Raw genomic sequence first — 72,089 nt, forward strand, 5'->3', positions numbered from 1 at the left:
GCCACCACGCCCAGTTAATTTTTGTATTTTTAGTAGAGATGGGGTTTCTCCATGTTGGTCAGGCTGGTCTCGAACTCCCAACCTCAGGTGATCCGCCCACCTTGGCTTCCCAAAGTGGTGGGATTACAGGTGTGAGCCACCGCGCCTGGCTTCTAATTGTTATTGTGATATATTTTCTTCTGGCTTTACAATTTATTTTTGTAACTGAGGCCTTAGACCCTAGGTGCTAAGACAGTGCAGGTCGTTTTTGTATAGAAAGTTACACTAATCTTGACAATTCACTTTTACTTGACAATTCACTTTTTGGCCAAAGAGGAAATAAAAAGAAAGTATATTGGTGTGCAATATACCAGCTTTGGAAAATGAGAACAGTTTAAGGATCTGTTTAGAATTTACATGTCTCCCAACCCAAAACTCACTGTTATTCCTATTATTGCAGTTTTATTGGAGTAGAAAATTTAACCCAATGACCAGGAAACTGAAGAGACTCAGTAGCCTAAGAAGGGGATTATTCAAAGGGAAAAGGTCCTAACTTTCGTTAGGAGCTAGCTAACTTACGTGTTGAAATTCTCCTGTTCAAAATCTTCTAAGGGAGAGAATAGGCCATGTAGGAACATTACTGATATTGGTCATTTGTGTTTCTGAAACTTCATAGGAAACCACCTCAGCATACATTGTTACTTTGAATTTTCACAGCAACCCTGAGAAACTGGCTCGAGGGCAGTTGTTATTCTTTACAAATAAGGAAATTGTAGATGTCAGGCTCACAGTCACCCAAATAACTGGCAGAATCAGCCTTCAAGTCCAGACCTTCTTTCTGAATTTGAAAGTTCACTGCTTTTTTTGTATTCTTGCTGCTACTTCTTAAGAAGCAGAAAACAGGCTCATTTGATTGTGAGGCCTTTCAAGAGTAACTATACTTGCAGGCCAGTGGTGTCTTCACAATAAAACTGCCTACTTCTTTGCAAGAGATTTCACAAAAAAAGGCTTTTTCTACTCATGCTTACTGTCAGCGGTGAGACATAAAACTGAAAATGTCTTAAAGGACTAAGTTAGCATTTTGATGCTGTGAGCCTTTTAAATACCCCATTGTCTCTGAAGAGAAGGACAATCAGCCTTTGTCCTGTCAGGGAATTTTTCATCCATCCCGGATCCCTGGAAGGCCCCATTCCTCAGAAGGGCTGTTGTCTTTTCCTGCCACAACATCAGCGCGACATATCTCACACTTAAGACGGCAGCCTACTCAGTCCCCATTCATAGATTCCTCTGGAAATTAATGTCTGCTACCTCCACCCCCTCAAAAGAAAAAAAAAAAAAAAAAAGAAGCTCTGGCTTTGTGAAAAGAGTTATTGGAAATAGAACTTGTGAAAAACCCTTACTATGCAATGGGAACTCAGACAATAATGTTTTGTAACAGTTCTGTTTGATGTGTACTGACGGGAATTAATCATTTTAGTTAACAGAATTGCTCTTTGTTATGTAAACTTTGTAAAGTCTGCCTCATATGACCTCTTGCATTTGGGGAATCCACTGTTCAAAACTGTCATCTTTCTGTGGACAGCAGGATTCCTATGGCAACTTATGGGACCACATTACTACTTGACTTCAAAATCTGCTCCGCTGATGGGTTGGATGCCAAGCTAAGCAAAGATGAAAATACTGTAAAATATGTACACACACAAGTCCCATTCCCCAAGAATTGATTAAGTGGAATGAATATTGGTTTTCCCACTTCACCTCATCATAAATAGCCAGCCTCTATCAAAAATGACCACAACCCTAAAAATACACCATTTCTAGATTAACACACTTCTGTTCACTTTAGATCTCTATCTCTTCTAAATGTATAAAATGAATAAATTGAGTGCCTTGGAGAACATAAATAGTTTGGCCTGGGATTGTGTGTTTTTAGGTTGGGTATTTAAGGTAGGTTCCCACCAAAATCACTATCTCCCCAGTTCCCCTAAAGATGGAATTCTCTCCTCACATGGTTTCCCTAACCTCTCTGATATGGCTTGAGCCAGCTCTTCCCATCTTAGCTAGTAGGTTTGCATTCTGTAAAACAGCCCACCGCCATCATCACAGAGACCATCATCAGACTGTTAGAATCCATTCTTCAGTCTCTTTGTGCCCATGAGAATCTAGAATGGCTTCACTAACAACCAAGATTCATCAAGACCCCTTGAACTAGAGCTAGACTCTGTCTCCTAGGTTGTTAACCTCCTATAGTTGACTGTGAAGTAGTCAGTCCCTATGTTTACCACAAGTGTGTAGCTGATAAGCCCATTGTTAGCCCCAAATTGTTTATCTGCAAATGCAAGGGACATATCAATACATCAACATAACATACATAGAAAGAAAGCAGGTGTCAGACTAGAAAAGATCTGAGGTTGCATTCTTCTTCTGCTACTTGCATATGACCTGTGTGATATTGCAAAGAAATGCCTCAGGACTTATTTCTTTCTTGTATAGTAAGAACAACACATGGTGGAAATTGAACTAACACGTACTAAAGCAGAACTTAACACATGGAGCGTAGTAGGTGTTCAATAAATGACAGCTGCTATGATTACTATTGTTATAGTCTCTGCTATGACTCCTCTCTATTACTAAAATAAAGTCAATTTTCCACATGGTTTTCAAGAGAAAATTAGGACACCATCCCAGGAAATAGATCATTATTCTTTTAAATTCTAGCTTTTTTTTTTTCCTTTTCTACCCCAGGTTTTCAGATATGTAAATCTTTAAACCCCTGTGGAATGCTCATTGACATCAATAAGGACACATGATAATTTAATCATGTGTTCTTGATTCAGTTGGTTTTTAAAAGAAAAGGATAGCATAATGGAAAATTACAAAAGCAAAGCACTTAGCCCCTAATACTTCTTTCTTTGAGGTGACAGAAAAAGCCCTTACTGGTTTCACACAAACTTTATCTGCCATCTAAGTGAAACAAGATTAAAGTTCTCATCTATGCATTTAGCACAACTGATAATTTTGTAAATGCAAAAAAAAAAAAAAAAAAACTAGTGGGAGCGTGCTATTTGTCAAGCACAACGGTTGCCTTGTAACCCTACCTGGGTCTTCAGTGATCCCGCAACCTTATCAGAAGCTGATGGGAAATTCAGGGCACTTGTTCACCAGCTGCAGGGGTATACTGTGGCTCCTCCAAATAAAGGTAATGACAGGCATAGTCATTTGAATACTTATCTGCCAAGGTATCTGCCAGCCCATCAAATGTTCGCTGGTAAACAGGTAATCTGAACTGGTGAATTCCTACAGACAGGGAGTAATTGAGGTCCTCTTGCCAGAGAGGGAAAGAAGAATTTGCCTGATTCAGAATGTAGGTGCTGGGCCTGCTGGCTGCTGAATAGCCTCCCATTAAAGAACACAGAAACTTTTGCATTGGTATTGAAAGCTTGGGCATGTGGGCATTGAGCCCAGCCGGGGCCTGAGGTATCTTCCTACGAGGACATCTGAGACCAGACTAAGCCAGCAAAGCTGGATCCCAGGCTTCCTCCGAGGAGACCTCCTTCTGCTCTTGCAAAGGAAACCTTCAGCACAGATGTTATTTAGTTTTTCTAATGCCGTCGTCTACAACAATGTAAAAACAGATGTATTTGAAACACACATTTGGAGAAAAAAAATATGGAGTTTATTCTATTTTTATTTATTTTTATAACATGTATTAATTTAATACAGGGAAAGAGAAAACAAATGGGCTATAATCTTACTGCCCAAGAATTTCTCTTGGCATCATTTTTGGACCTTTTTTCCCAGCTTAACATATGCAGAAATATGTACAAATCAAAAGCGTAGAGCTTGATGAATTTTCACACACTGAACATACCTTTGTTGCTGGTACCAGCTCCCAGATCAAGAGAAAACATCGTCAACCCTCCTCCAAGTCTCTTTGGTGCCTTCTAGGAATGACCCACCTCCAAGGGCAATCTTGAGCTGAACTTCTCACAGCATAGATTAGTTTTGCCTTGGCATTTTTTTCCCCTTAATCAACACAAATAATACAGTTCTGTGTAATCAGAGAAACTTAGAAATACAGAAATATAAACTTGAAAGCAAAGCCCTCCCTTTCTTCTTACCTCCTTGTCCCTCAATGTAACTTCCATTAATAGACTTTTGTTTTGTTTTATTTTTGTCTTTTTCCAGGGAAATGTGTATGCTGTTTGCTAACATTATTATGTCTTCTTCTCTTTCTCTTCCTGCCCTCCTTCTCTCCCCTCCCCTTCCTCTTCCTCCTCCTCCTCCTCCTTGTTCTTTTACTTTACACACAGCACATCATATATATGTATTGTCCTATTAGTTGCTTACCTTCTTTGTACCATTTTTCCTCATCGAAGGCTATTTGTACAAATTTCATACTACTCTGTTAACAATATTTCAGTAAATAGTTTGGGAGACAGGGAGGAGCAACATTTCATGTTTTGTAACCAAATAAATTATGTTCTTGAATAGTAGAAAGAAGAAAAATTTTAAAAGATACCTTTCTGTCCCCTTCCATAAAAAGGCAAACAGTGGCTCACATCTGTAATCTCAGTACTTCAGGAGGCTGAGGTGGGAGGATTGCTTGAGGCCAGGATTTGAGACCAGCCTGGGCAATGCAGAAAGACCTCATCTCTACAAAAAGATCTAAAAATTAGCCAGGTGTGGTGGTGCACACCTGTCGCCACAGCTACTTGGGAAACTGAAATGAGAGGATTGCTTGAGGCTGCAATGAGCTATTATCACACTACTGCACTCCAGCCTGGGCAACAGAGCAAGACCCTGTTTCAAAAAAAAAAAAAAAGTAAACTAAGTTCCCTGTGGCAATTCCTTTCTCTTCTCCAGATTTCTGGGTTCTTCTGCAACAGACATGAGAAAAGAAAGCCCACTCAGCCCATGCGAGGACCCTCTATGCTCAGACTCCAGGAAACTCAGCCCCACCAGGGGTAATCCTGCAGCAACTGTAGAAAAGCCCATTCCCGATCTATGGTGTTTGTTGGTCTAGTATTTCATTAATATGTAATATTTTCTTTGCTATCAGGTTGAAAAATGAAAGCCTTTCTTTCCAAAACAAAATACCTAGAGATCACCTAAGTTTCCTTCAGTGAGCTGGCTTAACTTTGTTTTACTTTGGCAGAGGAAATTGCCATCCTAGAGAGGCATTTTTCAGTGTTGCAGACTTTAAGCCTGCAACTTTATTTTGATTGAAATATATTTTTTCCAATAGGTGGCACTAGTGTGTTTAGCTAGAGTTAATACATGCCCAGTGAGGGGAATTGTGCAGTTCAAAGTAGCTGCACTTAGCACTTATCAGCACCTTTCCCATACACTCCTAGAGGCTGTCTTGACTTCTCAGCACTTCCAATGAGATTACAAGATACCCAAACAAGCATTTCACAAACTGGCCCTTGACTTGTGGCTAATGAAAAATAGATTACAGAAAGGGGAGAATGGATCGCCAATGAAGAATATTCCCTTTGCCCTTTAGTTCATTTAAGGAAATATTAATATCTGAAATTTAAAGTCCAGGACTGACATTTTCCCTGTACATACAACTAATCACTGATGAAATAGTAAAAGACTAGCAGGCCTAGAAGTCAGCTACTTAACACGAACATCCAAAGAGAGCCATGCACTTTGCTTCTGTTTCAGATTTTCCATTTGTGAGAAAAAAGTAATAGTGTCTTTCCCCAAAGAATCATTATATTTGATGATGTCTCAAGAGAAGACATCAAGAATGCACTCCATTCAAGGTCAATTTATATGATGCTCTCAAAAAGACTTTAGCCTTCACCACCTTTCAGCAATATTGTAAAGGGAAAATTAGAGCTACTCTGTGCGTCACAGAGTCTGGGAGAATATAAAACAATACACCGTGTGGGTGCTTGAATTGTGTTGAGTACAATCCCAGTTTCTTCCCTTTTCTGACTGTATCACCATGGAAGAGTCATCTAAACTCTTTGCTTACTGTCCATCTGAAAAATGGAATTCAATATAACAACTTATTTTACTATTATTATTATATATATATATTTTTTGAGATGGAGTCTTGCTCTGTCACCAGGCTAGAGTACAGTGGCGTGATGTCGGCTCACTGCAACCTCTGCTTCCTGGGTCCAAGCGATTCTCCTGCCTCAGCCTCCTGCGTAGCTGGGATTACAGGCACCTGCCACCGCGCCCGGCTAATTTTTGTATTTTTAGTAGAAATGGGGTTTCACCATCTTGGCCAGGGTGGTCTCAAACTCCTGACCTCGTGATCCACCCGCCTCGGCCTCCCAAAGTGCTGGGATTACAGGCGTGAGCCACCACGCGTGGCCTCCTTTTGTTATTAAGAGTAAAACAAAAAGCCAGGTCTTTTCAAATCTTCAGGCTTGAGTTGTAGATACGGTCTTATTTTTTCATAGATGTAATATTGTGAAATATATATCTGGTCTTCACCCAGTTTTCTGTCAAGTAGCTCCTAAAATCCTCAGACTCTCCAGAGTGATGAGTGTCTTTTGTATGCTGATGAGATGATTGGCGGCCTGGGGCTTGCTGGGTAGCTTCAGGATGGGAGATGGTCATTGGGCAGACCAAGCCACAATTAGAGGGTCAGCCCCACCCCCCAATCTCCAGGGAGAGAAAAGGGCTGAAGGTTAAATTGTCCAGTGGTTTAATCAATCCTGACTATGTAATGAAGTCTTCTTAAAAACCCAAAAGGACAGGGTTCAGAGAGCTTCTGGATAGCTAATACCTGGAAGTTCCTAAAAGGTGACTCGCCATGGGAGGTCATAAAAACTCCATGCCCCTTCCGGCATGCCTTGACCTATGCATCTCTTCATCTATATCCGTTGTGAAATCTTTGATAATAAACCAATATGTGTAAGTGTTTTCCTGAGTTCTGTAAGCTGCTCTAGCAAATTAAGGGAACCCCCAGATAGGGTCATGGAAACACTGACTGATAGCCAGTTGGTCAGAGGCACAGGTAAAACAACTTGAGGTTTGCCATTGGCACTGGAAGTTGGGGGCAGTCTTGTGGACTGAGCCCTCAATCAATGGGATCTGATGCTGTCTCCAGGTAGATAGTGTCAGAATTGAATTGAATTGGAGAACATCCCACTGGTGTCTGCAAGAGAATTCCCACAGAGTCCACTAGAGAACTAATTGGTTCTGGTGGGGAGAACACATTTTGGTGACCAGAGATGAAGCGTTGTGTGTTGGCTATGTGAGAGTAGAGAAAATACTTTGGTGGGATTGGTTTCCTCCAATATCTCTTTAAAATACTGTTTTTTACATTTGATGTATTTCATAATCAAACTTTAAATCATTAATTTTTTTTTTTTTGAGACGAAGTTTCGCTCCTGTCCCCCAGGCTAGAGTGCAATGGTGCAATCTTGGCTCACTGCAACCTCTGCCTCCCAGGTTTAACCTCCCAGGTTCTCCTGCCTCAGTCTCCCAAGTAGCTGGGATTACAAGAATGCACCACCACGCCCGGATAATTTTTGTATTTTTAGTAGAGACGAGGTTTCACTATGTTGGCCAGGCTGGTCTCAAACTTTTGACTTAAGTGATCCACCCACCTCGGCCTCCCAAAGTTCTGGGATTACAGGCATAAGCCACCGCACCTAGCCAATCATTAATTTTTTAATAAGCATCACTGAAAGACAATATAGAAATCACTGAAAAGACCCTATATAAATTCAAAGTAAAAGTAACTTTATGGAACTTTTATTCATAAAAGCAACACCTGATCGTTATAAGAAATTTGGGAAATTATGAAGTGGAAGATGGGGTGGGGGGAATCACTCAACCAGAGGAGAGATACACACAGTTACTGTAAGCTTGAATACTTTTGGGAATTGCGAGTAGCATTTTTCAAAACAGTGCTTGATAGGGTATAGCAAGTACAGAAAAATAGGGCTGCTTTAGATTGCTGAAGCCCAGGACAAGCCCTGTACCTTATCGACTCCCTTAAATTGAGAATGTTGCGTGACGCAAAAGAGTCAAGTAGATGGCTTCTAAGATTTTCTCCAAAACTAAAATTTTGTCATGTTATGCTTCCACTCAACAAGTGTGTATTGGGTACCTACTACATGGAAGACACTGTGCTAGTAATAGTCTATATACTAGTGAGCAAAGTGGCAGGAAGATAGGCATTAAACAATGCATCAGATAATTCGTAATTCGTTACAATGTAGTAAGTGAGGTTATTGTGAGATTGTGATAGACAAGGTGTCCCATCTGAGAGAGGGAAGAAGGCAGCTGAGCTTTGAACACTAAAGGAGAATCAACTAGATAAATGGAGGAAGGTGAAATGAAGGAGAGAAATGGTCTGTGCAAAGGCCCTGTGGCAGGAAAGAGATCCATATTCTCTGAGAACAGACCACAGAGATTAGAGTGAGGGTGGGTACAGGGTATGTCACAGATGAGACTAGAGAGTTATCCGGAGCTCTTTGGATTGTAAGTGGACGCCTCAGACTAACAGTTTGGCTTTTATTCAAAATAAAGTGAGAGTCCATTGAGGAGTTTTCAGTAGGGAGTACCCGCTGTGCAGATTGGGCTTCCCTGATGAGTCTGAATTAGATGGTGAAAGGGTGACTATATGTGGAGACCAAGAGTCTGCTGAAATAATTCAGGCAAGAAGTGACAGTGGCAGAAGTGGATGTGGAGAATAGTATTTAAAAGTAACATCACTAGGACTGGGTGCAATTGAATAATAGAGGGGGACGGCTGTAGAAAGGATGACTTCCAGGCCAAATGTATAAATCTGTTTGTTCATGTGTAAAGTTTCAGGAATGTGACTTTGTAAAGTCAAGAAACACGTATTAAGCCCTTGTTATAATTCAGGCCCCACTTTAGGCACAGAGAACACTACAACGAACAAAGGAAATTCCCGTAGCACCTATGGAACCACGTTATGACAAAACTTAGACTAGATGTCAGTGAACTACAGTCATGACCAAACTTGGTCTGCTGCCTGTTTTTGTAAATAAAGTTTTATTGGAACGCAGCCATGCCCATTCATTCACGTATTGTTTATGACTACTTTCTGCTGGAAATGTCAGAGTTAAGAAGTTGCAATGGAGACTGCATGACCCACAAAGATGAAAGCATTTACCATCTGGACCTTTACAGACAGTTTGTGAACCTTTAACTTAGACAATCTGCATGTTAATCTTATCCTTCACTCTGATTTCCTGATAACTTGGGAAAGCTAGGTAACCTCTCTGACTCAATTTTCCTAGATGTAAAATAGAGCTAGTAATACCTATGTTATTTGTCCATGTGAACAAATTGAGAAAATATCAGTGAGGGCTTTGGAATATAAAAAACTAACATGCTAGGCTGGGTGCGGTGGCTTAGCACTTCGGGAGGCCAAGGCGGGCAGATCATGAGGTCAGAAGATTGAGACCATCTCGGCTAACACGGTGAAACCCCATCTCTACTAAAAATGCAAAAAATTAGCATGTGGCAGGTGCCTGTGGTGGCAGGTGCCTGCAGTCCCACCTACTCGGGAGGCTAAGCCAGGAGAATGGTGTGAACCCGGGAGGCGGAGCTTGCAGTGAGCCAAGCTCTCGCCACTGCACTCCAGCCTGGGCGACAGAGCGAGACTCTGTCTCAAAAAAAAAAAAAAAAAAAAAGTTACATACTAGTAGATGATATCAAGGTATATTATGAGAGTATGTTATTTTGATTTTAATCTTCCTTTTTTCTAGCATTTGAGGCCCTCAACCTACTTTTCCAACCTGATACTGCTTCACCTTCTAAAAGTATTTTCTACAGAAGCCAAGCTGAAAACTGTCTCAAGTGTAGACCCTCATTTATACTGTTCCCTTTTCTCTCACCTCCCCTTCCTTCAGTTTACTAAAATCCTGCTCTATTTTGGTCTTTTATAAGTGTCACCTTCTTAATGAAGACTTTCCAAATGGACTCACCCAGATGCCTCTCCTTTGTTCATATATACTTCATGCTAAGTCTGTCTCTTTCTTAACTGCCTATCCCCGATCTGTTATGGCATTGTACTAGTTTGTCTTGTTCTGACTTATGAGATAGGAGAGAAGATGAGCATTGAAACTTGCTTATATCTATAGTCCTATAGTGCTTAGCACAATGTCTTGTCCTAGCAGAGGCTTTGAGTTGCAAGTAGGGACTTGAAAACACAATCCAAACCACAAACTATAAGCCATTGATTGAAATCAAATATATACCTAATCATGATTTGGAGTTTTCAATTGCAATCCTAGGACTGGCTCCTCCACAGGAAGAAGGCTATGCAGAAATAGAGGCTTCCCAGCAACCTAAAGACAAATGCAACAGTGGCTTAAAAAGATTCTTCATGTGAATACAGAGATCACAACCTGATGACCCACAAGTTTATTTCAGCCTCCAGAGCTGTTCTCTAGAATTGTTCTCTAGAATTGTGTAGACCAATGCAGGGTTATACAATTTTTTTTTTTTTTTTTTTTAGTTACCAGCATTTTAAAATGGGAAGATTTAGTACAAAAATCTAGATTTCTGAGTTATTTTAGAAGAAGTCTGGGTTCCCACGTGGTGACTATCTATAATAGCATAGTAGTGACTGCTCTCTGTGTATGAAGTATATGATCTCCAACTTGCCACAGTCCCCACCAATCCCTATTGTATGTCTGATGTTGTAGCTCCAACACAGTAGCTATTTATCTTTGTGCTTGCTCTGTTTATGTCTGTCTGTTTTCAAAAAATAGAATTGAAAGAAAAATAAAATATTTATTTTACCCATATTTTTAATAAATATTTTAATAAAAATGTGAAACTAAAAATAATCTGAGAAGTAGCTGGTAACATACAATTAAGCTTGTGGATTCAAAAGTCAGACTATCTTGGCCCAAATCTGGTAGCCTGTCAGTTGAGTTGCCTGATAAAATATAGAAAACACAGTTAAATATGAATTTCAGATAAACAATGAATAATGTTGAGTATGATTATATCTCATGTATTTTTATTTGCCAAATCTGAGAACCCTACTTCTACTTACTATGTGACATCAGGCAAGAGTTAGCCTCTCTGTGTCTCAGTTTCCTCATGTATAAACTGGGGATAATAAAGGAACATTGTGAGTATAAAATAAATATTAGCCACTATCATTGTTAGTTTATTTAAGAAATATAGCAGACAGAATATTTTCTTGGGACAGTGTAGAACATGTCTTTATATTTGATAAAGTGTGTCTTATCCAAGATATTGCATTTGAGTAGCAGTTGTTCTAGACAAATCTCGAAAATCTCAGTGGCCTCATGCTAAATATTTATTTGTACTTTATGTAATGTGGACTATAGGTCAAAGGCCAGATAGCTCCCTCTTACATGGAAGATGTGACCTCCAGAGTCACCACAGCAGAGGAAGGAGATGGAGAAGGCATGCCCTCTGGAAGTGATACCAGCAGCTTCCCCTAACAGCCCATTGGCCATAACTAGTCACATGGTCCTAACCTAACTGCAACGGAGACTGGAAAATACAGGGGAGCTTATAGGCTGGTGAACAGTAACCGTTTATCTGCCTGGCTGCTATAGACAACTGGACTTGTAACTCCAGTATATGCAATGGATTCAAAATCAGAAGACCCTCCTTCTTGTTCTGCTCTTTCTCAAGCCAGAGAAATATAGCCAGAGGATTTTTCTTTCCCTGGGAGGTTCATTTCCTCCCCCACCACTAGAGAAACAAAGAGATTTCTTTTTTTCTTCCTGTCAGGAACAGGAAGTTGTTCCAAGTTCAGTTGATTATATTGTTGACTTAGAAACTTTGAAACAGAATCCAAAGTCAAACAGAAGAGAAAAGGGAAGGGGGAAATTAAAGTATTCTGATTAAGGACCCACAGATATCACAAGTAGTAAGGTCTTTCCAATTTGTAGCACATAAACCAGATCTCATTTTTCATTTTGGATTTGGAGCTTCCTAAACCCTGATTCTTCCAGCATTTGCAGAGTAATTCTCAGAGGATAGACAAATGCCTGCACAGGTCCAATCACTGGGGTGAATCCAGGTGTTTGCCTGGAATGGAATTTCGCCAAAAGAAATTCAGTCTGTGGCTTTGCGTTCAGGAGAATGACACATGGATCAATACAGCAGCCAGCACCAGGCTCACTGTCTGGTCCTGGGTTGAAGGCCAGTGCAGTCTGCCAGGTTGCCAAGGTTAATGAAGCTGTGTTGTTCTAATCTCATCTTAAATGAGGTTTTTGAGCTGTGAACAGGGAAGGAGAATGGGTGAATCTATGATGAGTGATGAGGCTTTGTCAGTTATACCCCATGTGTACGATTCATAAGTCAGGTAGTATTTCCTGATCTGAAATTCTAAATTTGCAGCTTTGGTGATGATTTTTAAATAAGTTCTGAGGAGTTGCAAGTAGAGACTTGAAGACACAATCAAAACCGCCAACTGGTAAGCCATCTGTGTGTGCTCAAGGAAGAAGTTCATTTAATCTTTGTACTCTGAAAGAAAAGGAAGGTACTGTTGGCGGATCCATAAAATACATGTGGTGCTAGAGTGGCAGAGACTCAAAGACGGGAAGAAAATCGTTTACCCAACATTATCGTTCTGCCTGGATCATCATCTAAAATTTCATAAGCTTTAGTTCTAGTGCCATAATAATCTTTAAAAAGAAAACGTTCCCAAAATGATAGACTTGTTCTATACTTATTATCATCATTGGGAGGCATTTGCTAGAAGTTTAGTAAAATCAAGGCGGACTTAGTGGCACTTACATTCTTTTAAGAACTATATTGATCCCTTTCATCTATCCTTGGGTTTGCCTCTGTCCAAAATCCAGAAACCTCTTACAGTTCCGTGTTCATAACACATGCTAAAAACTTTCTCCTTAGGGGAAGTAATAATTTTTAATATGAAGGCTATTAAAATGCCAACAAGGAGTTTTTTATAATATGCTAAATTGTTTTTACCTCTACCTAAGCAATCTTAACTGAAATGTTGTTGATTTCTTTTTTTATGTCATGGTTTCTTTCATGAAGAATCTATGTGTTTCATCTGCTTGAAGGTAATCCTTCCCAGACCAAGTACATGGTCCACAGAATTGGAAGAACTATAAAGTAGTATTTTTATCCAAACCCTTTTACTTGATGTTAATATGGCACTTGACACTGAGATTATTCTACTCTAGTTGAATTTCTAAAGAACTCTATCTGCTCTTCTTCAGCAGACCCATTAATCAGTTTGATTCCCGAGTCTGACCTCTCCAAAACATGGCATTATGTTTTCTCAGCACTTCCTTCTCCTTGGCATTGCACAAGATTCTTTTGAACCTCATCCTATCTGTTCTCTCTCTCTTTTTTTTTTTTTTTTTTTTTTTTTTTTTTTTTTTTTGAGATGGAGTCTCGCTCTGTCACCCAGGCTGGAGTGCAGTGGTGCAATCTGGGCTCACTGCAACCTCCGCCTCTCGGGTTCAAGCAATTCTCCTCCCTCAGCCTCCGGAGTAGCTGGGACTACAGGTGCATGCCACCACACCCAGCTATTTTTTGTGTGTGTGTTTTTAGTAGAGGTGGGGTTTCATTGTGTTAGCCAGGATGGTCTCGATCTCCTGACCTGCCCGCCTCAGCCTCCCAAAGTGCTGGGATTATAGGCCTGAGCCACTACGACTGGCTCTGTCTGTTCTTAATACTGGTATCAATTTCTTTGGATTTCGTCAGAAATTTGCATCCCTAGATTAACCTCGAATATCATACTGTCAAAGTGGTAAATAGGAATTAGGTTTTTAGTTTTTAAAAAGTCCTGGATCCCCACCAAAAGCGTTACCCAGGAACTGCTGTAGTTAAAATAGAATCCATTCGTCTTGCCAGAGTTGTTCATTGGGGACTTACTATGGGTAGGATTGACTCAGATGTTAGCCTGATTTGGAGATGAAATGTAGCATGTCCACCCCTGTTGTAGAAGCTCAGAGAATAAAATTCTCTATAGAAGATCATTTTTATTTCAGACTCACTTTACCAGTCATGATTTTGAGTATAAATGTAAGTGTCCCAAGGTCTCCGAGGTAACAGGAGAGGGTGGAGGAAAGGAGGGAAAAGAGAAGATGGTCATAAGGCAAAGAGGCTGGTTAAGCGTTATTTCAGTCTCCTCAGTCCTCTGGAATTCTTCTCACGCAGTTTCACAGATAATGGAAACATCAGCTTAAAGAAGTCTGGTCACACAGCCATTCGGAGCCACTTGGTGGACTGCAAAGCCTATGCTTTTACATCTCATCTCATCTTTTTTTTTGAGACCAAGTCTCACTCTGTTGCCCAGGCTAGAGTGCAGAGGCCTGATCTTGACTCACTGCAACCCCTGCCTCCTGGGTTCAAGTGATTCTCTTGCCTTAGCCTCCCAAGTAGCTGGGATTACAGGCGTGCGCCACCATGCCTAGCTAATTTTTGTATTTTTAGTAGCGACAAGGTTTCACCATGTTGCACAGGCTGGTCTTGAACTCCTGGCCTCAAGTGATCTGCCCACCTTGGCTTCCCAAAGTGCTGGGATTACAGGCATGAGCCACTGTGCCCAGCCTCTTCCATCTCATCTACCAAACCGCCCCACAGATGGGGAGTGGAGTGTGGAGGATGATGGGTGAAAAACCAGAACAAGTGGTTCTGACCAGTTGAAAGGCCTCTTATTCTTATTGTTACAGAATCTGAAAAGTTAAGTAAAGTCAAAGAAAGAGTAGTCAAATGATTTTAACATTTGACTATTGTTAACAACGAAATTAGAAGGCATTAGTACAGTCTGTTAAATTTCTAAATGTGCTTATCTCTACCAGTCATTCTACATCTTCGTGTCTCCCTGAGAGAAATACTTGCACATTGGTAGAAAGAAGCATGCACATTAATAGTGAAATTGTACCTAATGTGCACAAATTAGAAACAACAGAAATATTCATTAATGGAATAAATAAATAAATTTTGATAAATCTGTAGTATTGAATACTATGGAGATAAGGTAGATCCATACATGTTGAACTAAAAAAGGATTTTCAAGATATATTACCTGGAAAAATATCAAGTAGCAGAAAAATACATATTGAATGATCATACTTATGTAAAAATTAATTTAAAAGTCTACATTTCAGAAAAGGGAGTGATGGGTTAAGAGGGAAATAATACTTTCAAATTTGGGAGGGAGACAGCACAGGTAGTTTCACGTAGAGAAAATATTTGAATTGGGCGTTGGAAGATGGTGAAATGTAGAGATGGTCAGGATTTACCCTAGGCTACCTTGCTAATAAGGGGTGGAGTCAACATTTGAAGTCAGTTCTATCTGAATCCAGAGTTGGTGCTTTTAACTAAGATTCTTCTCACAACACAATTGTAAACTGAATATAAGATGTAGCTGTAACTCACATATGTAGTTACACGATGTACACATGGATTTTTTAGGTATGTTAGGTACTCTCCTAGAAATCCTGTGGAATACCCAGATGAATTAGAGCACCTGGCCTTAATAGCTTCAAGTCTAGTAGAGCAAAGAAGATGTATTTACAAATCTTTTTAATATATGAAAGTAAGTTAGCAAGGCTCTAAAGCAAAATCATAGGGAAATTCAAAAAAGGATTGGTAAATCAAGAGAAAATTAAGATACTCCCAGCTGAGGGGCTGGAAGATGTACCAGGTATAATGCATTCAGCTGCAAGAAATAAATGAAGTAACAGTGACTTAAACCATAAGGTTTAGTTTCTTAGCAAAAAATCAAATGTTAATAGTACAATGATGTACCACATTCATCTCAACAATGTCACTGAGGACATAAGTTCTGTGATGGTTAATTTTATGGGTTACCTTGGCTAGGCCACAGGATGCCCAAATATAAATGTTATTTTGGGGCATGTCTGTGAGAAATAAGCATTTGTATTGAACTGAGTAAAGCCGGTGGCCCTCCCCAATGTGAATGGGTATCACCAATCTGCTGAGGGCCTGAATAGAATAAAAAGACAGACAAAGGCTAGATTTACCCTTCCTCTGCCTGACGACTTGAGCTGGGACATTAATCGTCTCCTGCCCTTGGTGTGCTGGTTCTCAAGCCTTCAGATTCAGACTGGAATCTATACCATCAGCTACCTGCCCCTCAGGCCTTTGAACTATGTACACCACTGGCTTTCCTGGGTCTCCACCTTACAGATGGCAGATCTTGGGACTCTCAGCCACCATAATCGTGTGAGCCATGCCTTTTAATAAATATCTCTCAGATCAGGGGCAGTGGCTTACACCTGTAATCCCAGCACTTTGGGAGGCAGAGGAGGAAGACTGCTTGAGGCCAAGAGTTTGAGGCCAGCCTGGGCAGCATAGTGACACCCCAACTCTACAAAAATTAAAATTAAAATAAATTAGCTAGGCATGGTGGCATGCACCTGTAGTCCTAGCAACTTGGGAGGCTGAGATGGGAGGATCGCTTGAGTCCGGAAGTTTGAGGCTGATGGGAGCTATGCTCAAGTTACTGCACTTCAGCCTGGGTGACAGAGAGACCCCATCTGTGAAAAAAAAAAAAAACAACAAAACTCAAAGATAGATAGATAGATAATCTTAATGGTTCTGTTTCTCTGAAGAACTGTGACTAATACAGATTCCCCCTGTTCTTTCCAGTCATCCTTCATCTTTGGGCTTGTCATAGTCCAACATGGCAGCCACAGTTTCTGGTGTCTCAACCACATTCAAGGGCAGGAAGCAGAAGGTAGCCAGGGAAGCAAAAAAGGTTGGGGAGCTTAATGAAGGACACTCTGCATGTCTGAAAATAATTTTTTCTCAGATGCCTCCTCCAGAGATTTCCTCTTATATTTCATTGGCCAGAATTGGGTCATAAGTTCTTGCCCTCCCCTGTGTACTTCCTGATGGGACACTGACAGTGACAGTGACAGCAGGATTCTGGCTTTCCTAACCTCTGTCATGAAACACCAGCTAGGAAGAAGGAGCGTCTTGGTACTGGGAAGCATCCAAGAATGTCTGCCACCGCAGCTTACGGGGAGGAAGCCATAGCTGGGTTGGGTCTTAAACAGTGATGAAAAGGACATTTATTAGATTGTCTCCCCAGTGTAAGTAGGAGCTGCCCAAACCATATAGTATGTTCCCATTCTCTGGGGATACATTGTAATAGATTTTAATAGATCCTGCCAAATTACCGTTTTCTTTTATTTGTTCCTCTCTTGGGGCGTTTCTCACTTTCTTCCTTTTATTGAAGCTAATTGTGTAAGCATCTAACTCCTGCTGTGCTGTCCGTTTGACATTGTTAATTCTCTGTGCTCAGTTTCCTGTGTTAGTCAAGATCCCACTTATTGTATTAGAGTTTAACACCAAGTATTATTAAACATGTCTTAGAAAACTGAAAAGGCAAAAAAGGAGCCCAGAGAATTACACAGGAAGTAATCGCAGGAAGCTGCTACCACCCCAGCTGTTGGAGGAACAAAGAGGTCAGGATTGTTAAAACTCAACAGAAAACCTTAAAAGAGAAATGGGGGTAGAAACAGGGAGAGAAGGTAAAAGGCTTGGGAGAGGGACCCCACAATGCTGGATCTCAGGCTTTTGAGGAGGGGATACCTGCTGGTGCCAGCATCTCTGAGAGAGTTTGATGCACCTGGTTATAATAGTGGGAAAAACTGCAACTTGGAACGAGCTACTGCTCCTGGAACCAAGGACTTGCCAGCTTTAAACCCCTGATGCTGAAGAGATACCGACTGCAACAGCAAGCCAGACCAAGAGGAACGAGTCCCTTTCCTCTCCACCTGCAAGCTCCCTCTAGTGCCCCCTATTGGTGACCTAACAAAGAGCAGCTGGCAAAACAGAAATTAGGTTTGTGGGTATCAGCTCCAGCATCACGTGATGGCAGAGGATGGACGATTTAGAGCTAAGAGCTCCAAACAGCACAGCCTTTATTATTATTATCACATCCTTATTAAGTAGAAGTAATAACAGAAGTTACCTCATAGTGTTATTCTGAGGGTTAAATGATGTAAACCATGAGAAGTAAACAGCTGAGTACCTACAGCCTAATAAGCACTCAGGAAGTATTAGCAGATGTTTTGGTTTTGTTGTTGTTGTTTTGCTTTTTGCTATATTGTATTCTTCTTTTATTTCATGCATGCAAATTTAAGTTTATTAAGTCAATCAGTAGTGCTGCAACTACAGATATATAGCTATACTGACAATTTTTAATATTTGGTTTACTTTTAATAGTAAACATCTCAGTATAATATTAGTTCAGAAATTTATCTAATTGTTAGACGTTAGCTCAAATGGATCTTTTTCTGAAACAGTGCTGCCAGATTTTAAAAAATTAATAGACATTGTGTAGAACAGTTTTGAATTAACGTAAAAATTGAAGAGGTAGTGCTAAAAGTTCTCATATTACTTTTGCACTACTTTTTTAAACTGCATCCTTTTAAACATTTCAACTTTTATTTTAGATTCAGGGGTACATATACAGGTTTGTTACCTAGGTATATTGCATAATGCTAAGGTTTGGGTCACTCAGATAGTGAACATAGTACCCACTAGATAGTTTTTCAGTCCTTGTCTTCCTCCCTCTCTCCTGTCAATAGATACTTGTAGTGCCCAGTATCAATTGTGCATGTGTATGTCCCTGGCCCAATGTTTAGCTTCCACTTATGAGAGCATGTTATATTTGGTTTTCTGTTTCTGCATTAATCTCTTAGGATAATGGCTCCAGCTTGTATCCATGTTGCTGTAAAGGTCATGATTTCATTCTTTTTTATGGCCATGAGGTATTCCATGGTGTATATGTACCATATTTTCTTCATCCAGTCCACCACTGATGGGCACCCAGGTTGATTCCATGTCTTTGTTATTGTGAATAGTGCTGTGATTAACATACGAGAGCATGTCTTTCTTATAGAATGATTTCTTTTCCTTTGGGCATATACCCAGTAGTGGGATTGCTGGGTCGAATGGTGGTTCTAGTTTTAGTCCTTTGAGAAATCTCCAAATTGCTTTCCTGTTAGTAGATGTTATCACTATTTATTCAACAATTATTTCTTGTGTGCCTACTACGTGCCAGGCACAGATCTAAGCCTTGAGAATACAGTGGTGATTCAGATAGATGAGGTCACTGGCCTTGTGGAGCTTGCATTCTGGTGAGGGGTGGTCTGTAGTAAACAAAATCATTTCAGAAAGTGATAGGTGGTGCAGCTGAGAGATGCAGAGAAGAAAGTAGCTAAACTTCGGACAATGGAAAGACAAGCCACAGACTGGGAGAAACTATATATGAAACACATAACTGATAAAGGACTTGTATCCAGAACAGTCATGTGCCACTTAACAATGGGGCTACATCTGAGAAACAGGCTGCTAGGCGGTTTTGTCAATGTGCAGGCATTGTAGAGTGCACTTCCACAAACCTGCATGGTATATAGCCTGCTACACACCAAGGCTATATGGTATAGCCCATTGTTCCTTGGCTCAAACCTGTACAGTGTGTTACTATCCTGAATATCCTAGACAACTGCAACACAATGGTAAGCCTTTGTGTACCTGAACACACCTAAAGATAGAAAAGACACACTAAAACTGTAGTATAAAGGAGAAACAACGGTATATCCATATCGTGCACGTACCATGAGAGGAGCTTGCAGGACTAAAGTTTCTCTGGATGAGTCAGTGAGTGAGCGGAGAATGAATGTGAAGGCCTCGGACATGACTACGCTTTATACAGTGTAGACTTTATAAACACTGTACACTAAGGCTACACTAAACTTATTAAAAATGTTTTCATTCTTCAATAATAACCTTAACTTACTGTAACCTTTTGGCTTTTTGTAAAGCTGTATAAAGATATTTTCTTTCTTTATATCCTTATTCTATAAGCTTTTTTTCTATTTTAAAAGCTGCATTTGTACCCTTTAAATTTTTTTTAATTAAAAACTAAGTCACAAACACACCCTAGGCCTACACAGGGTCAAGATCATCAATATCATTGTCTTCCACCTCCACATCTTGTCCCCCGGGAAGGTCTTCAGTGGCAATAACATGCAGGGAGCTGTCATCTCCTATGATGACAATGCCTTCTGGAATACCTCCTGAAGGACCTGCCCGAAAGTGTTTCACAGTTAAAATTTTTTAAAGTAGGAGTATACTCTAAAATAATAATAAAAAGTATAGTAAATTAAATATATAAACCAGTAACATAGTCATTTATTATCAAGTATTATGTACTGCACATAATTTTATGTGCTAGACTTTATACAAGTGGCAGCTCAGTAGCTTTGTTTACACCAGCCTCACCACAAACACATGAATAATGCATTGCACTACAATGCTAGGATGGCCATGACCTAACTAGGCAATAGGAATTTTTCAGCTTCATTATATTGTTACTGGACCACCATCGTATAGGCAGTCCGTCATTGACTGACATGTTGTCACGCAGCACAGGACTATATATAAAGAACTGTCAAAACTCAATCATAAGAAAACAATCCAGTTTAAAAATGGGCAAAAGGTTTGAAGAGACACTGCATCAAAGCAGATCTACAGATGGCAAATAAGCCCATAAAAAGAGGCATGACTCTATTAGACATTAGGGAAATGAAATAAAAACCACAATGAGATTCCACCACACAGGTACTGAAGTGCCTTTTTTTAAAACTGACAATACTGCTGACAAGGATACAGAGCAACTGGAACTCTCGTATATTGTGGATGGGAATGCAAAATGGTACAGCCACTTTGGCAAACACTTTGGCAGTTTTCTAGAAAGTTACACGTACATTAACAGTATGACCCAGCCATTCCTATCCTAGGGAAGAACAGTTTGACATATTCATTATTTTTTTATCTATATATACATTTTCCCCTTACTCTTCCCCTCATTTAAGCAGATAGCAGGTTCTGGGCTTCTGAGCCCCAACTAAATTTTGTGGCAGAGCAGAAAGCAGGGTTAGCCTATCTTTTTAAGGACAGAGGCAAAGAGGGTAGCAGTTGAGAGTAGGCTTGAAGAGGCATGAAGAAGAGTCCTATGGGGCCAGCAGGAACAAGGACCAGGGTTCAACTTCCTGGCAGCACCCTGAGAAGATGGCAGAATCCCAGAGAAAAATGGCTCCATGGAACATCTCAGGCAGCACAGCAAAGGAGTTCTAGTCCCCAAACTTCACACCAAAGCAGCCACAATCTTTGGAACCAGCCTCTGTGGATGATGACAATGGTAAAGCTTTGTGGCTATCTGGCTGTGTGACCTTGGAAAAAGTCACTTAATATCTCTAAGCCTCAGTTTTCAAAATCAGTGGAGAGGAGGAGGTGAACCATACACCCAGAGCTACCACGAATGGTTGGGCAAACCATGCTTTGCAAGCATGGTGGCTCACACCTGTATTCCCAGCACTTTGGGAGGCTGACGCAGGCGGATCACTTGAGGTCAGGAGTTGAAGACCAGCCTGGCCAGCATGGTGAAACCCCATCTCTACTAAAAATACAAAAACTAGCCAGGCGTGGTTGCGTATGACTATAATCCCAGCTACTTGGGAGGTTGAGGCAGGAGAATCACTTGAACCTGGGAGGCAGAGGTTGCAGTAAGCCGAGATAGTGCCACTGCACCCCAGCCTGGGCAACAGAGTGAGACTCTGTCTCAAAAAAAAAAAAAAGAAAGAATGCCCAGTCAAGGGAGCACAGACAAAAACAAGCCCAGAAGTCCAGCCCATCCTCTACTCATCAGCCCTGTGTTCTGGGACACACAAATTTCATTATAAGAAAGTTGTTACCATGTCAGGTACAACCTCCAAGCACCCTAAAGATACCTGCAAAGTAACTGTTTCCTTTTTTTTCCCCACCCTAATTTATTGATACAACAAATGAACAGGGAGATTTGTCCAGTCAATAGCAAATGAAATTGGATAGTAATCCACCTTCAGGTCTCTGGTTAGCAGGCTTTGAGGGAAACAGAGGCTACAGGGGAGTTTCATGTCCAGCCAACGTGTCTTCAGAAAAATATGCCCTTTTAGTTCTGTTTCTGAAAACCACACTGACGGTCTCAAGCTGTGGGGATCGGGGAACTGTTGTTGCCTCCTTCCAGAAGGCCTCCTCCCTCACTTGGAGAAACAGTTCTGAAGTTGCAACAACGCGGCTCAGCTGGGGTTTCTCAGAAGCCCGGCATTCACCCATGACTGAGTCCTGACAGAGCGCTCTGTGGGGAAGCCAGGCAGCGAACACATCCTGGGGAAATCATTGTCCTGCCCCCTGCTTGGCCGCCGAAGGCAGACACCCGGTTTCAATGTTGTCTTTGTTACCAGCTCCAGTAGGCGCTCTGATGTGCATTTTAATGAAAATGGGACACCTGCGGCAGCGCTCCCGGATCAACAGCAAGGAGGGAGAAGCCCCAGATCTGGACCGGAGTCCGGGGGATCCCCTTTCAAAAGGCAGCCGGGTATTCCAGAGAGGCTGGGAAGAAACGGCCCTTTATCTGCATCGGGCCAGGGCCCTGCCCCGGGGCCCCCTGGCGTGTCGCCGGGACCCTCAGCAGCGTGTCCCCTGCTTCCTCCCGGCCCCCTCGCGGGGCTCCCAGGAGCAGCCGTAGGAGTGCCCTGGGGTATTTTTTTTCTATCTTCTGGCTTGAGCTACGCGAGGCAGTTGAATTAGAGTCATTACTGTAATTTAATTTCTCCAAATTCAGAGCTATTTTCTTTCCGAATATATCAGGGGCCGGCAAACGTTCAAAGAATTGGAGAAACTATTCCAAATTCAGAAAGGTTAAAAGGAAGACCAGTCATAGGGTGAACACTACTACTAGTACCATATTTCATAATAATTATATATTATACAACTGAATGTATTATATGGCATGTAACATATATTATTACATATGACAATGTATGGTAATAGTCCCATAAAGATATATCATTATTATAGTATGTTATATATTGTGTATAGACACACAATGTGTCTAATATTCCACCCTAATTTATTGATACAACAAATGAACAGGGAGATTTGTCCAGCCAGTAGCAAATGAAATTGGATAGTAATCCACCTTCATGTCTCTGATTAGCAGGTCTTGAGGGAAACTGAGGCTACAGGGGAGTTTCAGGTCCAGCCAACGTGTCTCCAGGAAAATATGCCCCTTTCGTTCTGTTTCTGAAAAACCACACTGATGGTCTCAAGTTGTGGGGATTGAGGTCCTATCTATATTATGTATAGATACAATATGACTTCTTTCACTGAGCATAATGTTTCCAAAATTCATCTATGTTGGAACATCTATCAGTACTTCATTCTTTTTGATAGCTGCATAGTAGTCATTGTATGGACATACCACATTTTGTTTATCCACTCATCACTTAATAGACATTTGAGTTGTTTACACTTTGGGGCTATTATGAATAATGCTGCTGTGAGTACTCATGAGCAAGTTTTTATATGGATGTATGCTTCTGTTTCTCTTAAACATACTGTGTTTCACCCCATTTTACAGATGAGGAATTGAGGTTCAGAGATGCTATGTAACTTGCCCAAGGTCACACAGCCTGTGAAGGCTCTGAGACTCAAACTTAGCTCTGTGTGATGCTCTTAGTTACTCTGCTCTGTTGCCCTCCATTTTATCAAAGGTTAATATGTGGAGGGCAGAGACTCCCATCCCTCCTGGGTCTCTCGAGAGATACTGAAGAAAAACAAAGCAGGAAGAGTTTCTGCTGGAGCTGAGAATGAACCTGCTCCTGTTAAGGGTAGTTAGTTAAACCTGGAAGTGATTGCCAAGAAAGTAGTGAATTCCCTTTTGGGGATGAAAGATCCTCTGTGACGTAGTTCAGACACAGCAGGGATGCCTCACTCCCAGGAATGGGGTTTGGCTCAAGCCTGTCCAAATGGCAGCCCTCATTCTGCATCAGGTGTCCAAATGGTATGAGAGGGTCCAGGCTGCATTTCAGGCCTCCCTCACTCCTTCTCATCCTCACCCCACCCCAGCCACCCCAGCCCCCCAAGCCTGTGTCCAGGGTCTTGTCTCTATACAAGGTACCCCAAACCTCCTTCCCATATAGCTGGAGCCCTGACCTGCCCCACCTTCCAGTTCCCTCCCACTGTGGAGGCAACAAAGGGAGATGGCCAAGGTCTAGCTAAACCAGGGCTAGGGTTGGGTGTTGGTGGGGGAGAAAGGTGATGGAGTGCAGGGAGGGAGGGATGAGTGGGAGGGCCCAAAAGGGCCTGGGAGCCTCAGATTACCCAGGGCAGGGCAGGGAATCGGGAGAGAAGCCACAGTGCCTCCTCAGGGGAGACACTGTTCATCAGAGCACATGGTTATAAAATGAGACCTCTGTGCCTATGTGGCTGATGAAACCAGTGCCGTTTGAAATATTTCAACAGAGCATGGGGTTTTTAAAAAAACAATCCTACCATAAACATCCTGAATCCTAAAATTATTGTTGTACCAGTCATAGAAAAAGCAAAATCCACAGTTTTTTTTGTTTTATTTTGTTTTGTTTTTTGGTGTAGGGGTGATGTGGACCTAGTCATGAAATGTAGTAGAAACCATTTCAGTTTTAAAGTCAGTGCCGGCACCTGTCCCCCCACTGGCTATATGACCCTGAGCAATTATCTTAACCTTGCAGATCCTCAATTGTTTTCACATGTAAAATGGGAATAATAACAGCAATACCTGCCTTTCATAGTTTCTGGCTCAGCATCAAATGGACCTATGTAGCTTTCCCTAGTGTATGTTCTTAGCAACCACACTTCTATAGGTTATTGTAATGTGAGGAGCACAGAAGGCCCACAGGCTGGTGATTTGGGGGAGCCGTCATTTAAACCAAGCTAAATAGCTTCCATTCTGACACTACTCTCCGAGCATTTAATATTGACCTTCATCAAGAATATTGAAGAAGGGTGCCATTCTGTTGCATTTTGCAGATCTAACCACAGAAATCTTGATATAACATCCAATGTAGAGATTGAAAGCCAGCGGTCCGCGGGCCAAATCTGGTCCACAGATGTAGAGTTTTTTTGGCCAGCATAGTGTTGCCTTCAAAAGTTTCCCATATTTAAATATAGTGAGATTTCACACATACATCACAAGATTTCACATAAAAATTAACTTTCAGCTTCTCTTGAAAAACCTAAATATTAGAACAAACTGCGTCCTCATTTTCATGTGGTGACACTTAACCATAGTGGGTGGTCCACCCAGGCATCCAGTTTGCCACTCTGAGGGTCTAGTGCTGCTCAAATGCTGAGATAAGACATGTAAAAGGGTGAGTTTTGGCCGGGCATGGTGGCTTACGTCTGTAATCCCAGCACTTTGGGAGGCCGAGTCAGGTGAATTCCTTGAGCTCAGGAGTTCGCGATCAGCCTGGGCAACGTGGTGAGACCCCATCTCTATAAAAAATACAAAAATGTGCCAGGTATGGTGGCACGTGCCTGTAGTCCTAGCTACTCAGGAGGCCGATGTGGAAGGATTGCTTGAGCCTGGGAGGCAGAGGTTGCAGCAAGCCAAAATCGTACCACTGCACTCCAGCCTGGGTGACAGAGTGAGACCCTGTCTCAAAAAAAGAAAAAAAAAAGGGTGAGTTTTATCTACACACCCCTGCATTTCAAAATTGTTGAATATCTGCTTATTATATCATAGTCATGCATTATTGAACATGATATGTACATTATAAAGAATAATTTAACCAAGAATAATTTAACAAGATGAGATGAAAAGTAAGCATAAATCAGAAGTTTTACTCTTCACGCTTCACCCTTTAGAGGCCACTGGTACAGCTCCTCATACAGAGTTGGGGCTCATTAAATGATTACAGTTACATGTAATTCTTGGTTGATGGGATCTGAAGATGTCCAGCTTCCCCATTAAAATGAAAAGCTGAGCATGCGACCACTGCCCCTGCTGCTGACACTGAACTTGGGTCTTGTGTTTTGGCACTCATCAGTCCTTATAAGGAGATTATGGATTGAGTGCTATTTGGCTTTTAGTTTGCCCTGGAGGGTATTTTTTTCTTTCTTTTAACTATGCCCAGTAGCATAAACAATAGTCTTTTGAACCCAGGCCAGCCTGAAATACTAATTTAGGCAAATGCCAATCTAAACAAACAAACAAAAAATAGGTTCGCAATATTTTTTTCTTTCAAATATTAGTGAAGTGCATGCTTTAGCCAGAAAGAGCCAGGAGAAAATTATACAATTTAAAGGGTCTCTTCAAGTCTCGAAGCAGTCACACTCCATTATAGTTCCCAAGGGAGTAATATAATAGTAAATAGTAACCGCTTGTGAAGTCGTCTGAGAGTTTTGGATGAAAGACCATGCAGAAACATGAAAAGGTGTTATTTAGTATGCCAGTTTCAGGGTTAAATGTTGTATATTTCAACTTTATCCCCTACCAAATTTTCAAAATAGCAAGCAGCGGTGTGACTGGCAATATTAGGTTTTCCTCCTCTTAAAAGCTTGTAATGAAGCCAAGGGAAGCAATTATGACTGGGCAGTGAAGCCTTCCCCTCCCCACCTTGCACCAGAACATTTTCAGTGCAGCTTCGGGGGCCTCCCAAAGACTGAAGGAATCCCAGTTTCTTGGGTTCCTGCTGTAGCTGCAGCCCATGCTAAGACTTTGGGTGCCACTGCTTTGAGAAGTTGAAAAAGCAGCCATTGCATGCTTCCTATGACATGGAGCCTGTCAACAGGATAGCCTCATGGTCGAGACTTTGGGCTCTAAAGTCACCCCTGTGTTCCAATTCTCACCCTACCACTTGTCAGCTGGATGACCAGGGCCAAGTGACTCAACATCACCAGGCCTCCATTTTCACAGCTGTAAAATGATTACAGTAATAGTACCTCACTTGTAGAGTTTAAAAGAGAGAATGTATGTAGAGTGCTTGGCAAAGTAGTCAGGCGCATGAAAAGTACCCAGTATGTATTCCTTCATGTGTTGCAAACCAGCCGTTTCTCTTGCTCTTCTGCTCTCAACATCAGAAATCTAGTTGTCCTCGTTTAATTCTTTGAAGTTCCTATTTTTCAGCTGCTCTGACCCATGTTTCAGCAGCTTTGATCCATTTATTTAGCTGCTCTGTCTCCTTTGTTTAAGCAGGGAGTTAGAAAATGTTTTCCATAAGGGGCCAAATAGAAAATGTTTTCACCTTTGTATTCCATACAGTCCCTGTTGCAACTACTCAACTCTGCCTTTGTAGCTAAAAAGCAGCTAGGGTCAACAAGTAAATCAATGGATATGGCTATGTTCTAATAAAACTTTATTTACCAAAATAGGTAGCAGTAGGATTTGGCCCACAGGCCAAAGTTTGCTGCCTCCTGATTTAAGCTCTGTTTCTCCCCGAAATGTGCAAGAAGCAGGCGGGAGGCCACTTGAGAGAACCAAGTGTTCAGCACATTTTCTTCCAAAGGAACCGGGGAAATGAGAGTAACTTGTGTGAAATTTTTTTTAAAGGGAGAAATTGAGACCTCTCTCCCAGCAAAAAAGTCACCTAGACTCTCTCTGCAGAGCAGAACAGTCTCCAAGTGGAAAGACAGGGGCCGTTGGGGCAGGGAAAGTGGAAGTGATGTTTGGTGCACATCAGACACCAAACTCTTAGACTCTGCTCACAGGGCTCCATGCTCCTAGCATATGGTGCTACATTCCCCAGTGTTCAAAATCCCTGGCAGATGGAGGAGACATCTGCAAATGTCTGCATCAACAGGAGCTTTGAAAGGGTTCCAGAACAATCCCCTCAAAACGCTCTTGGTTTTGCTATATGGAGAAGGTGCCAGACATTCCCAGAAGCCTGCTGAAATCTTTAAGAAATGGGCATTTCAGAAAAATACTTCCTAGTATTTGTTTGTGTCCCTCTCTAATAACTCTATACCTTTGATACCTTTGACTTCCTCCGACATTATCTGCATAGGGCAAATATCTTCTCAAATCATCAGTTCCCCATGATGGAAATCATTTATGCCTGCTCTGTTTCCATTTTCTCTGGAAGGAGAAAAATCTTTTCTCGCTGCCCCCCACAACCTGCCCCCTTCAAGCTCTTGAGTAGAGAAAGAAATACTTTCACAGGATGAACCAGACAGCTTCTCCTTCGAAGTGGCACTACCTCCAGTGCTCTTCTCTTCTTTTCATCTGCCCTGCCTTTGAGACCAGAAAACATCTGGAAGTGCTGAGTGCCTGGTGTGTCACAGATCCCTGAAATGGGATCTTCATGTTTGGGGAAGGATCTCCAAAATGAAGTAAGGCTTCTCTACCTCCCACCCACCTTTGGTCCCCGTTGATCTCCCCCACTAACCCTCAACGTCTGGCATAGCTCAGGTTTTTGGTATCACTCTGCGGACACTCCAGAAGGTATCTCTGTGGTGGCATGCAGGGCACAGGCTCTTGGTGGTTTGCTTGCTTACGTGTGACTCTTGGAAGGATTCCTGTGGTACCAAGCTGATAATGGAACTGGGATTCCGCCTTGAGTGGAGATGTTTATTTTCCAACTCTCCTAACTGGAGTAGATGTTTGATTAAAAGATGACCGGTCCCCATGGGAGCATGGATTCCGGTTTATTTGATGTAAGCTCAGGTAATAATCAAGCTGAGAAATTTCCAGAAGATTATATGCCCACCCTCTGGGCTGCCCAGACAAAAGCTCTGTTTCTGCACACAAAAATGATAATAATAGAAGCAATTTTCTATAATCAAGAGGTTTTTGACTTGAGTATGCATTAGAATAATCCAGAATGTATCTGGAATAGAAGAAAGACAAAAGAAAGTCACTGGGCCCACCTTTGATTTGTTAGGACTGGGGGAGAACCTGAGGAACCCCATCTTCAACATGTACTCCGTCCACCCTCTCACTCACCTAGGTCATCTTAACGTAGTGAGTTAGAAACCACAGCTAGAGACGTGCTTGCTTTACCTAAGGATGGGGAAAAGGACAGGCTAACTCTGAGACCTGATTCTTCAGACCTCAAGTGGGTATTAATGGCCTGTGTTGTAAGGATGGTTCTTGCCAAAACCTAACAACTCCCAAAACTTCCTCAAGGAAACTGACATAGGAGGAATCTAAAGACTCAAAGAAACTTGAACCAGATGGCTTGAGAATCTTTCTCTATCTTTCAAATTCATCAGACCACACAGTTTACAAAACATTTTCACATACATTATCTCATTTTTATTAGAGTTTCTTGATTCCTGGAGTCTGTGGACTCACAGGAATATGTGAATCAATTTCAGGGAGACTAAACTTGGATGAGAACTTTTTTTTTTCCCACTGAACTCTAACTAAAACTTAGCATTTTTAAAAATTATGAACATAAGTAACAAGTCACAGTCCTGGCAGGACCTGTGACTTTGTCACCAAATGAAATCAGATACTTTCATATCACATCACTACTGTTGTAGATACCTCAAAGTATCATTTAGACTCATCACCGGCTTGAAAACACTGTGATTTTTAGACCCACTGCTAAATCTTGTTATTTAATGCACTAATAGAAATTAGTTTTTATATTAATTGATTTAATACTTTGATAATTGTGTTTTAATACAATTGGTTTTGCTGGCAGTCCTATATATTTTATTTATTTAAAAACACAACTCTGAGAAGGGATTTTTAAAAAATAATTTAAAATCCCTCATCAGATTATTACAATTACTTCTTGAAGATGGCCAAGTACTTGCTATTATCCTCTCTCCAAAGATGAGGAAGCTTAGGCAAATCTCAATTGACATGTCCAAGATGGTAAAACTAGTGGGTGACAGGGCCTGAACTCGAATTAGGTCCTCAGGGTTCCTTACTGACCAGTTAGCTCTGTGGGAGGGAACCACAGCCCCTTTCGGTGCAGTAGCCAGCACATGGAGCAATAGGGAAGAAAAAAACATTGAGAAATTCTTGCATCTGGGGAAGGCTTTAGAGTAATCACCGGAACAGCCGGAGGATGAGCTGCAGCAAGGAGCCGGACCTGTCACGCTGGGGTATAGTGATTAATTGGTGCGGGGGAACACAGCCAAGAGCAGAGAAGCCACACCAGGCCACCATCCATTTGTCCATGCCCTGGGGTCAGAAATGGAGCAAATGGAATCTTTTATAAGAGAGGAAAGGGTGGAATGTAGCCATGGGGGAGTTCTGCAAGGAATTCACAGGTGTTTTCTTATTGCATTTCCCCTTCCCTAAGGACCTCTGTGTGTGCAGTTAGCAACAGAGAGAAGGGGTGGGGGTGTGGCTGGGCTGGGCTCTGCAATCTCTCACACACCCCTCCTTCAGCTCTGTGAGCTATGGTACTTTCAACTGAAATAGCAGAAACCATGTTCAGGTCACAGGGAGCTGGGTCACTGGGAAACTCATTGAATTCTTTAGTTAATTTCAATAGGTGGACATGGTGGGCCTTGGGTTTTTGAGGCAGCCATTTCAGTAGGGTCACTCTAATCTGGGCCATGAGCAGACCTCTTCCCCACTCTGTAAGTCACCCCATCACAGTGATTCTGCAGATTCCAGTTCACGAGCAATTCTGCCAACTTTCCTTTCTCCTGAAGGAAGCAACCAAGCTACAGAGGTTGGTTCAGTTCATTTCTTCCCATTGAAATGCTGGCAAGAGCATGTTGGTAATTGATATTCAGAAGCATTATTGATGTGGAGGCACAGCTGCTGTGGATCAGGAGGTCATTGTTTTCCCTAACATTCATTTGAATTATGAAATGATAGAAGATTTGGGAAAGTTACAAAAAAAATCACTTTTAATATTACCCAGGAAAGCCAGTATTACTATTTTGGTGCATTTTTTTCTGGACAGATAAGCGGAGAGCCAACTTCCCTATGCCCATAATGTTTAGAAAGCAGGCAAGTACAACCATTAGATCTATTTTTTAAAAATCTCATTAGTAGGCTATAATGAACACAGAGTCCTACTATGTTGCCTTTTGTGCTAGACAAAATCAGGTTACAGATTTATTTTATATTATTTTGAAATGGAGTCTCGCTCTGTCACCCAGGCTGGAGTGCAGTGCCACAATCTCAGCTCACTGAAATCTCCACCTCCTGGGTTCAAGCTGATTCTCCTTCCTCAGCCTCCAGAGTAGCTGGGATTACAGGTACATGCCACCACACCCGGCTGATTTTTGTATTCTTAGTAGAGATGGGGTTTCACCATGTTGGCCAGGCTGGTCTCAAACTCCTGACCTCAGGTGATCCACCCACCTTGGCCTCCCAAAGTGCTGGATTACAGGCATGAGCCACTGCGCCCGGCCAGGTTCACAGATGTTATGGGAGGTCTTCCTTCTTTCTGTTTCCCCTCTCTTCCTCTGCTCACCTCTCCATAGCTTCTCAGCTTCATCTTCTATTCTGCAAACTGTTATTGCCAGAGACTTAGTAACAGAGCACAAATTCTAACCTAGATCCTCTAATTTGTGAGCCCTTATCTGCAGCAGACCATATTTTCCCTGTAGTCAGCAGTTTCCTCCAAGGGACCAGGACCAGGCGAAGGGTTTCAGATTCTTTGGATGAGAAAAGGTATGAGACTAATAACCCCCGCCTTTTTATTCCAGTATCAGTCATCTCTTACAGGGTAACCTAACTTATTATTATGCTAAAAGACCCTTCCTTCCCACTAGAGAAAGGAAAAAATGGAAGTGGGTGGTGAGAACAGAGCATCCCCCAGCTACATTATATAATAAAACCTGACTTTTTAGGCAGTTAACATGTGCCAAGTACTATTCTAATTGCTTGATATGTACCTCACTGAATCTTCACATCAATACTATTAGGAAACTGATGTACAGGGAGTTCAAGTTTTTACTAGCCCAAGGTCATACTTGCCCAAGGTTAGCAAGTAGCACAGCAAGAATTCCAACCCAGGCCAGCTCACCCTGAGAGGCTCTATCTTGACAAGTTGTCTTTTCCAAAGACGGCGGCATCAAAACATAGATCTCATCCCACATGACATTTTACAAAGTATTGTGACATCTCTTCATCCAGCAGGGGGTCTATGTTTCCTCTCTTTGAACCTGGGTAGACTCTGCTAACTGTCTTGACCAAGAGTTTGAAGGAAGTGACACTGTGTGACTTCCAAGGACAGATTATAAGAGGCAATATGATTTCAGCCCAGCTCTCCTCTGTCTTCAAACGCTTCTCCTTTAGAATCTAGCCACCATGTTGTAAGGAAGCTCAGGCCACACAGAGAGGGCCTACAAGGTGTGTTCTGGCTGACAGCCCCACTGAGGCTTCCAATCAAGAGCCAGCATCAACCACCAGAAATGTGAGTAAATGGGCTTTTAGATGATTCCAGGCTCTAGTTTTTGAGTCTTTCCCCTGAGGCTCCAGACACTAGCGAGCAGACACAAGGTGAACTTACTATGCCCTGTTTGAATTCCTTATCTACAAAAATTATGAAAAATAATAAAGGATTACCATTGCTTGAAACCACTAGGTTTTGGGCTAATTTGTTACATAGCCAGAGTATGGGAATGGTGCTCCTAACTATTACAGTAAGACTAGCATATGCTCTCAGCAGTTCTCCATCCCCACCTTTATCCTGGCTGGCTCAGGCATCACCAAGCTTAAGGTTGCCATGAGAGAAATTTTGCATAGATTTTTATTGGTCCACCTCCTTCCAGGGAATTAGTCCCATTAGACTTTTTATTGTTTAAGTCTTTGCATTTTCATTAGTCTTCACAGCTCTTTTCCTGGGGAATGAGAAGAGGTTGCCTCAGAGCCTGCAAGCCAAATGCCATTTTAAGACAGATGTTAAATTGGCCTCTATTAGGAAAGTGTAGCCCTTCCTTCAATAATTGTTGAGTAAGGACTTACTGAGACCAGTGCTGGGCTTTGTCCAAGTGAGATTTTTCAGGCAAGAGAAAGCTGTACAATAATATTCTTTTATAAAAGTAGAAATGTGCCATATGCTTAAAACTTGACCATTAGATCTTCTCTATACTGCCCTGTTCTGAAAAAAGAAAAGAAAGATGGAGGTGGTAGGTGGGGAATTAGCAAACAAAAGAAAAATGTAAAGGCCCAAGAACCGGGTGAGAGCAATCTGCTAATGTTAAACTGGATTGCAGGAGATTCATAATGTTTATTTGCAAGGCTTTGGACTGTAAGCTTGTTCCCCAACCCCCACCCCACTTCCAGAGCTTTCGTACATCTTTAGAGTTTTGTCATTAGATGTAAGTAAGGTTCACTTCTTTTAGCCCTCTGCTGAGATTTCTTTATGTAAATGTTGATAGGTGATGATATACTTTCAATGGTTTTGTGGGGAAATAGGAAGTAAAGGTGGTAGCAGATAATCTTCTCCCACTAACATAAGGAAAATCTGTGTGCCAGTTTCACATGGATTTTAATGTCCAAACTGGCACCTCTGGGTGTACATCTATTTGTTTATTTTATATCCCAGGTTAGAGAGTTGTACTCCCTGATAAATTACCTCCTGAAATCCTGTATATGTCTCTATATACATATTCCTACACCCTCACAGTTCATAAGACTGGAGGGGAAGGGAAGAGGACAACTAGAAAAGGAAAGCAGACCAAAATTAAATGCATAAATACCCTGGTTTAAGTTTTTAAAGATTCACTATCACTGTACTAGCTCAGGGTCCCAACAGGGGCAGATGGCACACGCAAAATAAGATAATTTGAGGAAGAGGTTTTATTTGCGAAGAGTCTGTTTACAGTGGTGTGAGTGTAGGAAATCACAGGGGATAGTGCATAAACTGGGTACTGGCACTAGTGAAGTTGTCATCACCCATAGGCCTGAAGGGGACACAGAGGCTACCGGAACTTAAAAAAGAGTCACATAGAACAGGCTGCTTTGACCTTCTGTCAAGATATAGTTGACAAAAGAGGGAACCTGGGGAATAAGTAGTACCCTGATCTTACTATCTTCTCTCCCTTTTATCTTCTGGAACTTTCATTTGGCCACCTACCTGAAAGCCAGAGGGCCAGGAGGCTATTGAACTAACACATAGAAATAGTTCCTGGGGCAGACAGCAGGATATGGAGGGAGAGTGGAGCCTGGGGGGTAAAAGGGAACAATCCAGTACAATTGCCACCCCATACATAGAAAAGTTTTTTCAAAAGCAGAGAATGCTTGCTTGGAGACAGCGCTAAACACTATTAAGAATGCCTAAAAAGTACAAATGCAACTTTAAACCAAATACAGATTCTAGAAAGACATTTACAAGAACCCAAGGTTTATCACTCATCCCTTGGCTCAAATATAATTGAGTACTCTGGGTGTGTAGCAATAAACTCCATTCTGATTTATCTCCGTGTGGTTGATCTTCACAGTGATAGCAACTACACTATAAAGTCCTGGGCATTGTGCCTCAGTAAGTGATCGTTTTAAGATATAAGTCCAATAAAATTTATTTTCTCTTAACCACCCTCCCTCATGGCTTGGAATAAAAATTATAGTCTTTACAATGGCTTACAAGACCCTTGATAATAAGCCCCTGGCTATTTCTCTGTACTTACCACTACTGCTATTCTCTCTCTTGCCTTCTTGACTCCAGTCACGCTAGTTCAAACACATCCATTATAATCTGCCCCCGGGCCTTTGCACTTGTTTTCACCACTCTTTCCCAAATACAGTGTGACTCACTCCCTCACTTTTATGGGTATTCAAATGCCACCTTTAGAGAAGCCTGTCTAACAACACTGTATAAAAGAGTAACTATAACAAATGTCTTTCCAAAAATGGCCATACCAATATTTCCGGTCCCACATGATCTTTTGGAAACTTGCACTTGCCATTAACAGGTGGAATCTGTCTTCCTTCCCCTGGGGAAAGACTTGCAACTCTCTCAACAAATAGAATGTAGTATAAATAATGCTGTGGACTTCCAAAACTAGGTCATAGAAGGTGATATGTCTTCTTTCTGATGCTCTCTTTTTTGGGAAATTGGCTCTTGGAACTCACCCACCATTTTGTAAAGACGCCAAGGCCACATGAACAGACCACACATAGATCTTTCATTCAGCAACCCTCGCTAAGGTCTCAGGAATAGCCAGCATCAATCAGCAGACATGGAAGTGAGTGAGCCATCAAGTGGTTCCAGCCCACAGCCTTCAAGCAACCCCAGCCAAGGCCAATGGAGTAGACAGAAGCTATCTGTACCAAGACCTGTCTATGTTACAGATTCATGAGTGAAATACATGATTATTTATGCCACTGTTTTCTGGAGTAATTTGTATACAGCCATAGCATTAGATCATATTTTTTGTGTCAAAGTAAGATGTGGTGGCAATAAAAAACCATGTGAGAGTGGCTTTGGGACAAAGTAGTGGGCAGAAAAGAACTCTAAGGAGAGTGTTAGTGGAAGTGTAAAGGATCTTAAAGAGGCTGTTAGAGGAAGCCTCATAACCCTTGATGAAGCTGTTAATTAGGGCTTAATTAAAAGTGAGGAAAATGTTATTGGAAACTGGGAGAAAGGAAATCCTTGTTAGTAGTGGGAGAAAGTTTACCAACACTGTTCCCACAATAATTGAGAAAATCGAAGACATACCTAATTAAGAAGTTTCAGGCAGAATACTAAAAGTGCCTCTTGGCTTCTTCGCATTGTCTATAATAAATACAAGAGGAAAAAGATGACCTTTTATGAAAGGAATTATTTACTCTTCAAGTAAAATTTAGAGAAAATATAGGAACCAGGACTTGCAGTGTTCAAAAATAAAACTCTTATTTAATCCCAGCCTCTCTAATATTCTGAAATTAAGAGAGGGCTTCAGAGCAAAGATTCAAGATTATACCCATAATATTATTTCTTTAAACCTCAGAAATACCTAAGGCAGTGCCTCAAGGACTGTTTTGTTCAGACTAAGGGACCTCTAAAGATCGTCAAGAAGTGCTTCATAGATTTTCTCTGTTAACTACTAGAACTCTTAGGAATTTAAGGAGCCCTGTCCCTCTGCAGCTTTATAGCAAGCCCAAGGCGGAAAATCTTGGCAAGATTTGTGGATGTAGCTTTTGTCTGATGGAGTGTATCAGAAATCAATTCATAAGAAATCCACAAGGTTTTTAAAATAATTATATCAGCTTACATGGAAAAGATGATTTAATCAACATTTTACATGCAGGAAGCTGACTGAGAAAACTATTCAACTGCAAAATGGGCCACTTTTTATGGAAAAGGAACGAGGATATGGAGGGCATAACGCAGAGCCACAGTGAATTATATCCAGGCAGTAGGACTGTACCCTCACCAAGGAACTGGCAACAGGAACCCTGCTGGATTTCAAAATGGTTACAGATTCCTGAGTGCCTCCTGTTTCGCCTTTTTTGAAAAGGAGGCTCGATGGTAGTTATGTTTGTTTCACCATTACATGTTGCATCTCTAGGGAACAAGCAAATTGTTCCTTTTTTTTTTTTTTGAGACAGAGTTTCACTCTTGTCCCCCAGGCTGGAGTGCAATGGCAGGATCTCAGCTCACTGCAACCTCCGCCTCCCAGGTCCAAGTGATTCTCCTGCCTCAGGCTCCCAAGTAGCTGGGATTACAGGTACCCGCCACCATGCCCAGCTAATTTTTAAAAAATTTTTAGTAGAGACAGGGTTTCACCACATTGGCCAGACTGGTCTCGAACTCCTGATCTCAGGTGATCCACCCACCTCAGCCTCCCAAAATGCTGGGATTACAGGAGTGAGTCACCACACCCGGCTGCAAATTATTTCTTGAGGTGACAAATCTTAAGATAAACAAGAACTGTCTCCAGAAGCTCTCTTTGAGGAACCAAGCTTAAGGAGCTTCAGTTGCACGTGAACGTGATCTTAATGGCAAGATCTTAGACTGTGAGCCTGAGCTTTGCAGACTGTAGGGAAGAAGGTAGAGGTTTTCTTTTGCATATGACAAGGACATGAATTACTGTGGCCAGAGGATAGGCAGTAGCAAAGTGTATTTTCCAAGAACAGCCACAGAAGTATTTCTGGAGCTGCATACTTTGCCAGAAGCCTGCCACTTGCCATTAAGAGGTGGGGTCTATTTCTCCTCCCTTTGTACAGAACTTGAGAAACATGACACCCATAGAAAAGCAATGATAAACTGCTGTTGAAATGCTTCAAAGAACACTGAAATAAATGAAGAAATATTTATGGACAGGATGCCTCAATGTCATAAAAGTGTAAATTATCCCCAAATTATAAATTCAAAAATGTTGAGTACCATTTTAACAGGACTTACCATAGAACAAACTAACCTCATCCTAAAGTTCATGCGGATGAGGAAACCACTACGTAAAGTCAGGGCAGTCACAAATAAGAATAAAGTGGGATGTGGAGGGAGATATTTGCACTGGCAAATAATAAGATTATAAAGCTAGAGTAATAAAAACATTGTGGAATTAGGACACAGATAGATAGACCAACAAAACAGAATTGAGAATCTGGAGATATTCCCTTGGACATATGCACACTTGATTTATGATAAATGTGGCCATACAGAACAGTGGGGAAATGGCAATCTTTTCAATAAATATTTTTGGGACATTTGGGTATCCATAAGGAAAAAATTTAAATACAAGTTCTCTATTCTAATTCCAGGTGGATTTTAGAACTAACTGTAGGTAAAACTATAACATTTTCAGGATATTATGTAGAAGGATGTATGAATGACTTCTGGGTAGGGAAGGATTTCCTAAATAATATACAAAATGCACTAACTATAAAGAGACTGATTAAATTGACTACACTAAAATTCAGAACTTCCAGTCATCCAAGGACACCAAAAATAAGATGCAGAGAAGCTCACTGACTAGGAGGAAATATTTGCAATGTATATGAAACCCACAAAGAATTATCATCCAATATATATAAATAATCCCTTTTCATTACTAGGAATTAGGAAAATGCAAATTGAAACAAAGATAAAATACTATTCAGAGCCCTCAGGTTGGCAAAAAATTTTACTCTGTCCACACCAAATGTGGGCAAGAATGTAGAAGAAAGAGAAATTTCAAATATGCTGATGGATTATAAATAGGTCTTTACAGAGCAACTTGGCAGTCTCTAATAAAGTTGAAGCTGCACATGGTATATAACCTAGTATTTCTACTTCTAGGATGTACCTTACAAGAAATTTCTACATATATGCACAAATTTTCATGTTCAAGAATATCTTGTAGAGGCATTGTTTATCATAAGAAAACACTGGAAACAATCTACATGTTCATCGACTGGGAAATGGAAAAACAAATTTTGGTTTGTTCATACAGTGGAATGTTTTATAGCAGTTAAGATGAGGGAGCTAAATGCTACATATAAACAGGGATAAGTCTCTATAATATCAAGTAAAAAATCAAGTTGCAGACTGATGTAAACAGAATAATCCACTTCTATAAAGTTTAAAGATATTCAAAGCAATACTAGAGTCTGTGATACCATCTGTGTAAGTAAAAGTATTAAAACATCCTTAAGAATGACAAAAATAAAATCCAGGAGAAAAACAAAGTCCATCTGGGAAACAAAGGGAATAGGAATGAAAGAAGTAAAAGAGAGTTTCAAGCATATTTGTGATGTTTTGTTTCTTTAAAAGGAAAAGGGGTGCAATGTCAAAATGTTATGATTTCATCAAGTTTTGCTGTGGGTAAGTGAGCACTCCATATATCATTATCCTTTTCTGCTGACATACTTTTTTAAAGAGCTTAATGGGAGTCATAAGCTTCATTGAGTTCATATGGCTTGTGGTCTTATTTGTGAATCTAGTAATACATTTGTTATATAACTTCTGCAGACAATATTCTAAAGGTATGTATGAAATTCTGTTCATATTGTACTCTAAAGTCAAGTCTACACATTGTCAGCAAAGCTCTTCCATTTTAGTTAAAATGAACAATCGGTTATTCTCCCTTTCCTGGCAGAGGAGTTTCTCTGAAATTTATCACCAGAAAATCCACTCAACAACCAGTTCAATCTCCATAAGAAAGATAGGATGTAATCAAACCCTCCCCCAAATTGTCTAAAGAACAGAATGAAAAGAAGATCTCAGCATATCCACTGTGGTTACTAGGCCATATTAAACATCAATTTTCGATTTTCCACAATGAGAAGAAAGGTTGAATCATCAAAGATGACTATGGGAGCTTGCACTAAGAGTCTACAAAGTCTTCATTATTGGAAAGTTTCTAAGAGGTTAATCCTTCTCCCTGGCTGCTTCTACATCTGGATTTGCCTCACCGTTTTAAGAATAAAAGTAGTACAGGATTGGACGTGATTATCAGGAAACAATAGCAAGTAGATAGCTTTGTTTTATGTTATTTCTTTCTTTCTTTGCTTTTTCATTTTTAGATGCAAAACCAGAAGATGTGCTCTTTGGTTGTATTCTCTAAAAGCAAACCCTTAGGAAAGGGTTTAGGTGAAAGCAATTCATCTGGGGAGGAAATCCCAGGCAAGACAATGAAGAAGTCGGAGAATGAGACTAGGAGATGAGGAAAGGTAATATAGAAAATGTGAATGAGCAGGTTGCTGCTGTGGGCATCGGGGCTCATTTTGCAGAAGACTCTTTGAGAGACTACTTAGAACAATCCTTAAACTTGGCCCGACAAAGCATAAGGAAGCAGGGGTATTTATCCACCGACTCATGATTTGATGGCTATTCTTGGGAATTTAACTCTGCACTCCAGGCCTGGCCCTCCTGCATGCTAGCCACGCAGGATCCTATGGGCCATAGGAAGACCTCAGGCTGAGTTCAGAAGCCAGCTGCATGCAAGGGAATGGTATAAAAATTTCAGATGGCATCCTGCATGGGCCAAAGGAATCTGCCAACAACACCTGTCAAAGCTATCTACAATAGAGTATGTTGTATCATGTTTTCCCAAGCGTGAGACAAGTACCACCAGTGGTTCAGGAGATGATTTTAGATGGTTCTGGGTCATGGAATTAAATAACATTGAATTACATGGTTGGGGAGTTCTTTTCTTTTTACTTCTCTCTCATTCCTTCTGACTATCCAAGGACAACCTCTCTTTTTGCTACTAATTATGGCTTTATTATACCTCCAATCCTTGCAAGCTTCCAGTTTAAGCAGAGAGTCAGCCTTGGGCCCCGGATGTTTACTGACAACCACATTTGGCTGCAATGTGCTGACACATTCCTCTTTTCATTGTATTTATTTTTCCAATCACCTTCAACTTATGGCAAGTGATATTATTTCTTCATTACCAGCAACAATGCAAAGTTAGCTTTTTGAATAAATTTATTTCATCCTTTAAACCAGTCAATTTAAAGAATAATATTGAGCAAATAATAGAACCACAAAGATAGTATGAAATGCTAAATTTGGGGAAATTCCGTGAGCTCACGAGCTACGTGTTATGATGGAAATTTTGGGGAGATCACCTAACCCCTCTAAGCTTGACCCTCCCTAATATTGCAACCCTTCATTGGGTTGTTGGGAAAATTCAAATGGGATATTTGTCAGGCAACAAGCCCTCCACCTGGAAGTAATACAAAATCAGTAGATGTTAGTTCTCTGTTCTTGAAATGTTTATAAGAAAATATAGGTATTTTTAAAAATAGACCCTAGGGAGTTTATTAATCAGATATCAGGACACTATTAATCAGATATTTATCAGGTTTAATGTGATTTTCTTTAGAAAAGCCCCTTTCCCATCATTTTTTCCCATCATAAGAAACTAGATACTGCCAGCTTGGCATAGTGGCTCATGCCTGTAATCCCAGCACTTTGGGAGGCCAAAGCGAGCAGATCACTTGAAGTCAGGAGTTAAAGACCAGCCTGGCCAACATGGAGAAACCCCATGTCTACCAAAACACAAAATTAGCCAGGCGTGGTGGCAAGTACCTGTAAGCTACTCGGGAGGCTGAGGCGTGAGAATTGCTTGAACCTGGGAGGCAGAGGTTGCAGCAGTGAGCCAAGATCACACCCCTGCACTCCAGCCTGGACAACAGAGTGAAACTGTGTCAAAAAAAAAAAGAAAGAAAGAAAGAAAGAAAGAGAGAGAGAGAGAGAGAGAAAGAAAGAGAGAAAGAGAGAGAGAGAAAGAGAGAAGGAAAGAAGGAAAAGAAAGAAGGAAGGAAGGAAGGAAGGAAGGAAGGAAGGAAGGAAGGAAGGAAGGAAGGAAGGANACTAGATACTGCCAGCTTGGCATAGTGGCTCATGCCTGTAATCCCAGCACTTTGGGAGGCCAAAGCGAGCAGATCACTTGAAGTCAGGAGTTAAAGACCAGCCTGGCCAACATGGAGAAACCCCATGTCTACCAAAAACACAAAAATTAGCCAGGCGTGGTGGCAAGTACCTGTAAGCTACTCGGGAGGCTGAGGCGTGAGAATTGCTTGAACCTGGGAGGCAGAGGTTGCAGCAGTGAGCCAAGATCACACCCCTGCACTCCAGCCTGGACAACAGAGTGAAACTGTGTCAAAAAAAAAAAAGAAAGAAAGAAAGAAAGAAAGAGAGAGAGAGAGAGAGAGAAAGAAAGAGAGAAAGAGAGAGAGAGAAAGAGAGAAGGAAAGAAGGAAAAGAAAGAAGGAAGGAAGGAAGGAAGGAAGGAAGGAAGGAAGGAAGGAAGGAAGGAAGGAAGGAAGGAAGGAAAGAAAAAAAGAAAAAGAAAGAAAGAAAGAAAGAAAGAAAGAAAGAAAGAAAGAAAGAAAGAAAGAAAGAAAGGAAAGAAAGAAAGAGGAAAGAAAGAGAGAAAGAGGGTACTGCCATTACTGGGTCCTTTTGATCTGTTTGGAACTGCTTATTGTGCCTTTTCTAGAGGTTGGGAAGATGACATTGTACATTGGAAAGCCTACACATAGCTGGAGTAGTGGTGTGGTCACCACTTAAGTCTTGCTGTACCATATTAATGTGTGCATTTTGGTTGTAATTCTTGAAATGAACCACAGTGTTTAAAACTGTTTTTTCTATGACTTTTTCTCTCAACAGAGGAAGGAGTCACATTTTAAAAATCCAAATAGAAGAGCAAGGGGCGCTCTAAGAGCCTTCCTCTGGTGCCAGAGGTTTTCCAGCCTTCCTTTAGTGCCAGAAGGGAGGACTTTTCAGTAGAGAAAAATTCATCATTTCGGAAGTCTTGAGATTTGTTCTGAGAAAGTAGTTTGTCTCAGTGTTTTTTAAATGGCAAAAATGTCAATTCAGAATACAATGTGATGTTTCTTTCATGGGGGGTATAAAAACTACATGGAAGTCTCCAAAGTATGAGTTGTTATTGTCAGGTTTGTTTCTTGTTAGAATGTTTCAGTTTGGGGTTTTTGCTTTCTAATGCTGTTGCCTCCTAACAGGGACGTATTGAAGGTTTGGCATTGTGTCTAGAATCCCTTACCCGCTAGCAGGATTTTCAGGAATGTTACTATCTTCAGTCATCAAAGGGATGCAATTCCTTTCATGAATATGCCACCTATGGTGAATAAAGGAAAGGTGGCTCTCAGGGAAAGTGAGGAACTGAATGCTAGGGTGAGGAGAGGATGTAAATAACCGAGTCCTATCTGGCCTTAGGTTATTCTTGAAATTAATCAAATTCCACCATGTGGTAGACTCTTGAGCAGAAGAGATGAGCAATTTCAAAGAACATAAGAGAAAAAGTCTTGGAGCTTGCGTTCTAGGACGGGATTTTAACCTCTTCTTGTGCCATGGACTCCCATGGCAGTTTCATAAAGTCTATAGATCCTTTCTTAAAACAATATTTTCAAATGCGTAAAATAAAATATGTAGAATTCAAAGAAAACAAATTATATTCAAATTCAGTAACTTGCCACACTGTGCTTGACCTCTGTTACTGTGCAGTCTGTTAGCAATGTTAAAGAGCATACTTCAGTAATTATTTCAACCATCAAATGTATTTGAATGTTTATTCTTAGCCTGCACACTATCCTTGTTGCAAAATGCCATGTGCCCTTATGGAGAATTAAGAATTCTCATTTGAACTGCCCAGTCTTACTTCAGTTTAAACAAACAATAGACACAACTCATTCCTTCAACGTATTGATAAACATTGTAAGTAGGAAATACTAAAAAGCAATGAGGTGTCTGGGTCACTAACACCAACACAATTTGGTGACTGAATGATAACCAGGCATACAGCTGCGCTCTAATCTGCCAGCTGCACCTTGTGAGGATCTCTAAAAAGGAAGGCTGCAGTCACACGCCATCTACCTGCATGTGCCTAACGACTCCCACAATTTCAAAGCAATCAGCACAAATTATATTTCAAGGTATTGTCAACAACTGTAATGTGATAGGAAACACATCTGCGACTTCTTGTTGATAACAGGTCACAGGCACTGCTAAGTCATGGGGTATTCCATCTCTACTCATAATTAAAGGAAATGCTCAATTTCAGTTAGAAGATAGTCAAAATCATGAACAATTATTTTCCTAGCCAAAGACCTCCTGAAATCCCAGGTTAACTCCAAGTAAATGCCCCTTGTGGAAAAGTTGGTAGTAAATAAATAACGTACAAGGTGGTGGTAAATGTAATATAGGAAAATAACGCAAAGGGGGATAGAGAGAGCCACGTGTGGGTGGTGGTAAATGTAATATAGGAAAATAACACAAAGGGGAATAGAGAGAGCCAAGTGTGGAGAGAGGGAGCAATAGACAGGGAGCAATTTTCTTGAGCAATGTTTGTGAATGATGAGAGTAGGTGGGATTCAGTACAGAGTAGAAAACTCCATCCTAGAAAAGAACGGGAATGGTTTATCCGTAGTAACAGGACAGAAGTAATAGCACAGAGCAAAAACATAGGTGAGTAAATATTTTCTCAGTCAAACTGGACTCACAGTCTTCAGCTAACAGTGACAAGCAGGGAATGCATGTTGGCAAGAGAGGAAGGTATTAACTAGTTGTCTAGGTTACTCCTCTTGGGGGGAAAATGGTCTGGTGTGATGGCATGAGCTGCAAAGCTTGGGGAGAGAAGAATGACCAGGAAGAGGCAACAAGCAAGGAGGATACCTGTGCCATCCAGGTCCAGCAGCTGTGAAAAAAGCAGCCACATTCGAGAGGGTTGCCCGGGAAGCAGCATCCTTAAGGGAGAATCAGTTTTCAGCTGGAGCAAGAAGGTGAAAGGACATTCAGGGAAGAGGTGGAAGATGTGGGGGCTTTGCTGAGAACACACCATGAGTACCAGGGGCACAGAAGAGTTTACTTGTAGGGGAGGGGTGGACAGGACCCGGATGATAATAGCTATTCTGTGGTTAGTGAGCTTCATATGGTGTCTCTGACAGAAAATGAGATACGGGATACGATGAAATTAGTCCTGATGGTTCTTCAGGCCAGTGCAGTGGTGAGCTTGTTAATATTGTCGGGAGAAATTGGGGCTTGCTGGGGGCACCTATAGCTCTGTGAAAAGGTCTGGTTTGAATTCCTGCCAGCAGCCTGGTTATCCTCTCAGCTTCTTGGTTACAAGAGCAAGTAATTTCACTTTATCTTTTTTTCAATATTATATTATGAATCATTTCAACATACAGCAGTCTAAAGATTTTTTCAGTGAATACTTAGAGGCTGTCTTTTATATTTTGCCATACTTTCATGATCATATATCTATCCACATGTCCATCCTTCTCTCAATCCATCAATTCAACTTATTTTTGATACATTTCAAAGTAAATTGCATACAGTTTACTGTATATACAATGGAACCCTTCTCAGCAATAAAAAGGAATGAGCTCCATGGAACAGCATGGATGCATTTGAAAATTATTATGCTATATCATTAGGAGATATACCCAGTGTAAATGACGAGTTAATGGGTGCAGCACACCAACATGGCACATGTATACATATGTAATAAATCTGCACGTTGTGTACATGTATCCTAGAACTTAAAGTATAATAAAAAATAAATAAATTTTTTAAAAAATGAAGGCAAAATAAAGACTAATAATTCAAGAAAAAAATTATTATGCTATATGCTATTGTGCTTCAGATAGTGTGTCTGACAGGAATACTACAGCATCCACATCACTAAATACTTTAGCATCCATATTATTAAGTGGAGATCAATATTTATTTATAATTTTATCTTTTGAAGTAAAATTTGTATGCCAGGAAATGCACAAAACTTAGTTGCAATTTGCTAACATTTTGTTTTGTTTTGAGACAATGTCTCTCTCTGTTGCCCAGGCTGGAGTGCAGTGGCAAGATCACAGCTCACTGCATCATCAGCCTCCCAGGCTCAAGTGATCCTCCTGCCTCAGCCTCCCGAGTAGCTAGGACTACAGGTGTACACCATCATGCTTGGCTAATTTTTTAAATTGTTTTTGTAGAGACAGGGTCTAGTGCCTAAACTGATCTTGAACTCCTGGGCTCAAGCAATCCTCCCACCTTGGCCTCCCAAAGTGCTGGGATTACAGGCGTGAGCCACTACACCTGGCTGACAAGTTTCTACGTTTTGACAAATGTATACATCTATGTAACCCAAACCCCTACAAAGATATAGAACATTACCATCACCTTGGAATGTTTCCTCTTGATCATCCCCCATCTAACACCTCCAGAGGCAACTACTTTTCCAATATTTTTCCACATAGTTTTGTCCGTTTTAAAATTTCATATGTGTGGAATCACATAGTATGTATTTTTTGTGTAAGGTTTCTCTTAGCATAGTAGTTTTTGGATTCGTTCATATTGTTACATGTAGCTTATTTCTTTTTGTTGCTGAGAAGTATTCCATTTATGAGGAGACTACAGTTCAGCTGTTCTACTGATACATACCTGGGATGTTTCCAGTTTTTGCATTCTATGAAGAAAACTGCTATGAAGATTCTTGTACAAGTCTTTTGTGGACATGTGTTTTTATTTCTCTTGGGTAGATACCTACAGATGAAATGGGCCAGTGGTTAAATCTTTTTATTTCTAAAGACTAGTGTGAGTTGAGTTTTCTGTTGCTTATATGCCAATACACACTCCATAGATGAATTACCATAATCCACACTATCCCTAAAGTGGACTGGGTCTTCAGTGGGTGCCCCTAATGCCAATTCCCTTATTAAGAACAGTATTTACTATGTGTTGTTGACACATTATCCTCTCAACAAATGCAGAAGGTTTTTATTATTTTTTTTCTCTTTTTTAACCAGGCTAGCCCCAATATGAACCACAGAACTCTGTCCTTATAAATCTCCAGGGTTCTGAATTTTCCTACCACCGAAGAGGTTGCTTTAAGGTAAAAGACATAGCTTGAAGAAACTGAGTTATTTTAAATATATTTATATTTATACACACATATATACATATATGTATATATAATCACATATATTTATATGAATATATTCACATATATTTATACACACATATATCCACATATATTTACATATGTGTATAGTTACATATATGTAAAGATATCTACATTTGTGTATATTTACATACATGTCAATATACATACACATAAATATACACACATATCTGTGTATTTATATACACATACATACATGCACACACCAAATCCTTGAATGTCATTTAGTTCGATGTCATTTAGTTAGGATGTCAATAAGAAAATATCACATCCCAGCCAGGGCCACTGTGTGGGGTCTACACATTCTCGTTTCTGTGTGGGTTTTCTCCGGGCCCTCCAGTTTCCTCCCACATCCCAAACCTGTGCATGTTAGGTTAAGTGGCATATCTACACTCCCAGTGTGGGTGTGTGAGTGTGCCCCACAATGGGAGGGCAACCTGTCCAGAGTGGGTTTCTGTCATTTGCTCTGAGCTGCCAGGATGGGCTCCGGCCACCCAAGACCCTCAACTGGAATAAGTGGGTAAATCATTATCTTACTTGTTTTTATGAATCTTTCCTAAATGTATGCATAACTCACATTTATTTCAATGTTTAATATCAGAGGTGTCTTGGTCTTTATTTAGAAGTTTGGTGATGTTTTAGTGACCAGAAATATGCTGTAGAAACTTAATTCTTGTTTATCAATTGGCCTATGATAAAATTATCTCAAGTCATTTCCTAAGAACCTATCAATGATGTGAACAGAAGACTTACCATATATTTATTGAGACCTTTCTGTGTACCCTGCACAATGATACTGTTCTAGGCATGTGGGATTTATCAGTGAACACAGCAGACAAAAATTGCTTCTCTTATGGAGTTTCCATTCTGGCATATGGGAGAAAAACAAGGACATGAAAATAATTAGGTAACATAATATTTCTAAGTACTTTGGAAAAAAATAAGCACACCACAGTAGGGCAGTCAGGAGCACTGGGAGGACTGGAAAGGCAGGTTGCAGTGTTAAACAGAGTCAGGGAAGGCCTCACTGAAAAGTGAGCTGTTAGAGATAAAGGAGTGGGCCATGTGGATATCTGGGGGCAGAGGGAACTGCTAAAGCAAAGGCTCTGAGGCAGGCACATCCCTGGTATGCTCAAGAAACAGCCAGGATAAGCGGGGGTGCAGGGGCGGGAATCCATAGATGAGGTCAGAATGCACAAGGTCAAGAGTTTTGAGTCTTGAAGTTCCTGTAAGGACTTTAGCTTCTACCCTGAGTGAAATAGGGAGCCATCACAGAGTCACAGAATTTAGAATTGAGAAAAGGGCATCTCATTGTTGACACATGCTAGGAATTTCATTCTGTAAATTCATTCTCAGTTACTATATTTTTGAACTAAAATGCAAAGATAGCCTGAACTCATCATTGTTTCCAAAACCAGGTAAGAAAACTTGAATCTCTCCTGGAGGAATAATAACAGCAGAAAAGAAAAATGGGAGCGTGAGCCAAGACCAAGATATCAATCTTCACAACTGTAGCTCAAGAAAGGGGGACTAGGCTCACCTGAAGACGATCTTCATGTTCTTGGAAAATATTTCAAATGGACTGAAGCAACCTTGCTCCAGGATCCCTTGGGGCTTGGAATTCGCCCAGACTTGGTGTTTGTAGGCCCCGAAACACTGACTGGGACTTCCCACAATACACTTGACGTTGTTTAATGATAAGAGACCTCCCTGTTCTGTTCCTTTGAGTATAGGAAAACCCCTATCTCTGGAGATCTGATCTGCTGGCTGGAAGAGTTATTCTTTATTATACTGCAGACCCTCAAGTGGTAAAAGATTCCAGCTCTCATGGAGACCTAGATTGGAGAATCTAACCCAAGGGCTAGCCAATGGCACTCACGTCACCAAATCCGTACTGTTTGAGTCCAGCTGTTAAACCGGAATGGTTCTTTCTCAAATTGGTCACAAGACAACCGTCTTCATGATGGAACCAACTCACCCAAAGGATGGGAAACAAACTTCCCAAGAAAGGCACTCGCTACCTCTCCAACCATGTCACTCTTAATTCAGGGCCAGAAGATCCAGCACAAACTTCTTGTATATGCAAGGGAGGTAAAACCTGCCATTGAAAGCAGGTTAATATATATATATATATATATATATATATATATNTTCCCACTTGGTTCTATTCTCCCCATCACTTTCAGGTACACAAATCAAACGTAGGTTTGGGCTTTTCGCATAGTCCCATATATCTTGGAGGCTTTGTTTGTTCCTTTTCATTCTTTTTTCTCTAATCTTGTCTTCACGCTTTATTTCATTAAGTTGATCTTCAATCTCTGATATGCTTTCTTCCACTTGATCGATTCTGCTATTGGTACTTGTGTATGCTTCATGGAGTTCTCATGCTGTGTTTTTCAGCTCCATCAGGTCATTTATATTCTTCTCTAAACTGGTTATTCTACTTAGCAATTCCTCTAACCTTTTTTCAAGGTTTTTAGCTTCCCTGCATGGGGTTAGAACATGCTCCTTTAGCTCAGAGGAGTTTGTTATTACCCACCTTCTGAAGCCTACTTTGGTCAGTTTGTCAAACTTACTCTCCGTCCAGTTTTGTTCCCTTGCTGGTGAGGAGTTGTGATCCTTTGGAGGAGAAGAGCCATTCTGGTTTTTGGAATTTTTGCACTGGTTTTTCCTTATCTTTCCTTATTGTTTCAGCCTTTTTGCGCTGGTTTTTCCTTATCTTCGTGAATTTACCTCCCTTTGGTCTTTGATGTTGGTAACCTTCGGATGGGGTTTTTGTGTGGACATCTTTTTTGTTGATGTTGATGCTATTCCTTTCTGTTTGTTAATTTTCCTTCTAACATTCAGGCCCCTCTGCTGCAGATCTGCTGGAGTTTGCTGGAGGTCCACTCCAGACCCTGTTTGCCTGGGTATCACCAGCAGAAGCTGTAGAACAGCAAAGATTGCTGCCTGTTTCTACTTCTGGAAGCTTTGTCCCAGAGTGGCACCCACCAGATGCCAGCCAGAGTTCTCCTGTATGAGGTATCTGTTGACTCCTGCTGGGAGGAGTCTCCTCCACTTGAGGAGGCAGTCTGTCCCCTAGCAGAGCTTGAGCACTATGCTTGGAGATCCACTGCTCTCTTCAGAGCCAGCAGGCAGGAACATTTAAGTCTGCTGAAGCTGCGCCCAGAGCTGCCTCTTCTCCCAGTTGCTCTGTGCCAGCGAGATGGGAGTTTTATCTATAAGCGCCTGACTGGAGCTCCTGCCTTTCTCTCAGGGATGCCCTGCCCAGAGAGGAGGAATCTAGAGAGGCAGTCTGGCTACAGCAGCTTTGCCAAGCTGCGGTGGGCTCTGACGAGTACGAACTTCCCAGTGGCTTTGTTTACACTGTGAGGGGAAAACTGCCTACTCAAGCCTCAGTAATGGCAGGTGTACCTCCCCCCACCAGGCTCCAGCATGCCAGGTTGACTTCAGACTGCTGTGCTGGCAGTGAGAATTTCAAGCCAGTGGATCTTAGCTTGCTGGGCTCCGTGGGGGTGGGATCTGCTGAACTAGACCACTTGGCTCCCTGGCTTCCAACACCTTTCCAGGGGAGTGAACAGTTTTGTTTCGCTGGCATTCCAGGCACCACTGGGTTATGAAAACGAATTCTTGCAGCCAGCTTGGTGTCTGCCCAAACGGCCACCCAGTTTTGTGCTTGAAACCCAGGGCCCTGGTGGTGTAGGCACCGAAGGAATCTCCTGGTCTGTGGGTTGTGATGACCATGGGAAAAACATAGTATCTGGGCCAGAGTGCACCATTCCTCACAGCACAGTCCCTCGTGGTTTCCCTTGTCTAGTGGAGGGAGTTCCCCGACCCCTTGCACTTTCCAGGTAAGGTGACGCCCCATCCTGCTTTGGCTCACCCCCTGTGGGCTGCACCCACCGTCTAACCAGTCCCAATGAGATGAGTTGGGCACCTCAGTTGGAAATGCAGAAATCACCAGCCTTCTGTGTTGATCTCCCTGGGAGCTGCACACCTGAGCTGTTCCTATTCTGCCATCTTGCCAGCCCAGTAATCCAAAATAGTACATATATATATATATATATATATATATATGTACTATTTTGGATTACTGGGCTGGCAAGATGGCAGAATAGGAACAGCTCAGGTGTGCAGCTCCCAGGGAGATCAACACAGAAGGCTGGTGATTTCTGCATTTCCAACTGAGGTGCCCAACTCATCTCATTGGGACTGGTTAGACGGTGGGTGCAGCCCACAGGGGTGAGCCAAAGCAGGATGGGGCGTCACCTTACCTGGAAAGTGCAAGGGGTCGGGGAACTCCCTCCACTAGACAAGGGAAACCACGAGGGACTGTGCTGTGAGGAATGGTGCACTCTGGCCCAGATACTATGTTTTCCCATGGTCATCACAACCCACAGACCAGGAGATTCCTTCGGTGCCTACACCACCAGGGCCCTGGGTTTCAAGCACAAAACTGGGTGGCCGTTTGGGCAGACACCAAGCTGGCTGCAAGAATTCGTTTTCATAACCCAGTGGTGCCTGGAATGCCAGCGAAACAAAACTGTTCACTCCCCTGGAAAGGTGTTGGAAGCCAGGGAGCCAAGTGGTCTAGTTCAGCAGATCCCACCCCACGGAGCCCAGCAAGCTAAGATCCACTGGCTTGAAATTCTCACTGCCAGCACAGCAGTCTGAAGTCAACCTGGCATGCTGGAGCCTGGTGGGGGGAGGTACACCTGCCATTACTGAGGCTTGAGTAGGCAGTTTTCCCCTCACAGTGTAAACAAAGCCACTGGGAAGTTCGTACTCGTCAGAGCCCACCGCAGCTTGGCAAAGCTGCTGTAGCCAGACTGCCTCTCTAGATTCCTCCTCTCTGGGCAGGGCATCCCTGAGAGAAAGGCAGGAGCTCCAGTCAGGCGCTTATAGATAAAACTCCCATCTCGCTGGCACAGAGCAACTGGGAGAAGAGGCAGCTCTGGGCGCAGCTTCAGCAGACTTAAATGTTCCTGCCTGCTGGCTCTGAAGAGAGCAGTGGATCTCCAAGCATAGTGCTCAAGCTCTGCTAGGGGACAGACTGCCTCCTCAAGTGGAGGAGACTCCTCCCAGCAGGAGTCAACAGATACCTCATACAGGAGAACTCTGGCTGGCATCTGGTGGGTGCCACTCTGGGACAAAGCTTCCAGAAGTAGAAACAGGCAGCAATCTTTGCTGTTCTACAGCTTCTGCTGGTGATACCCAGGCAAACAGGGTCTGGAGTGGACCTCCAGCAAACTCCAGCAGATCTGCAGCAGAGGGGCCTGAATGTTAGAAGGAAAATTAACAAACAGAAAGGAATAGCATCAACATCAACAAAAAAGATGTCCACACAAAACCCCATCCGAAGGTTACCAACATCAAAGACCAAAGGGAGGTAAATTCACGAAGATAAGGAAAACCAGCGCAAAAGGCTGAAACAATAAGGAAAGATAAGGAAAACCAGTGCAAAATTCCAAAACCAGAATGGCTCTTCTCCTCCAAAGGATCACAACTCCTCACCAGCAAGGGAACAAAACTGGACGGAGAGTAAGTTTGACAAACTGACCAAAGTAGGCTTCAGAAGGTGGGTAATAACAAACTCCTCTGAGCTAAAGGAGCATGTTCTAACCCCATGCAGGGAAGCTAAAACCTTGAAAAAAGGTTAGAGGAATTGCTAAGTAGAATAACCAGTTTAGAGAAGAATATAAATGACCTGATGGAGCTGAAAACACAGCATGAGAACTCCATGAAGCATACACAAGTACCAATAGCAGAATCGATCAAGTGGAAGAAAGCATATCAGAGATTGAAGATCAACTTAATGAAATAAAGCGTGAAGACAAGATTAGAGAAAAAAGAATGAAAAGGAACAAACAAAGCCTCCAAGATATATGGGACTATGCGAAAAGCCCAAACCTACGTTTGATTTGTGTACCTGAAAGTGATGGGGAGAATAGAACCAAGTGGGAAAACACTCTTCAGGATATTATTCAGGAGAACTTCCCCAACCTAGCATGACAGGACAACATTCAAATTCAGGAAATACAAAGAACACCACAAAGATACTCCTTGAGAAGAGCAACCCCAAAACACATAATTGTCAGATTCACCAAGGTTGAAATGACAAAAAACATGTTAAGGGCAGTCAGAAAGTTGGGTTACCCACAAAGGGAAGCCCATCAGACTAACAGCAGATCTCTCTGCAGAAACCCTACAAGGCAGAAGAGAGTGGGGGCCAATATTCAACATTCATAAAAGAATTTTCAACCCAAAATTTCATATCCAGCCAAACTAAGCTTTATAAGCGAAGGAGAAATAAAATCCTTTACAGAGAAGCAAATGCTGGAAATTTTGTCACCACCAGACCTCCTTACAAGAGCTCCCGAATGAAGCACTAAACATGGAAAGGAACAACTGGTACCAGCCACTGTAAAAACATGCCAAATGGTAAAGACCATCGACGCTATGAAGAAATTGCATCAACTAATGGGGAAAAGAACCAGCTAACATCATAATGACAAGATCAAATTTAAACATAGCAATATTAACCTTAAATGTAAATGGGCTAAATATCCCAGTTAAAAGACACAGACTGGCATATTGAATAAAGAATCAAGACCCATCAGTGTGCTGCATTCAGGAGACCCATCTCATGTGCAAAGACACATATAGGCTCAAAATAAATGGATGGAGGAATATTTACCAAGCAAATGGAAAGCAAAAAAAAGCAGGGGTTGCAATCCTAGTCTCTGATAAAACAGACTTTAAACCAACAAAGATAAAAAAAGACAAAGAAAACCATTACATAATGGAAAAGAATCAATGCAAGAAAAGCTAACTATCCTAAATATATATGCACCCAATACAGGAGCACCCATATTCATAAAGCAAGTTCTTAGAGACCTACAAAGAGAATTAGACTCCCACACAGTATCAGTGGGAGACTTTAACACCCCACTGTCAATATTAGATCAATGAGACAGAAAATTAACAATGATATTTAGGACTTGAACTCAGCTCTGGACCAAGTGAACCTGATAGATATCTACAGAACTCTCCACCCCAAATCAATAGAATACACATTCTTCTCAGCACATCACACTTATTCTAAAATTGACCACATAATTGGAAGTATACCACTCCTCAGCAAATGCAAAAGAACGGAAATCATAACAAACAGTCTCTTAGACCACAGTGCAATAAAATTAGAACTCAGGATTAAGAAACTCACTCAAAACTGCACAACTACACGGAAACTGAACAACCTGGTCCTGCATGACTATTGGGTAAATAACAAAATTAAGGCAAAAATAAATAAGTTCTTTGAAACCAATGAGAACAAACACACAATGTACCAGAATCTCTGGGACACAGCTAAAGCAGGGTTTAGAGGGAAATTTATAGTACTAATTGCCCACAGGACTAAGTGGAAAAGATCTAAAATCAGCACCCTAACATCACAATTAAAAGAAGTAGAGAAGCAAAAACAAAAAATTCAAAAGCTACCAAAAGACAAGCAATAACTAAGATCAGGGCAGAACAGGAGATAGAGACATGAAAAACCCTGAAAAAAAATCAATGAATCCAGGGGCAGGTTTTTTGAAAACATCAACAAAATAGATAGACCACTAGCCAGACCATTAAAGAAGAAAAGAGAGAAGAATCAAATAGACACAATAAAAATGAAAAAGGGGATATCACCACTGATGCCACAGAAATACAAACTACCATCAGAGAATACTATAAACACCTCTATGCAAATAGACAATCTAGAAGAAATTGATAAATTATTGGACACATACACCTCCCAAGACTAAACCAGGAAGAAGTTGAATTCCTAAATATACCAATAACAAGTTCTGAAATTGAGGCAGCAATTAATAGCCTACCNTCCCGAATGAAGCACTAAACATGGAAAGGAACAACTGGTACCAGCCACTGTAAAAACATGCCAAATGGTAAAGACCATCGACGCTATGAAGAAATTGCATCAACTAATGGGGAAAAGAACCAGCTAACATCATAATGACAAGATCAAATTTAAACATAGCAATATTAACCTTAAATGTAAATGGGCTAAATATCCCAGTTAAAAGACACAGACTGGCATATTGAATAAAGAATCAAGACCCATCAGTGTGCTGCATTCAGGAGACCCATCTCATGTGCAAAGACACATATAGGCTCAAAATAAATGGATGGAGGAATATTTACCAAGCAAATGGAAAGCAAAAAAAAGCAGGGGTTGCAATCCTAGTCTCTGATAAAACAGACTTTAAACCAACAAAGATAAAAAAAGACAAAGAAAACCATTACATAATGGAAAAAGAATCAATGCAAGAAAAGCTAACTATCCTAAATATATATGCACCCAATACAGGAGCACCCATATTCATAAAGCAAGTTCTTAGAGACCTACAAAGAGAATTAGACTCCCACACAGTATCAGTGGGAGACTTTAACACCCCACTGTCAATATTAGATCAATGAGACAGAAAATTAACAATGATATTTAGGACTTGAACTCAGCTCTGGACCAAGTGAACCTGATAGATATCTACAGAACTCTCCACCCCAAATCAATAGAATACACATTCTTCTCAGCACATCACACTTATTCTAAAATTGACCACATAATTGGAAGTATACCACTCCTCAGCAAATGCAAAAGAACGGAAATCATAACAAACAGTCTCTTAGACCACAGTGCAATAAAATTAGAACTCAGGATTAAGAAACTCACTCAAAACTGCACAACTACACGGAAACTGAACAACCTGGTCCTGCATGACTATTGGGTAAATAACAAAATTAAGGCAAAATAAATAAGTTCTTTGAAACCAATGAGAACAAACACACAATGTACCAGAATCTCTGGGACACAGCTAAAGCAGGGTTTAGAGGGAAATTTATAGTACTAATTGCCCACAGGACTAAGTGGAAAAGATCTAAAATCAGCACCCTAACATCACAATTAAAAGAAGTAGAGAAGCAAAACAAAAAATTCAAAAGCTACCAAAAGACAAGCAATAACTAAGATCAGGGCAGAACAGGAGATAGAGACATGAAAACCCTGAAAAAAAATCAATGAATCCAGGGGCAGGTTTTTTGAAAACATCAACAAAATAGATAGACCACTAGCCAGACCATTAAAGAAGAAAAGAGAGAAGAATCAAATAGACACAATAAAATGAAAAGGGGATATCACCACTGATGCCACAGAAATACAAACTACCATCAGAGAATACTATAAACACCTCTATGCAAATAGACAATCTAGAAGAAATTGATAAATTATTGGACACATACACCTCCCAAGACTAAACCAGGAAGAAGTTGAATTCCTAAATATACCAATAACAAGTTCTGAAATTGAGGCAGCAATTAATAGCCTACCAACAAAAAAAAAAAAAAAAAAAATCCAGGACCAGACGATTGACAGCTGAATTCTACCAGATGTACAAAGAGGAGCTGGTACCATTCCTTCTGAAATTTTCCAATCAATTGAAAAAGAGGGACTCCTCCCTAACTCATTTTATGAGGCCAGCATCATTCTGACACCAAAAATGGGAAGAGACACAACAAAAAAAGAAACTTTCAGGCCAGTATCCCTGATAAACATTGATGCAACAATCCTCAATAAAATACTGGCAAACCAAATCCAGCAGCACATCAAGACGATTATCCACCATGATCAAGTCAGCTTCATCCCTGGGATGCAAGGCTGGTTCAACATACACAAATCAATGAACTTAATCCATCACATAAACAGAACCAATGACAAAAACCACATGATTATCTCAATAGATGTAGAAAAGGCCTTTGATAAAATTCAACACCGCTTCATGCTAAAAACTCTCCATAAAACTAGATATTGATAGAACATATCTCAAAATAATAAGAGCCATTAATGACAAACCCACAGCCAATATCATACTGGATGGGCAAAAGCTGGAAGCATTCCCTTTGAAAACTGGCACAAGACAAAGATGCCCTCTCTCACCACTCCTATTCAACATAGTATTGGAAGTTCTGGCCAGGACAATCAGGCAAGAGAAACAAATAAAGGTATTAAAATAGGAAGAGAGGAAGTCACATTGTCTCTGTTTGCAGAAGACATGATTGCATATCTAGAAAATCCCGTCATCTCAGCCCAAAACTCCTTAAGCTGANGCCAGGACAATCAGGCAAGAGAAACAAATAAAGGTATTAAAATAGGAAGAGAGGAAGTCACATTGTCTCTGTTTGCAGAAGACATGATTGCATATCTAGAAAATCCCGTCATCTCAGCCCAAAAACTCCTTAAGCTGATAAGCAACTTCAGCCAAGTCTCAGGATACAAAATCAATGTGCAAAAATCACAAGCATTCCTATACACCAAGAACAGACAAACAGAGAGCCAAATCATGAGTGAACTCCCATTCATAATTGCTACAAAGAGAATAACATACTTAGGAATACAACTTACAAGGGATATGAAGGACCTCTTCAAGGAGAACTACAAACCGCTGCTCAACGAAATAAGAGAGGACACAAATGGAAAAACATTTCATGCTCACGGATAGAAAGAATCAATATCGTGAAAATGGCCATACTGCCCATAGTAATTTATAGATTCAATGCTATCCCCATCAAGCTACCTTTGACTTTCTTCACAGAATTAGAAAAAACTACTTTAAATTTCATATGGAAACAAAAAAAAGCCCATATAGCCAAAACAATCCTGAGCGAAAAGAACAAAGCTGGAGGCATTATGCTACTTGACTTCAAACTATACTACAAGGCTACAGTAACCAAAACAGCATGGTACTGGTACCAAAACAGGTATGTAGACCAATGGAACAGAACAGAGGCCTCAGAAATAACGCCACACATCTACAACCATCTGATCTTTGACAAACCTGACAAAAGCAATAGAGAAAGGATTCCCTGTTTAATAAATGGCATTGGGAGAATTGGCTAGCTGTATGCAGAAAACTGAAACTGGACCCCTTCCTTACACCTTATACAAAAATTAACTCAAGGTCAATAAAAGGCTTAAATGTAAGATCTAAAACCTAGAAAACCTAGGCAATACCATTTAGTACATAGGCATGGGCAAAGTCTTCACAACTAAAACACCAAAAGCAATGACAACAAAAGCCAAAATTGACAAATGGGATCTAATTAAACTAAGGACCTTCAGCCCAGCAAAAGAAACTATCATCAGAGTGGACAGGCAACCTACAGAATGGGAGAAAAATTTTGCAATCTAGCCATCTGACAAAGGGCTAATATCCAGAATCTACAAGGAACTTAAATTTACAAGAAGAAAACAACTCCATCAAAATATGGGTGAAGGATACGAACAGACACTTCTCAAAAGAAGACCTTTATGTGGCCAACAACTGTATGAAAAAAAGTCCATCATCACTGGTCATTAGGGAAATGCAAATCAAAACCACAACAAGATACCATCTCATGCCAGTTAGAATGACAATCTTAAAAAGTCAGGAAACAACAGATGCTGGAGAGGATGTAGAGAAATAGGAATGCTTTTACACTGTTTGTGGGAGTGTAAATTCGTTCAACCATTATGGAAGACAGTATGGCAATTTCTTAAGGATCTAGAACCAGAAATACCATTTGACCCAGCAATCCCATTACTGGGTATATACCCAAAGGATTATTCTACTATAAAGACACATGAACATGTATGTTTATTGCAGCACTATTCACAATAGCAAAGACTTGGAACCAACCCAAATGCCCATCAATGATAGACTGGATAGAGAAAATGTGGCACATGTACACCATGGAATACTATGCAGCCATAAAAAAGGATGAGTTCGTATCCTTTGCAGGGACATGGATGATGCTGGAAACCATCATTGTTAGCAAACTAACACAAGAACATAAAACCAAACACTGCATGTTCTCACTCATAAGTGGGAGTGGGACAATGAGAACATGTGGACACAAGGAGGGGAACATCACACACTGGGGCCTGTCAGGGGTGGGAGGCTAGGGGAGGGAGCGCATTAGGAGAAATACCTAATCTAGATGATGGGTTGAAGGGTGCAACAAACCACCATAGCACATGTATACCTATGTAACAAACCTGCACTTTCTGCACATGTATCCCAGAACTTAAAGTATAATAATAATTTTTTAAAAGTACTATTTTGGAAGGAGGTTGAAGAGGGATTGCCCAATACTTGGAATACATTTTAAGATCGAGTCCCATCATCTATACAGAAAATTGTATGTAGTCCATTCCCGGAGGCACTGTGATGAAATCTCCTGTGGAGTAAACAAAAAGAGAATAAGCATCAAGACCCAACAAGACTGACTCAACCGGAATCAGAAGAGGACTGGCAAGCTCACAACAAAATCATAATACTGGTCACAAAATCCTCCCTAAGGCTGCCAGTTTCCAGAAGTGTAGCCAGAGCAAATCAGCATGCTGAAAGACAAGTATGAGAGGCTCAGACAATGGGACTTTTTTTTAAGGCATGGCACATTCTATAGCTCACCTAGAGAGGTGCTGCAGATGGTGAGAAAAATGGAGGTCTTCTGCAGAGAGAGTAAGACGTGAAAAAGATTGCAAACCCCAGGGTGATTTAAGAGTACACTCATTGTCTTTTGATTTTTTAAAAAAGTATTGAATTAGGCCCCTGTTAGCTAAAGATTTACAGACCCAGGCCAAATTCCAACAGTCTCAACTCCTTCCAGCCAGCTCCAGGAAGCCGCTGTACAAATTTTTGGGAAGGGAGCCTAAAGAGCTGGAACCACCTGGTTTCAGGGTTACTTAGGGGCATCGAGTTTGCTTGACCTGGTTCATTAAGAGCCATAAAATAATAACCAATTTTTCTAATCTGAGCCTTATTACTGGATAATAAGTTGCCCATTTTATTCCTGCCCTGGGTAAGGAAAGCTCCATTTGTCTTGTTCATCCCTGAAATGAGAATTGCCTACTTTCTGATATGATCCACTGATAAAAACATTGTCTTAACAAATGTTTCTGAGGAATTTCCCAGACCACAGTGAAGTATGAAAACCAAGGCTCTGGAAGCCAGCTGGGGTGCAACAGACCCAGGGTCCAAGGATTTCCCAAAAGTTACCTCTTTCACTCAAGTTGGTGGGAGAGTTTCAGGGCCAAGGGAAGTCATCGCATTGCCCGACAACCAAGGAGGGCCCTGTCATCGTCTTCAGCAGAGAGACTGACAGCGTCGCTCTTGGATCTGCTAGTCATTTTTTGGAATCCCCCTAGAACTTAGAACAAATTGGAGAGCTGAGTGTCTTCAGAAAACCTTTGCAGACTGAAAGTCTGTAAACCAAAGTTGCTGGTTTTGATTTGAGGCCTGTGCCAAACACACACACCATCCTAAACTGACAGGATCAACCTAGCCATCAGCCCCTAAAACACAAGCACCCAAAGAAAACAAAGATTCCAGATCCTGAGAATACCTCTACATTTAACTGCAACCTCTACCACCTCTGGTAAGATAAACAACTCAGACAGGGCTTCAAGTGACCTTTTAATCACAATAAGGGGGCTGCACAGGGCCCTCTAGCGATTGTAATTGGGCTCACTTGGAACAAAAGGCAACCTTGACCACAAGCAGAGTAAAATCAGACAGGGGCACAACCTCTGCCCGTGCTCTGTACACTCCCAGCTTTTTCTTTATATATTTTTATTGCTGATTTAGATTTTTAGCACTTGACTCCAAGATAAGAGCTCATGCAGCCTAGTGTTATCAGTCTGCTTTTTTTTGGGAAAAAAATGGCATTCTGTTTATTTTATTTAAAACTATATTGGCCAGGTGTGGTGGCTCACGCCTGTAATCCCAGCACTTTGGGAGGCAGAGGTGGGCAGATCACCTGAGGTCAGGAGTTCAAGACCAGCCTGGACAACATGGTGAATCCCTGTCTCTACTAAATATACAAAAATCATCTGGGCGTGATGGCATGCACCTGTAATCCCAGCCACTCAGGAGGCTGAGGCAGAAGAATTGCTTGAACCTGGGAGGTGGAGGTTGCAGTGAGCCGAGATCGCAATGCTGCACTCCAGCCTGGGCAACAGAGTGAGACTCTGTCTCAAAAGCAAAACAAAACAAAACAAAACAAAAACTTTTTACTGAAAATCAAGCAGAAGAGAGAGATGGAGCAAGAAGAGAAGAATAGAATCATCCTGAACACTTCTTAATCGCAACGAGCATAATTTATTTTCTCAACATGTGATTCATAGGATTTCATAAGACATCTAATCCACCCTTCTCATTTTACATATGAGGAAATTGAGGGCCAAAATAACTTGTCTAAGGTCGCACATGTTTATGAGTGCAAACATAATGTTAAAACTTATTCCTAGCTACTGATTAGCTTGTTATTATTCAATTTCCTGCTCATTCTTTCCATGAGAGTTGATTAGCATCCAAAAATTTGTGTTTAAGGAAAAGCCTGGCTTGTTACTACCAAAAGGAAGGGAAAACTCAATTGGACCAGCCATTTTCTGTCTGTCACAGCCTGAGAAAGCTGTTGCACCAAGCCCTGGTAAACAATGCCACCTCGGGTAACCACATAGCCCTGAGGGTCACAGTTGCAAGGCTCAGGACAGTAACCTCACTTCCACTTTACTCTCTCTGCTTGGAAAAGAAAACTCTAGAATTAGCTATCCCACTGTCTTACTAAGACATGTTTTTTTGTTTTTTGTTTTTTAACCTGCAAGGATTCCTTGCTTTTGCAGAAGTTAGACATTTAAGTTAAAAAATCAGTCCCCAATGGTGAAACCCTATCTCTACGAAAAATACAAAAAAATTAGTCAGGTGCAGTGGTTCACACCTGTAATCCCAGCTGCTCAGGAGGCTGAGGTGGGAGAATCTCTTGAATCCAGGAGGTGGGGGTTGCAGTGAGCGGAGATCATACCACTGCACTCCAGCCTGGGCCACAAAGTAAGACCCTGTCTCAAAAAAAAAAAGTCAGTTCATGGAATATGCAATGGTGGTGTTCTAATTTCATGCAAAGAGCAGGTCTTTAGTTATCTGAGTATGTGGTTCTCATTTTCCTTGACTGGACTACTGGGAAATTCAGAGGCCATAATAACATGAAAACACTATTTACATGTAACATGTTGTTGTTATTATCAGCCTTTATTATCAGCAATTTATCAGCCTTGCATGTAACTGGACAAATCTTCCTTCACATGGTCTGAATTAGTGTCTTTAAAACTTCTCCTTTGGAGAAATCTCTTCAACTTCCTATTTCACCAAACAGTTTCTACGTGATAGAATCAGCATCATGTATATTTGGTGTTTCTTACTTTAAACTGAATTTTAGATTCTATTCTTTATACACAGATTGAAGAGAATCGTTGATTCACTTCAGGGTTCCTCAGCCTCAGCACTGTTGACATTTGGGGTTGGATAATTCTTTGTTGAAAGGGACTGTCCTGTGGATTATAAGATTTTCAGTGGCATTCTTGCCCTCCACCCATTGGATGCCAGTAGCACCTCCCCTCCCAGTATGACACCAAAAATGCCCCCAGACATTCCATGTGTCTTCTAGGGTGCAAAATCACCCCTAGTTAAGAACCACTGGCTGAGCGTGGTGGCTCATTCCTGAAATCCCAGCACTTTCAGAGGCCCAGGCTGGCAGATCACTTGAGCTCACGAGTTTGAGACCAGCCTGGGCAACATAGCGAGACCCCATTTCTACAAAACATACCAAAATATTAGTTGGGCGTGGTGGTGTGCGCCTGTAGTCCCAGTTACTCAGGAGGCTGAGGTGAGAGGATGGCTTGAGCCCAGTAAGCAAAGGTTGCAGTGAACCAAGATTACGCCACTGCACTCCAGCTTGGACGATAGAGCCAGATCTTGTCAAAGCAAAACAAAACAAAACAAAAAAACACTGATGTAACTTATTCAGAAAGTGACCCCAGTAGAACATAAGCCCCAGGAGAGCAGGAACTGTCAGTTTTGTTCATCACTGTATCAAGCACATGTTAGATGTTTTTTACAAAAAGCATTTGTTGATTGAATGAAAGACACAATGTGGTGTTGAAGGGAAAGCTTTGGATTTAGAGTCCTTGCACATTGACTGCCACTCCCTAGCTGTGCCATTTGTCAAAACACTTTATCTCTTTGAATCTTAGCATATTGGAGAAATAAGCTTGGAATAATACACATTGAAGACAATAATACATATTGGAGAAAACCATCTTTACCTTAACTTTACTATCTTGTGAATTTCAAACACATTTGTGTGAAGATGTTCAGAACCTGTGAAATGACCTTCAGATCTGAAAGATAATGGAGGACAAATGCCTTGGAGTAGATGCTGAACTTGAGAGTAAAATCCAAGTCCACCTAAAACAAGGTTCTTTCTTGCTCTGTCACCAAGCGCTCTAACCCAGACTCTGTTTGGCCTTGAGTTAAGGTAAGGATAGAGAAAGGAAACGGAGCTGGATCTAACAGCTCCAGAAAACCAGAGGGCTGTGTCATGACTGAGTAGTGACACAGGGCCTGTTTGTGATTTCTTTCACAACATAGACTGTTCTATAGTAACCTAGAGGAAAATAATGTGTTCCTAAACAAGATGGCACAGTAGCAGGTGGGAATTCAGAGGCTTTCACACTACAAGACTATGGTTTCCCTATTCCTTGACCTTATAGACAAACTGAGAGAAAAGTTATGTGTAGGTGTGTATGTGCATGTTTAAACACAAAATTTGCCTGTATTCTCATTCTCCCTCTTAAGTAGCCAGTTTTGCTGGAGGCCTAAACACATCACCAGTCCACTTCTTAGAGAGTCCAGAATAACGATGGAGAGTAGATGAAGAGCCTCCAGGGGCCAGGTTTCATGAGGAAGGAGAGGGGATATATAGGTTACACCTGTGTATGAGTGGGATGCTCTCAGAAGATGTATAGGAGTCTTCCTTAGGAAGCCCATCTTGTAACACTTGGCCATTGATGCCCCCAGAGGTACCTGGAGCTAGATACTAATGAGGAGGAAGGTGATTGTCTGTGGTACCACATTACCAGTTCTACAGGAACTAGAATCAGCTGCCGTTAAGGGTTTGCACCTCAACTGTGCTATGAACAATTTTTTTTGGCTATGGATAAGGCACTTGGCTTTTGTAGGTCTCAAGTTTCTCACCCAAAAAAAGGGGAATAATATTGTTGATCCTGTCTAACTTGGAGTGAAGGGCAAATTCCGTGAAGAACTTAGCATTTTTTTTTTAGCACTTCCAATTGGTTGTTCTATTAGAGATCTCCAGAGAAACAGAACCAGTAGGGTGTGGTTGTGTGTGGGGTGTGTGTGTGTGTAAAGAGAGAAAGAGAAAAAAATTCAAGGAATTAGCTCGTGTAACAGTGGAAGCTGGCAATGCTGAAATCTGTGGGACAGGCTCAAAATTCCAACAAGAGTTGTCGTGGCAGTCCTGCATTTGAAAGCAGTCTAGAAGCAAAATTCCATCTTCCTCGGAGAATCTCAGTCTTTTCTCCTAAGACCTTCGAATGACTGATTGATGGAGACCCACTTACATTATGGATTGTAGTTTGCTTTACTCAAAGTAGATTTAAATCTACTGATTTAAATGCTCATCACATCTGATATATACCTTCACAGCAACATCTAGACTGATGTTTGACCAAACATCTGGGCACCATAGCCTAGCCAAGTTGGCACATAAGATTAACCATCACAGTTGTGAAAATATAGTTGACCTTTGAACAAAACAGGTTTGAGCTGTGTAGGTCCACTTACATGTGGATTTTCTTCCACCTCTGCTACCCCTAAGACAGCAAGACCAACTCTTCTTCTTCCTCCTCAACGTGAAAGCAAGGAAGATAAAGACTTTTTTGATGATTCACTTCCACTTAATGAAGAGTAAATATATTTTCTCTTCCTTAGGATTTTCTTAACAGCATTTTCTTTTCGCTAGCTTATTTATTGTAAGAATATACTACATAATACATATAACATGCAAAATATACGTTAATTGTTTCTGATATCAGTAAAGCTTCCAGTCAACAGAAAGCTAGTTAAGTTTTTAGGGTAGTCAAAAGTTGTACCTGGATTTTTGACTACAGGGTGGGCTGGGGTCCCAACCCCCATGTTGTTCAAGGGTCAACTATAACTAACTGCACAAACTATTTTTTTAAATTGATCATCAGCATTTTCTATCTTACAAAAGTAATGCACACTTATAGCAAAAAGTTGAACATTACTGAAACATATCCATTCTTATTACTATCTTATGATTAATAGCCATTATTTGTATAATTATAATTTAAGTATTAAATAATAATTTACTAATTTAATAGCAATCACCATTTATTGGGTCCTTCCTACCTTACTACTGTGCTGAATAACTACTGTGAAATGGTTCATTCAATCCTTACAATGCCTGTATCAGGTGGGGACTGTTACTGTCCCTATGTCAGAGACAAGAAAACTGAACGTTAGGTTAATTAAGTGGCCCAAAGTCACCCAGTTAGTAAGTAGCAGAGCTGGAATTCAATCCTGGATTGAATCCTGATCTTAAAACTCAACTCTTAACCTTTTTGACTTTTTAGCTTCCTATTTTTTTTCTTTATTACTTACCTTTTAAAACTTTTCTCTCCAGACATACAATGCATTCTCACTCTAAAGAAGTCAAACATTAGAAGTGAACATCCTACCTGTTCCCATCCCTAGGGTAACTACTGTGAGTTCTATGCCTATATATGGAAATTCATTTCTATGCTTATATTACCATAAATTTGAAGAGCATGAATCACCATGCAACTGCAGGTTAGCAGCTGTAGTGTCCACGTTGAGATTACCTAACAGTGGTAACAAAGCAAGGTTTTGCAACGGTGTTTACAAACCAGTCCTAGATAGCAGCCTGTTCACGCCCACATGTCATCGGAGCCTGATTGCTACCTGACTTCTGGTTCAATGCTTCTCCATGTCTCCCTCTACCCCTGTAGCCAAGACCTGTCATATTCATTATTATTCAAGGCTTCCAAGTGAAACGTAACACTACTACCAAAACATATCGCTTTCCAAGTTGAACTTCTAATATTCCATAATCTCTCTCTCTCTCTCTTTGGTCCTTGTATACTACTTCTTCTTCCTCTGAATTTTATTGAGCTAAATTTAGTGATGCATGTGTTTCTGCCATGGCGAGTATTGATTTGTGCAGCCAGAGCCTTCCTTCTGCGTGATCAGCAAAATACGCCAGCCCCAGGTGTGAATGACCTGGCCAAAAAGGGAGAAACAGAAAGATGGTCTACAGTGGCATTTTATCTTTCTTTGTCTCGAGTATTTCCCAAACTTCAGTCATTTATCTATTTCCTTCACTATTGTAGCCACGTTTTCATGCCACCGCTACTATTATTTACTATTTTTAAGTCAATTCACTGTTTTAACTTAAAGTTGCCTTAAAACTTCTATCAGTGACATAAATGAAAAGCCACCATCACTTGCTATAAATAGAAGGTAACTGTAAAATAAAAACTATCAATTATTTAAGTGTATTAAATAACATATTTTTCCTAGTTTGGGAAATATTGCTTTAATTGTCTAGAGATTCCACAGTGTTCAATTATTAGTGGAATCTCTGGATTCTGAAGATATCCACCAGACAGATAAGCTTTAAAGAAAGTTGTCAAAAGTGCAGACTTTGCTAGGCTCCCCGAACTAGAGTTTGGTGGAACAGAAAAATTGACCCAACACACTGACAATGCTTGGTAGTCTGTAGAGCTAGATGTGCACACATTTAGAACAATAGACTCTTAGAGCTGTGAACACAATGTAATCTAACCTCACCACAGAACTTGACTTTCCACTTTGACCAGGGCCATCTTGTCTGCTCTTTGCTGTACATGTGACTGGCAGAGAGAGAAGGGACGATGAACATGATTGGCATAACTGCCAGCATCTACATTTGCAGCTTGATTTCACAGGCTGCTCTTTGTTACAGAGGACTCCAATACCCTCACTATCTGCCTAAGTAATTTCTTCTTAACTCCTATTATCACTCCCAGTATAGAAGCCTCAGGATAATCCAGCATCTCACATGGCATTAAGCTGCCACGACTGTGAGGGAACATTCCTAGAGAAGCGGAAGTGGGGACTGCAGATCTCTTAAGACCTGCCTCATTCTCTTGATCAAAACTAGTCACAGAGCCAGCCAAGATTCTAGGTCAGGGGAAACCTGTCCCAGCTCTCCAAGGGAGGCAAAGAATCTATAGCCCTGTGTTCCATCATTCTTGGGTTCAAACCCCAGCTCCACTGCATATTAGGTATTTTGTCTTAGACAAATTGTTTAACCTCAGTTCTCTCATTAGCAAGATGCAAGTAATAATATTTACCCCCATTAGATTGTTGTAAGGATTAAATAAGATAAGCGTGTAAAGTGATTAGCACAGTGCCAGTAAGATGTAAGCGTTCAGCAAATCCTAACCTTCTCCTTCCCTATCTCAAGAGCAGAATGTCCTCCAATGTTATGAGGCTCCATAACCTCAACCTTGAGAACCATGATCCTGGGATGGAATATTCAAGCATAATAAAACATTATCTGCCAAATGTTAAGCAAAAGGGAAATGCCCTCAGATATCAGTCTTCCAGCCATCCCAGACTCAACCTGTGTCCAAGCCAAAACAGAGGCTATGAATTGAAAGGTTTATCTTTGAAAGCAAACCTTTAAACATTCTGAAGGCCTGTGTGAAAACAGAACCAAGGAGCCAGGCCATAGTTGTTTTGAATCTGACCTTCAAATGGTCATTTCATTGATCAGTATGTTTATTCCAGTTCTTAAATCTGCTTTGTGTCTTAAATAGAATGAATACCAAAGATACTCTCTCTGCTTGCATTCAAGGCCCAGTAATTTAATTAAACTGGGCTATTTATTAAATATTATACTAGAAATGTTTTCCTGGTAAAGAAATGTGTCCTACGCACTAGTAGTTCTCAACGGAAGATGATGTTTGCACACAAAACCCCTCCCCCTGCAGGGGAAATTTGGCAGTGTAAAAGATTTTTGGTTGTCCCAACTCAGGAGAGGGGGTGGTACCACCTCCTTCCCTAGTAGGTAGAGGGCACCTAGTAGGTAGAGGGCAGGAATGCCACAAATCATCTTACAATGCACAGAACAACCCCCCACAACAGAGAATTCAGTGGCCCAAAATGTCAACAGTGCCGATGTTGAAAAACCCTGGTCTAGGACATCATGGTGATGCAATTTGCTTAGCAACTGACGTAAAATTGAGTGAGGACAGGCTAACTTGGAATCCCCTCTAGCTATTTAGTGATTGAGGGACCAAATGGACTTTGTCTATCAGGCAAAATCCTTTATGTAGACTTAGAAGCATGGGGGAAGGGGTGGGAGTTGTATTGTGGGAGGTAGCTGCTTCCAATTAAGCACATACTCCAAAAGTGCTGTCTTTTCAACAATTTTAAGGTGGTTTGTTAGATGATTATGAAATTTGGGGAAAACAGTATGAAAACAAATCCAGGCAACTGGTGAAGATGATAACCAAAGGTGGCATCTTTTTTCATGAACTTGCTGTCCCCCAACCCAGCCTGATTCTGCTCCCAGGAGTGACCACCCTACTGCATGCTAGAAGCTGAGTGTACTTCTGTAAGCACCCAAAGAAAATGCCAGAATCCTCCAGCACCTCCAAGATCCTGGCAGGAAACTGGATGGTTATTGGCTATTGAATGAATGAAAAAGCAAAGGAATAGGTTAACCAGTCACTCAGCCAAATGAGCAAGCAAGTAATGTATTAATTTTTGTCATAACAAACCAGCACTTCAATTTTTTAAGGGATACCTAAAGCAAAAGCATAGAATTAAGATTTAAAATTTTGAAAAAGACTAAGTATGATTTGATAAATATCTTCAAGTAAAATTCTGGAAAAACCCAGCTTTTATTGGGGAAATGCCCTGCAGCAATGAGAATAAATGTACTGATTCATACAACAATGTGGATGAATTTCACAGATGTCATGGTGAGCAAACGAAGACAGACACAAAAGAAAACATATTACATGGGTCTCAGCACTTTGGGAGGCTGAGGTGGATGGATCACAAGGTCAGGAGATTGAGACCATCCTGGCTGACATGGTGAAACCCCGTGTCTACTAAAAATACAAAAAATTAGCCAGGCGTGGTGGTGGGCACCTGTAGTCCCAGCTACTCGGGAGGCTGAGGCAGAAGAATGTTGTGAACCCAGGAGGCGGAGCTTGCAGTGAGCCGAGATGGCGCCACTGCACTCCAGCCTGGGCGACAGAGCGAGACTCCATCCCCCGCCCCCCCCCAAAAAAAAGGAGAAAGAAAACATACTGCATGGCTACATTTATATAAGGCAGGGTTTCTTGAGGTTGGCATTAGTGGTATTTGGGAGCAGGTGATTCTTTGCTGTAAAGGGCTGTGCTGTGCATCATAGGATGTTTACTGGCACCTCTGGCCTCACTAGAGGTTAGTAGCACCCACTCTACAGTAGTGACAGCCAACAATGTCTCCAGAGATTGCCAAATGCCCAGGGGCAGGGTGAGATGACCCTGGGTTAAGTACCCCGATACAAAGTAACCTATGGTGTCAGAAGAGTGGATAGTGACAGGAAGAGGGCTCAAGGGGAATTTCTGGAGTATTAATAATATATTTTTATCTTGGTGGTAGCTAATTTTGTGTTTTCACTTAGTTAAAATCTTATTGAACAAAATACTTACATTCTGTACACTTCTTTGTGTGTATAAAGTTTATCTGGAAGAAAAAGAACAGCTCTAATAGCAGGGAAAAGAAATTTCAACAGCTGATGGGGCAAAGGGTTTGTGCTGGTAAAAGAAATTGTACACTATTCCAACATTTTCCAATAATACAGGTTTATGTCTCAACACTTGTTGCTGTTTCTGAAGTTTATGTAAGATTTTACAAAATGTAGCTTGGACAATAAATTTCTCAGCTCATCTTTAGAGAGAAAAGTAATGGAAAAATAAAAGTGTGTGATCTACAAAGTTCTGGACCCGCATGTCCTCTGGCCAGCCCCTTAACTTGGCAGCCAGCCCCTAAGGTGGAGTTTCAAACACATTTACAGATTACATTGTTGAGATTATCATGAAAGGGTTCCGTTTGTCAAAGTCCCCTTCCTTGCTATGGTAACTGTCAGGTTCTTGGGCTGCTATTGTGCCACTGTTCTCACAGTGAGTCATTGCTGTGACTGTGCACGCACACGCACACACACACACATGCACACACACACACATCCGTCTTTGAAATGTCTCTCTAGATACACTGGGACCCTTTAAACTTGTCAGGGCCCAAAAATCCTATTGAAATGACCTCTGAGGGCCTCATTGGGTTCTTTCCTTATACAGGAATTTTGCTTTGTCTAATATCTTTTTAAATAAATAGACCAGTGGCTGGAGCTTAGAAACATTTTAGCTCTTTGGGGATTATCTTTGCAAAGTGGTGATTGTAACTTAACCTATCTGACATCTAAGTCATTCTATTTTAACATCTCTGCTAAGGGAAAAGCAAAGACCAAAGAGACGGTGCTGAATGGTTTGGAATATACTTGGGACATTATTTTTCTGGAATTCCCTAAAAGGAAATTCTCTCAACTTTCCCACCCTTTATTTTATTCATTTGCAAACTTGGTTCTGTAACTTGGTGCCTGACCCAGGATTTCAATGAGCTCCAAGATGTACATAAACAGAAATGTATGAACCAATGTACTTTGAACGTTAACGGTTTTAATTAGTTGATGAAAAGCCACAGTATAAGTTATTCTTGCAGAGACAGAAACTAGACCGTACATATTCTGAACCCATTATATCTAATGTCCCCCAGGTTCTTAGCTGTGTTTCTGGAAAACAACCATCAACATGGCCACAGTGTCTTGCTCTGGGCTTCTAGGATATGGCATAAAATCTGGTCTTTTTTTTTCTTGAGGCATAAAGCTGTCTCTTTTTGTTAATTTTAATTGTTTTAGGGAAACAGGTGGTTTTTTGTTACATAGATGAGTTCTTTAGGTGGTAATTTCGGAGATTTTGGTGTACCCGTCACCTGAGGAGTGTACACTGTACCCAATGTATAGGCTTTTATGCCTCACCCCTCTTTCCATCCTTTCCCCCAAGTCCCCAAAGTCCATTATGTGGTATACGTACACCACGGAATACTACTCACTTCTTTTTTAAAGACAAAAGAGATCCAAATTTATGGAACCAGTGGGAAGTTGGGTGAAAGAACCGTGCCCCAGAGTTGTCTATCACAAAGAGAAAAGATGATATTTTCTGACTTAACACAAAATTGTGGCCTACGAAGAGCAGAAAGGTGATGGGAAATGTATCCCAAGACTACTTCCTCCTTTGGATCAAAAGATGCATTGCACTAGTGAGATTGCAGTTGTTAGCCTATCTTTTAGCATGGGTTCGCAAACTACTGCCAAGAGGGCCAAATCCATCCATGCTCATTCATTTATATATTGTCTGTGGATATCCGGTCTTGTACAGAGAAAGTTTGACAACCCTGTGAAATTTCATTTTACCTATAATTTGTATTAATGTTTAGTTGTCAGAATTTTGTCATCTTCATTTTTAGTTTTTACTCTTAAAGAGTAAGGCAGACGGATCACCTGAGGTCAGGAGTTTGAGACCAGCCTGGCCAACATGGTGAAACCCCGTCTCTACTAAAAATACAAAAATTAGCCAGGCATGGTGGCAGGAGCCTGTAGTGCCAGCTACTTGGGAGGCCGAGGCAGGAGAATCACTTGAACCCAGAAGGCGGAGGTTGCAGTGAGCCGAGATCGTGCCACTACACTCCAGTCTGGGCAACAAGAGAGAAATTCCATCTCAAAAAAAAATAATAATAATAAAGTTCCTCATGTAATACACTTGTGGCAGTGTGGAATTTTGTCCCCTCTCACCACTTTCTCTTCTTCTCTCCCTCCCTCCCTCTTTCCCTCTCCCTCTCTTTCTTGTCCCACTTAATTCTCTCTTTTCCAATATCCCACCCCTTTCTACCTACCACTCTACATCCCCAGTAGCGAGAAAACTTTTTTTTTTTTTCCGAAGCAGCGTCTTGCTCTGTCACCCAGGATTGAGTGCAGTGGCATGATCTGTCACTGCAATTGCCACCTCCTGGGTTCAAGCGATTCTTCCACCTCAACCTCCCCAGTAGCTGTGATTATAGGTGCGCACCACCATGCTTGGCTAATTTTTGTATTTTTTTTTTTTTTTTTTTTTTTTGAGATGGAGTCTCGCTCTGTCGCCCAGGCTGGAGTGCAGTGGCCAAATCTCAGCTCACTGCAAGCTCCGCCTCCCGGGTTTACGCCATTCTCCTGCCTCAGCCTCCCGAGTAGCTGGGACTACAGGCGCCCGCCACCTCGCCCGGCTATTTTTTTGTATTTTTTAGTAGAGACAGGGTTTCACCGTGTTAGCCAGGACGGTCTCGATCTCCTGACCTCGTGATCCGCCCGTCTTGGCCTCCCAAAGTGCTGAGATTACAGGCTTGAGCCACCGCGCCCGGCCTAATTTTTGTATTTTTAACAGAGATAGGGTTTCACCATGTTGGCCAGGCTGGTCTTGAACTGCTGACTTCAAGTGATCTTCCAGCCTCAACTTCCCAAAGTGCTGGGTTTACCAGTGTGAGCCATCGTGCCCAGCCAAGAGAAAGGGTTTTTTGATAAGACAGAAAACCAAAATAAAGACATGGCAACCTCATAATACATCAGCATGTTTAAGTAAAAGATGATTCTTACTGGCCACAGATACATCTTTCTTAGAAGACTCAATCTAAAGACTCTGAAAGACACAGAGTGGTGTGAATCTGGAATATCTTGGGTGGGCCCGAGAATCTACAATTTCCACAAACCTATTATAGTTGGCACCTGCCCCAGAGGTTAAGCTAGGTCCTCAAACTCTTCTGTTCATGGACCAGCTTCTATTCCCCTCCTTCCCTGTGTGTGATGCCAGCAGGGTCTGTGCTTGGAGGGTAAAACAATTCATTCTTCCTATCAATTGCCTTGAATCTGCTCTGCCCCAGCCCCTTGTTTCTCAAGGAATATAGATCTTTTACAGGGCCTGA

At 41.2% G+C, this 72,089-nt stretch overlaps 1 long non-coding RNA gene across 2 annotated transcripts; it reads right to left on the reverse strand.

Moving 5' to 3' along the window:
• Nucleotides 1-31,095: 31,095 nt before the first annotated feature.
• Nucleotides 31,096-51,186, reverse strand: LOC108527669 (uncharacterized). 2 transcript variants are annotated; one of them, XR_001884882.1, is made up of 5 exons: nt 51,147-51,186; nt 46,798-46,911; nt 45,525-45,626; nt 35,376-35,432; nt 31,096-31,223 (listed from the first exon to the last, which is right to left on the reverse strand). It is a non-coding gene; the product is annotated as an uncharacterized LOC108527669 (long non-coding RNA). The 2 variants fall into 2 exon arrangements; XR_001884881.1 differs by lacking the exon at nt 51,147-51,186 and having other exon boundaries at nt 46,798-47,182.
• Nucleotides 51,187-72,089: the final 20,903 nt, after the last annotated feature.

This window comes from Rhinopithecus bieti, unplaced genomic scaffold (assembly GCF_001698545.2).
Source record: "Rhinopithecus bieti isolate Rb0 unplaced genomic scaffold, ASM169854v2 scaffold_4816, whole genome shotgun sequence".
Classification (NCBI taxonomy): domain Eukaryota; kingdom Metazoa; phylum Chordata; class Mammalia; order Primates; family Cercopithecidae; genus Rhinopithecus; species Rhinopithecus bieti.